The sequence below is a fragment of the Arachis hypogaea genome, chromosome 1, assembly GCF_003086295.3.
Source record: "Arachis hypogaea cultivar Tifrunner chromosome 1, arahy.Tifrunner.gnm2.J5K5, whole genome shotgun sequence".
NCBI classification, from domain to species: Eukaryota; Viridiplantae; Streptophyta; class Magnoliopsida; order Fabales; family Fabaceae; genus Arachis; species Arachis hypogaea.
The window spans coordinates 99,426,380-99,496,665 of NC_092036.1; the positions used below are offsets into that span (position 1 = coordinate 99,426,380).

The 70,286-nt window shown below is 37.4% G+C and overlaps 5 protein-coding genes, 1 long non-coding RNA gene and 1 pseudogene across 61 annotated transcripts; 3 read left to right on the forward strand and 4 right to left on the reverse strand.

Moving 5' to 3' along the window:
* Positions 1 to 3,514: 3,514 nt before the first annotated feature.
* Positions 3,515 to 16,624, forward strand: LOC112702268 (uncharacterized). 47 transcript variants are annotated; one of them, XR_011865461.1, is made up of 16 exons: positions 3,518 to 3,992; positions 5,161 to 5,208; positions 6,319 to 6,390; positions 7,217 to 7,443; positions 8,122 to 8,311; positions 11,130 to 11,166; positions 11,274 to 11,346; positions 12,559 to 12,690; positions 12,888 to 12,947; positions 13,138 to 13,273; positions 13,575 to 13,649; positions 14,405 to 14,799; positions 14,891 to 14,965; positions 15,407 to 15,483; positions 15,567 to 15,642; positions 16,222 to 16,624. It is a non-coding gene; the product is annotated as an uncharacterized lncRNA (long non-coding RNA). The 47 variants fall into 47 exon arrangements; XR_011865546.1 differs by having other exon boundaries at positions 12,571 to 12,690; XR_011865654.1 differs by having other exon boundaries at positions 12,577 to 12,690.
* Positions 16,625 to 19,507: 2,883 nt separating this feature from the next.
* On the reverse strand, positions 19,508 to 22,021 carry LOC140175140 (uncharacterized). Of its 6 annotated transcripts, none has more exons than XR_011865207.1 (7): positions 21,568 to 22,021; positions 21,275 to 21,370; positions 21,023 to 21,133; positions 20,703 to 20,786; positions 20,436 to 20,491; positions 20,303 to 20,339; positions 19,508 to 20,120 (listed from the first exon to the last, which is right to left on the reverse strand). XR_011865207.1 is itself a non-coding variant. In XM_072202092.1 (7 exons), the coding sequence occupies exons 2-5, from the start codon at positions 21,368 to 21,370 to the stop codon at positions 20,457 to 20,459; spliced, it is 399 nt and encodes a 132-aa protein (XP_072058193.1). In that variant the 5' UTR covers positions 21,568 to 22,021; the 3' UTR covers positions 19,508 to 20,120; positions 20,303 to 20,339; positions 20,436 to 20,456. The 6 variants fall into 6 exon arrangements, 3 of the variants coding, with proteins under 3 accessions (XP_072058193.1, XP_072058207.1, XP_072058175.1); XM_072202092.1 differs by having other exon boundaries at positions 21,023 to 21,065; positions 21,134 to 21,370; XR_011865208.1 differs by lacking the exon at positions 21,023 to 21,133.
* Positions 22,022 to 22,302: 281 nt separating this feature from the next.
* Positions 22,303 to 24,657, forward strand: LOC112702260 (uncharacterized; annotated as a pseudogene).
* LOC114924088 (dnaJ homolog subfamily C GRV2) lies at positions 24,458 to 29,157 on the forward strand. Of its 4 annotated transcripts, XM_072202223.1 has the most exons (6): positions 24,458 to 24,677; positions 25,361 to 26,672; positions 26,775 to 27,137; positions 27,537 to 27,619; positions 28,009 to 28,401; positions 28,521 to 29,157. In XM_072202223.1, the coding sequence occupies exons 5-6, from the start codon at positions 28,090 to 28,092 to the stop codon at positions 28,650 to 28,652; spliced, it is 444 nt and encodes a 147-aa protein (XP_072058324.1). In that variant the 5' UTR covers positions 24,458 to 24,677; positions 25,361 to 26,672; positions 26,775 to 27,137; positions 27,537 to 27,619; positions 28,009 to 28,089; the 3' UTR covers positions 28,653 to 29,157. The 4 variants fall into 4 exon arrangements, with proteins under 4 accessions (XP_072058324.1, XP_072058312.1, XP_072058297.1 ...); XM_072202211.1 differs by lacking the exon at positions 24,458 to 24,677 and having other exon boundaries at positions 24,833 to 26,672; XM_072202196.1 differs by lacking the exon at positions 24,458 to 24,677 and having other exon boundaries at positions 28,009 to 28,416; positions 28,521 to 28,829.
* A 4,865-nt stretch (positions 29,158 to 34,022) lies between these two features.
* Positions 34,023 to 38,756, reverse strand: LOC140183759 (uncharacterized). The gene is made up of 3 exons (XM_072232708.1): positions 38,404 to 38,756; positions 36,779 to 38,340; positions 34,023 to 36,418 (listed from the first exon to the last, which is right to left on the reverse strand). The coding sequence occupies exons 1-3, from the start codon at positions 38,754 to 38,756 to the stop codon at positions 34,023 to 34,025; spliced, it is 4,311 nt and encodes a 1,436-aa protein (XP_072088809.1).
* A 4,510-nt stretch (positions 38,757 to 43,266) lies between these two features.
* LOC140175202 (uncharacterized) lies at positions 43,267 to 45,072 on the reverse strand. The gene is made up of 6 exons (XM_072202161.1): positions 44,992 to 45,072; positions 44,808 to 44,876; positions 44,627 to 44,731; positions 44,381 to 44,505; positions 44,062 to 44,098; positions 43,267 to 43,879 (listed from the first exon to the last, which is right to left on the reverse strand). Exons 2-6 carry the CDS (start codon positions 44,835 to 44,837, stop codon positions 43,712 to 43,714), a joined length of 465 nt encoding a protein of 154 aa, XP_072058262.1. The 5' UTR covers positions 44,838 to 44,876; positions 44,992 to 45,072; the 3' UTR covers positions 43,267 to 43,711.
* LOC112702253 (uncharacterized) lies at positions 44,808 to 46,878 on the reverse strand. Of its 2 annotated transcripts, none has more exons than XM_072202282.1 (5): positions 46,741 to 46,878; positions 46,475 to 46,543; positions 46,268 to 46,333; positions 45,519 to 45,608; positions 44,808 to 45,417 (listed from the first exon to the last, which is right to left on the reverse strand). In XM_072202282.1, the coding sequence occupies exons 2-5, from the start codon at positions 46,541 to 46,543 to the stop codon at positions 45,280 to 45,282; spliced, it is 363 nt and encodes a 120-aa protein (XP_072058383.1). In that variant the 5' UTR covers positions 46,741 to 46,878; the 3' UTR covers positions 44,808 to 45,279. The 2 variants fall into 2 exon arrangements, with proteins under 2 accessions (XP_072058383.1, XP_072058415.1); XM_072202314.1 differs by having other exon boundaries at positions 46,450 to 46,543.
* Positions 46,879 to 70,286: the final 23,408 nt, after the last annotated feature.

Below are 70,286 nucleotides of genomic sequence, written 5' to 3' on the forward strand. Positions count from 1 at the left end.
ATTGTTAATTTTCCTAGACTAATACTTCTAAGTTTTTCTTTTAGTTCTTCAACTTCTGTTTCTACTTTAGATTTTAAGCTAATATTATCTAAACTTTGTAATTTATATATAGGTTTTTCTATGGGTTTTTCTACCCTAACCACCTTTTCCATGTTTTCCATTCTTCCTAACTGGTTTTTCATTATATCTAACATGGTATTAGTAAAGTTTAATTGCTGATGTAGTTTTTTAATATCTCTTTTCTCTATATTTCCATCTGTATTGCTATCTTTATAGGGTGTTGCTTCAACTTCTAGATCCTTTCCAATTGGTATTTTAATAGTTTCTTTAGGAGGATATTCAGATTCTATTACTGATCCTGAGCTTGTTTTCCAAACAACAGTTGGTTTTGTTAAAGGACATAATTTCTTATCGGGTTTGGAGTAATAATTTACGTACCAATCAAAGAAGAATAAGCTAATCCTATTTTCTTTCATAAAATCATAGAATAGTTCTCTTATTCTAATAACCTCTTTTTCTGAATGGTTGGTAAAATACCAATCTCTTAATGATTTATTGTAATCAGCATTAAAATCTTGTCTTATCCATTCTTTATCAATCTCAAATGGTTCTTCCTTTATAATTACGGACATAATTTGTGATTCTCTTGGATCAAATTCTGAAGGTGATTTATATACAGCAGTGGCTATATGTGGCCTTCTGTTGTCAATTCCTACAATATCATCGATATTTCCTATGGACGAATTATCTATAGAATTTCTATGGCTAATTGTTTCAACATTATCAGGAACTCTTAATGATTGGGATCTATTCATCCTGATTCTAATATCAGGTCCTTCTCTTATGATTTCTCTTATCCTAGTATTTTGTATCTGTGGTTCTTCAATACCATCAGGTATTATCCATTCTTCAGGCATACGACTCTTTAATTCTTCATGTCTTAATCTTCTAGGTGTTTGTATATTAGATCTTTTTAGGTTTGCATGCATAATTATTGTTTCTTCTTTTGATGATTGTCTTAATGCTCTAAAGTCATAATCAACTTTAGTAATTTTATAATATATCCTATAGATTATTTCAAATGGATCATATTTTTCATTTATAATGGTCTCATCAGATGTCACTTGCAATTTTAAAGCTTGCCAGGTGTATTCATTTTTTAGATTCATAGCATAATTTGGGTAACAATTAAAAAACACTGGTCCATCATGACAGTTACTTTCTAATATTCCTATTAATGAATCACTAAAATTTTTTAACCTAGTATCTCTTAAGGTTAATAATATAGGCAGATTAATTCCTATTCTAAAATTAGGCTTTATGGCTACTTGTATTAATCCTATATGGATAAAGTTATATCCTTTTCTGCTATGTTCTTTCAATTTATCTTCTTCTAAGATGGTGATAATTTTATTACTACTCGTTCCTGGTTTACAATATTCTAACATGTGGATTTCATAATTTTTTCCTTCCCAGAAGTTTCTCTTTTTATATATTTTATCTTTATCTACTATAGGTATGCTCCAATTATGAAAACTTTCTTCTAGTTTAGCTATTTCTAACTCATTCTTAGTTACAGAGGTGGATGCTTCATCATTGTCTGTTTTTATCACTAAAGAATTATTTTTCCCTAGATTTAAACTACTCATCGTTCTCAATAAACTAGCCATTTTATGGTTAGAACTTTGTGAGTTACGGGACCACCCTCGTTAATCAACGGATTCACTGCCTTACTAGGACTTACAACCGGGATTACAATCTGGGCTGACCAACGTATTAACAGTTCTCACTGCTACTTCAAAGTTGTAACTATAAAATATTTGAGGTTTATCAAGAAGACTTGTAATAAAAATCCAGTTAAAAATAATTTCTTTATAAATGTTATCATATATATATATATATATATATATATATATATATATATATATATATATATATATATATATATACATATAGGCAATGAAATATATTCCGTAATGCTATACCAATGAAACTAACCAATCACAGTGAACAACCACCACAATGTTCATATCTATCGTCACTCAACAATCATGCATTCACTATAGTTAAACCTCACCAGTAAAAATTGGAGGCCAAAAAAGAAGTCAAATTTGTATTTGAAAGCTACAATCATATAGTTACATAAAAAAACAAAAATAAAAAATACCATTTTTTTAAAGACTGTTTTCAGTTTACCCAAATCTCAAACCTTGATAAGCAAAAAAAGGATGAATAAAAGCCAGTCAATTATGAATTGAAAAACAAAAAGATGAGGCATTGGAGAAGGTTTGAAAAACTAAAAACCATGTATCATAAACAGTGGCCTCTTTATTTGGACAAAACACTTGAGCAAGTGTTTGAAACAAAAAACCCGGTATCATAATCCGAAATTATTCACCGTTCTAGATTACAGAGCCATCGTAATCATAATTTAACCAAAAAGAAAATGAAAAATCATGGAATTTGAGAGAGGAAGTGGAAGGAACGGAAGAAAACGAGAGAAGAAGCTAATAGGTATTCACTAATCATTTTCTTCGCGTTGACAATCATCCAAGCAAGGACGAGAGAGGAAGAATCGTTGCCAGAGATATTCTCTATCGTTGTCGAAGGGTTTCTTTGCTGGGGAAAGCCTTCCAGCGGCAATCTCCAGCTAAAACGAGGGTTTCATTCCTGATTCTCTCTTATTTTATGATGGGGCAATTTTAAAATATTAAAACATTTGTTATTTTTATTATAATTTTTAATAAGTTATTTATATATTAAATATAAGCTATTGGATTATTTGTCGATCCGATCTAATGCTTCAAATTCAATAGCACATCAGATATGCCCAAATAACCTGCGCTGGTTTTAGACTGACCCAAAATTAAAAATCTTATCTCTATGATACTTTAAAAAATATTCTTTTTTCTCTACAAAATCAATGATTCCATCTAAAAAAATTTATTGTCATCCCACATTTCATGAATATGCCTATTAAATCAAACTAAACCAAACTTCCTTACTAATTTCTATATTTTCATCATAATCATGGATCAACATAACAATAATGATTCTCTTTATGCCGCATTCATTAGGAACCCAATATTAAATAAAACAAAAAGATCAATGAATTACCTTTGATGGTCCTTATATACATTTCAAAATATAAAGTTCCTACAGCCCACAAATTAATGTCCATTATTCCAACACCTAATTATAAAACTAATTACCACATAATTACTTTTAATTGCAGGACGGAATGTTTCTTCTGCTCCGTCTCACAACCATTCTCATCACCATGTGTCGTTCTTACATATTGCCACGCGAAGTCAGCATATTATGCTAAAAACGTAAACGCATTAGAAAAATTGGATCAAACCAGTCGATTCAACCGGTCTAAATATGAACCGACAGTAATTACGTTTCGATTTGCCCCCTAAAACCATTTCTCCAAAAACCGAAGAAAAACTGTCGAATCGGGCGGTTTTTGGCCGGTTGAACTGGATAAAAAACCGACCGGTTTAAAAGAAACGGCGTCCTTCTTGGCAAATTTGGCTTCCTTTCACTCTTGGTTGTGAAGCTCCTTTGTTTCTTTCTCCCTTTCTCCCTCCCTTTCTTTCATTCACAGAAACTCAGCCAAAAAACCCTAGCATTGTAAGTCTACACCACCGCCGCAAGGAGTGGCATACTGCCGCCGTCCGTCCGTCCGTCCGTCTATCTAGCTTTCCTCGTACTCCAAGTCTTTAACCCCTCTTCGCTGTCACCGATCGCAGCTGCTTCCTCGAACTCGGCGTCCGTCGTCTTTGTCTGCTTAGCCGCGCTTCCGCCGCCGTTTATTTGCCGTTCACGTTCGCGTCTTCGTTCAGCCGTCGTCTTCGTTCGCGGTCTTCGCCGTTCACCGTTCGTGTTCGCATTCGCGTTAGTCTGGAAGCCACGTTGCTCTGCTTCAAAATCTGCTTCCAACCCGCGCGCTCCACCTAGCCGTCGAACTGCTCTCTTTTGTCGTCGCGGTGAGTTCCCTAAACCCGCCACCAGACAATACACTCACGCAACACCAATACTCTGCTTCAAACTCTGCAACTTCTTATTTCTATTACAATAAGTAACTATTTGATTTAGTAGTGGTTTGGATTTTTTTCATAGACTAAATTAAAGTATACAATAGTTATGTTTTCTTTTCTATCACATTGATATTAAGCTTTGAATTCTCTTATTTCGTTTCAAGTTTACCGCCCTCAACATGTTTGATGAAATGCTTTAACCATATTTCGGGTTGGTTTTATCATTCTAGCTTTTAGAAACTTAGTAAGTTGATTGCATGTGAAATTAGAATGATTGGATCTTAGTAATTAGGAAATTTTAGCTACACAAATAGCATCTTTGTAGAAAACATATTAGCATGATGATTCCACTTGCATTAGTGTTCTTCTGGTAAATTTTAACTGTTAGTGTGAACTTGTTAATTTGCTAATTGTTCTTGTGTTGTTGTTCTGTTGTTCTTCTGTTATTTTTATTTTTTTTGTTTTTGTTGTGATTTTCTATTATTGAACTTGTTAAGTTGATAATTTGTTAAATTGTTGGGCTGCTGTTGTTTTAATTTGCTAAATTGTTAGGTTTCTGCGATTTAATTTGTTGGATTTTCTATTTAGGTCTTGTCCTTGTTTATTTGCTAAATTGTTGTTGTGTATTTATTGTTGTCTTTGAGATTCTTGCTGGATATTGGTGATAATTGATTTATTATATGCTTCATGTTTTCATTGTTTTCTTCTTCTGAAGGAAAAAAAAATTCTGTTTTCATGGTTTTGTTGATTGTTTGTTTTGTTTCAGAAATTAATTTTTTGTGATCAATGCTCAAACTCTAAATGCTGTTCTGCTGGTTTTGCTGTGTTTGTTTTGTTTCAGAAATCAATTTTTTGTTATCAATGCTCAAACTCTAAATGTTGTTCTTCTGTTTTTGTTTTGTTTCATAAATCAATATTTTGTGATCAATGCTCAAAATCTGAATGTTGTTCTGCTGTTTTTGTTGTTTCAGAAATCATTTTTTTTGTGATTAATGCCCATACTCTGAATGTTGTTCTGTTTTGTTTTAAGGCTGTGTTTGGAAGAGGTGATTGATTTCTGAGTGTTGTTTTGTTTTTGTTTTAAAATTGTGTGTTGTGTTCAATTTTCATTTTGTAGGAAATTCTTTGAGGTATATAAGAATTAAGAAGGAAGACTATTTCAACGGTAATTCTGGTCTGCCACAAGCTTGAACATAGAATTGAAGAGAGAAACCCTTTATTATTTTATCATTGGCCTATTTTTGGCATTGCATATCATTTTAGTTTGTTTATTCATAGAACTAGTTGTTCATTATCCCCTTTTGAAGTAAAAAAAATGCAGTAGAAGAGTGTTTAGACCCAGTTGCTTTATTCATTGAATTTTTATAGAATCAGGTGTTTATTATAAAACGGTTTTTCCAGTTGAACTACGGTTGAATTGGTTGAACCAATAAATCAATAAACCAGTAACTAGAGCGGTTCGATGACCGGTCTGGTTATCAGAACCTTGGAATTTTCCGTAAAAATAAAGAAAGAAGAGGAAAAGCACAGTGCTCTTTTTCTCTCTGTGGCGTACTTCCTCTCACTCTCTCTTTGGTGCGCTCCGTTGCACTCCGAGCTGCGCCGGCGTGCCTTCTTTGCCGTAGCACCCTACCGCACCGACGACATTGACACTTCTCTCTTTGGTCTGCTTCTTCGCTCTTCGTGTCGCGTCTCCTTTCTAGAAATAGCGACGGCGAACCCTTTCCATTCGAGAGGTGACAGCGCTGAGGACCTCTCACAGCAAATTGCCGCGGTGGCAGCGCCGTCTCCACCCAAGAAGGGCTCAGCTGCGGCGGCTCAGTAGCAGAAGCAGCAAACTTAGTTGGCTTCTAAGCGTGATCCTGCTGTTCAGACTGGTCTATTTTGATTGATTGATTCATTCATTTATTTTTTTTCTCTTGTGTTGTTTGATTTAATTTTTTACTATTTGCCACCTGTTTCTGCTATAGCCCTCTCGTGCTATTAGGTTAGGGTTTAGAGAGATGAGGACCCATTTCTGGGAGAGATTTGTGGGAGTGACTGAAAGATATTTAGCTTTACAACTTCGATTTCTCTCTTCCTTCGATTCTCCGATTTGATGATGTCGGCGTTGAAGATCTTCGAAATTATAGGATTTCTCATGTATCCTAGAAATTATAGGCATTAGATTGAATTTGGGTTTCTAATATGTAATTCATAACAGTTTTGAATAATTTTAATTATTTTTTTGAACTCCGTCTTCATGAAGAGAGATTGTTTTTCGATTTTCTGTTAGATGAAAAGGAGAAAGCAAGAGGATAAAGTGAAGAGGGTGCAACAGCAGGAGGAATGTTTTAAGCATGTTAAGGTAAGAATTATTGGGTTTCATTCTCAGAGAATATATTAAGTTAAAATTTATTTATCATCAGAAAATGAGAAGAATTTGATGAATAATATTCTCTTACCATTATAAATAAGATCTTCGGATGATCATGAACCTTGAAACAGCTTTTAATAAAATCTGTAACTTAGAAGTGTTATAGACTCTGCTCCTAATTGATTAATTTTTCTTTGGAGATTAAAGAAACGTACCTTCATTGTACATAAATGCATACTTCTTTTTTATAGCTTTCTTTGTTAAAAGGTGGCAAATCTTTTAGTTCTAGCAGCAACTAAAACAGAAGCATGTGGATAAAACACACAATGATCTTGAGACACATAATAAGAGCTATATACACTCCATATGGAATCTCTTCAACTGCTCTCCAAATATCCTAGAAATTATAGGCATTAGATTGAATTTGGTTTTCTAATATGTAATTCATAGTAGTTTTGAATAATTTTAATTCTTTTTTTGAACTCCATCTTTATGAAGAGAGATTGTTTTTTAATTTTCTGTTAGGTTCTTCATTTTCGGTATGCAATGATTTTGTTAGGGTTTGCAATTGTGTTTTTGATTTCCCACTAGGGTTTGCGTGTTTCCACAATGATTTCAAATTTTAATTGGATCGTTTTTGTGTAGCTAAATCTGAGTTTTGTAATTTTCTGTTGATTTTAACACTCAGTTTTGTATAATATACACTGAACTATTGAGCTATTAATACTCATACACACTTGATCTTATTTATTGTTCGATTAGTTATTTCGTTGAATTGTTTTTGATTTCTTCAATTTTTTCATGGATGGATCTGGAGCTTGGTCGTCGGATGAAGCTTTGATCATGGCTCTCTTTCTCCTTCTGTGCCCTTTTTCTTCTACACCCCTCTATTTGTTTTAGGGTAGGGTTCAGAGAGAGGGATAGTGGTTGAGATTTATGGGAGTGATTGGAATATGGGTCAAATCGAAAAGCTGGATTTGTGGCCATTGAGCTGTTTTTCGCTCTCATGATGGCAATTGTTAGGTGATCCAATAGCTTCCACAGGTTAGTAGGCATTAGATTGATTTAAGTTTTCTAACGATGTATTCATTGGGACACTTGCTCTGTTGGGTCTTCGATTGTTATCCTCAATTTGTTGTTGAAAAAAGCTATAGCAATAATAGAAGCATAATGTCTAAAACTAGTTTTAGTATTTAAGGCATATAACTATAAATTTATATAGAAAAACAAATTCAGATTACATAAAGGGAATAAATGAACATCAATAAGGGGTGTGTGTCTGTGTGTGTTAAACACACTAAATTCAAAATTAGTTTTAGTATTTAAGGTATACAACTATAAATTTATGCAGAAAAATAAGTTCAGATTACATAAAGGGACTAAATGAACATCAATTGGGGGGGGGGGGGGATGTAAGTTCGGTTTCAGAGAAAAACTAGATTCATGATAATTCAATGAAACAGAGTATTGTTATTGATAATTGGATTATACGTTATTTTAAACAATTTTGGGTTTCTTGAATTGATTAACTAAAAAAAATTTACTTTTTCCTCGGGATGAAGCAAAGAAGGTAAGGACTACTGTTTCTGGGATAACAATTCCACCAAATTGTTGCTCCAGAACAGGTTCACAAGGACATTAATATCATAATTATGCTGAATCTGAACACTTAATGTTCTGAATTTCACAGGGCTTTTGTTTCATTGGCAATATAATTTGCAGGTGCTGTCCTTTTTCTTGCAGATATGATAGATAGATTAGATCACTACATGATAGAACTCCAAATTAGAAGAAAGAATGTTGTGGCAATGAAAAAATTGGAGGCAACTAAAGCATTGGAAGAAGAAAGAGAAAAATTGAAAGTGGAGCTTATACAGCTAGAATTTGATCTCAAGTCTAAATAGAAGATATGGTATGTATTATGTAAGCACTTTATTCGTTTGATTATAAGCTTTAGGCTATTTCTTTTTCTAATTTATATTTTTTTTGTGCAGTCAACTGAATTGCACATTTATACCAATAGTTATCCATGTTTTGAAGCTAAAATACGAAAGCTAAATTGTAAATTTCATTGGCCACCAAGACTGTTTTTGAAGAGTTTAGAGTTCTTTTACCATTAACAGTTTCCAAAATAAGAAACAAAGAGGCTAAGTTTTTCCCTTTAGAGTTATGTTATCCCTTTGGTCTTTATGGTTTGGGCCTTAAACCTACTGTTTTATAATATATAGTCTGAAAAATATTTTTTTATTACTGTGAATATATTTTTGTTACTTTTTGTGGGTCTAAGTTTTAATTAAATATATTGGATCCTATTAGTATTCACTGAGCACTATCAATTATCTACTGCTGTCGTTTGCCATTTTCACTGTTCATTGGACACTCTAAAGAGGTCTTATGTATGTTTCTTATATTGGGTTCATTGCTATGTGTCCTGAATGTGCAATATCAAATTCCTAGAGGTTGTTTCTTTCCTTTTCCCTCTTAAACTAAAGAAGCTATCTATTTCAAAATTCAAATTTCTGCATTGAGATGTGTTTATAAATAGAGCAAGTACCACTTGGTTGAGTCCCAGTTTCTCACCTCTTTCTTGCTCATTGTGTTGCTTTTTTATAAAGTTTGTTTTAGTTAGATTTTAATTTTAATTCTCAACCTTCTCTATATGTTTTGTCTTTATTATCTCAACACTTGGTGGGTTGGCTATCTCAATTATCAAGCACTTCTAATTATTTTGTAAGTTTGTGCCATTTGAAATGATTTCTCGGGAGTGATTTTACTGAAGCTTATTCCTAGATTTGGTTGGGGCTGATGATGCTTATAGTGTTTTGGGGGCATTGGCTAGATCTTAGCTCTTATGATGTGGACTTGTGCACTTTTGAATTCTACTATGTCAAGGTGTCTCTACTTTTGACGCCGAGGTGTTTGTTTTAGGGTTTCATGAGAATATTTATGGAATTCACCTTGAAATTCATTTCTTTGAATAAAATAACAAAAGAAAATACATTGTCTTTTCAGTTGATGGATACTAAATTACTAATGATTCTATTATAGTTGCAATTTATGTATATAAAAAGGTTTACCTAAATACATTGTCTCTTTTATATAGGGTTAAAAAAATCTCCTTAATATCTTGGTGTAATTTTTTTTTTCCGTAGTAATCTGATGTTGTGAATTGTGAGTGTTTTTCTATTGATTCTTTAAACTTTTTAAGGGTAAGTATGGTTTTGGTCCTTAAAGTTTTTCGCTAGAATCGAAACCGTTCCTCATTTAATTTTCGATTTAAAATCGTCCTTAACGTTTTTTTTTGTATTAAAATCGTCCTTTTTAATAAAATTTTTTATATTATTCCTAAACTACCCCTACTCCTATTTTAATAATAAAAGTTATAAAATAAAAAAAAGAAAACGCGTGTAACGCGTGTTGGAGTGAGGGGGGAAGAAAACGCGTTTGGGGGAGAAAAGGGTATACGAAGGGGGAGGGGAGGGAGGGGGAAGGGGAAGGGGGGAAGGGGGACGGCGCCGGCGAAGCTTGGAGCTGCCGTCGCCGAAAGAAAGGAGAGAAAGGGATACAGAGAAGCGGGGGGTGGGGAGAGAAAGAAAGGGGGGGGGGGAGAGAGAAGGGATCGTCGCCGCCGCCGCTCCTCGTCACTCCTCGCCGACGCAGCTCCTTGCCCTCGCGCCTCGCCCTCCTCGTCGAGCCGTTTCTGCTCCTCCTCCTCGCCCTCGTCGTCGCCGTCGTGACCTCCTCGTCGTTGTCGGCTTCCGCTCTGCTGCTCCTCGCCGCCTCGCCACCTCGCCGCCTCTGCTTCTTGCTTCGATCTCTGTTTCTGCTTTGTCTTCTGCTTCTTCTGCTGCTTGATTTGTTGAATCTGATTTGTTGAATCATTGTTGGTTTTGTTCTTGTTGAATCTGATTTGACTTCTGAATTGTTGGTTTTGTTGAATCTGGTTTTTGTTATTGTATTTTTAATTTGTTAATGGAAGAAGTTGCTGTTGTTTGGTATTCTTAGTGTTGGTGTTGGTTTTGGTGTTGGTGTTGGTGTTGGTGGTGGTGGTGGTGGTGGTGTTTGTGTTTGTGTTTGTGTTTGTGTTTGTGGTGGTGGTGGTGTTAGTGGTGGTGGTGGCGCTGGTTGTGGCGGTGGTGTTGGTGTTGATGGTGGTGGTGGAGGAGGTAATTGTGTTGGTAGTGATGAGGGTATTTTTGTCCAAAAAAATTAAAATGATGATTTTTAATACGAAAAAAAGTTAAGGACGATTCTAAATCGAAAATTAGATGAGGGACGGTTTCGATTCTGGCGAAAAACTTTAAGGACCAAAAACATACTTACCCCAACTTTTTACATCATACTTTGCCTCGCTTTTTTATTTGTATTCTTTTTTGTTTTTCCCTCCCACTTTTGCGTTTCTCTTTAATTTTGTTTTTTATTTTTACCAATTTTTCTTTTGTGTAAGCTTTTACTACTATTAGCAGCATTTGGATTCTCAAAGCAATTTTTGGTTCACTATGAGTTTTGGTAAGAAGTGGGACGTGGCCATTTTGGGTACACATGCTTTGCCAAGGGTAAAAAAAGGACATTCAAGAGCCATGAGGTTGCTATCAAAAGCAAAGTTTTTTTTTTTTTTTTTTTTTTTTTTTTTTTTTTAAAAGCTTTGGTTTTGATTGAGTTTCATATTTTTAGAGTTTTGGTAAAGGTTTCAGTTTTTATTTATATCCAATTTTTTTCCTTTTGCACAGTGGATCCTCAAAAGTTAATGCTGTACTAGAGTTTGTTGTAAATACTCTTCAACTCTGGTTTCACTAATTTCTTTCTCTCATTAATTTGTTTATTTGATAATTATTGGATAAATCTTGCTCTCTTATATGATTTTCTTCGTTCAGCTGGAGTTGCGGACTTGTGGAGAAGACTTTGTGTCCTAGATGTACAATGGATTTACTGGCACTATTCTAAAAGGTATGGTCCTTTTTACCTATTATCTTTAGATGCTACATTATACATTGTGCTTTCTTATTTATTGTTTTCCAATTTCCTTGCACATATCTCAAATTTTTCAATTTTGTTTAAATAATGAGTCTTTGTTTATGGTCATTATTTTCGGCTCTGATAACCTCAACTATCTTTTGGAATTGCCATTATGTCATGCTTATAATTCTATTGTTAATAACTATTCTTTGCCTTGTGGGTAAAATCTTTTGTTTATTGCTAATATAATCAAAGTTACTAAAGTTTATTATTGTGTCAGAAGATAATATGAGCTTCTCATTATATAGGTGATAAATGATTAATTCAAACTTGCCAGAGAACTTTATTAGTATTTCAATCAGGATATTAATCTGCTTTTAGAAATTGGATATTTGTTAGACTTTAGAGACTTCTAAACTTTTAGATAGTTAAAATTTTTCTATTGGTGAAGACATTGATGATTGCCTATATTATCAAGCTCTGAATGGGTTAAGAAATATGCTTATTTAAGGATCAATTTTATAAGCTGATCAAATATGCAGATTTTGTTAGATTTCTTTTGGTTTCATAATAAAAGGAAGAAAAAAGACCCGAGATTTTGAGTTGGGGTTCTTTTTTTATACCATAACTTTTTTTTTATTACCGATGTATAATTTTGTATTGTAACCAATATTTTGGAGAACATATCTCTTTTTTGCGATAAATAATCTAATTTGGGGATCACTGCTATGCAAAAAAGAAAAAGTGTATAAAGACATCTACTATAGCAAGAACTGTTGGAAAATTGTTTCTACTTTTGTTAGTTTGTCTTATACTTTAAAGTTCAAGTCATATATTCATATTTATTTAGCTACATTTTTTGTATCAAGAAATGGGATATACGCATGTATTCTTTAATCTTATTAAAGAGCTTGGGACAACTGCATCAAAAATTTGTTGAGAAGGTGGAAACTTTGACTATTTTGAAAAGAAGTTTTTGCATTTCTATACGATAGGCAGAATTTTTTTACTTCCAACGGCTATTAAATTTTGATTCTTCATATATTACTTATTTCTATTCATTTGAAGTTTACTAATCATATTTTGGATTTAGTTAAGGTTCTGAATAATTGGTGTTTAATTAATTTTCTACATCTTATTTGATCCCTACTTCTGTTTAACGTGTGATCCGTGATGGGGTTGTTGAACATTTTAACTTTTAAGGGTGTGGTTTAGTGGCAGCAACCGAAAGAAGCCATTCGATAAGGTACAAAAACTTGTGTGGGCCCACCTTCTATTAATTATTATAGTGACAATGATGGGCTTCCTTAACTTCAAGCAGCATTAATTAGAAAGGTAAAGCAAAAACATTCTAGACTCTATCTTTTGCTTACAACATATAAATGTGTGTTAACTGGTTGGAACTTGTTTTTGGAATGAAACTTGGTTTTCAATAAGGGTCAAGTGCGCATTAAGTTACAACGCTTTTTAGTAGTTGAAATTCCTGAGAATTGGTGATCCTTTTCTATTAATTCCTATGCTTTCGATTGTAGTTGTGAGATGTAAACAATTTGCACAAGTCCTAGGTAATGGTTACTACAGGTGCCAATCAGGTGATCAATCTTCATAAGATATAAATGTGTTTTATAATTTTATAATTTTTTTATGACAAAAAAATATAACACACACGGTTAGTGAAGATAATGCACTTTATAAGCATTTCAGTTTCCATTTCATACCTTTATGTTTATATGTATAATGTATTTTTTCCTTCTTGGCTTTTCTCTGTTTGAACTTGGAAAGGAGCATAGTTGGGGAGAGATTTTTTATGGTAATGAATTGGTGGTCAAATCCAGCATCAATGAGGTAATTTATGTTAAGGAAGGCAACGACTTCCCATGGTTTCTTCTCACGGATTTTCATAATTTGTGTCTGTGAGGTGGGTAATTCACAGTAGTTTTGAATCATTTTAATTCTTTGTTGAATTCCGTCTCCATGAAGAGAGATTGTTTTTCGGTTTTCTGTTAGATTCTCCATTTTCGGTATGTAATGATTTGGTTAAGGTTTGCAATTGTGTTTTTGATTTCCCACTAGGGTTTTTGTGTAGTTAAATCTAAGTTTTGTAATTTTCCGTTGATTTTAATAGTCAATTTTGTATAATGTACACTGAACCATTGAGCTAATAATATGCTCATGCACACTTGATTTTGGTTACATTATCCATGCTTCAAATTTTGCAGGCTTCATTTCGTGTTAAGGTGATAAGATCTGCTCCAAGAGCGTCCCAAAAAGAAGGGGCGCCAATATAGCAACAAGTATGATTCTGTTTATAACTTATATACAAATACATATATACTTTTAATATTTCTCATGTTACAGAAAGTTGTGTAGAGCACAGTATTGGAAGTCAATTATAACATGTCATGTTCCTTAATTTGGATATGAACATTAAAATATTGCAAACAACTCTTTTGATTGTCATTTACAGAAATAAATTATACGAAATTACTTGATACAAGCAAAGAAAAATTGAATTGTGATAGATATTTTTTAATTGTCGTGGTGGATTTATCTCTTGTGTTTCAAGTTCGGATGGTTCCTCTTTTTTCCGCAATATAATTGTTTCTTATTTCATGAGCAAACTTTGCAAGTAAGTTTCACAAATCATAATTGGATAAAGACAAGTGGTACCATGCATGAGATGAGATGACATTGTTTATAGGATGCGTATTTTCTTAGCTAAGGTCTCTATTGTATGCTCTTCTTTTAATTATTTTTTGGTCGTATTTGTTGTATAAAATTAAAGTAGAATTATACTTCCTTTGAATAAATGGGTTGGGTCAAGTAATGTAGCAAACAAAGACTAATAATTACTATGCTTAAATTTATGTTTGAAAATATAGAATCATGATTGTATACTTATAAATGAACAAACATAATATTACGGTTTGTTTTTGAGTAAATACCCATAGTAGTCCCTGGTTTGTTTTTGAGTAAATACCCATAGTAGTCCCTGAGATTCGTGCAAATACTCAATGTAATCCTCAAGATCCCGATTTTCCCATTGTAGTCCTCCAGATAGAGCTCCGAGCACTCAAAGTGGTCCTTGGGCATATTTTTGGTGATGAGTCATCACCGGAGCGCTGACGTGGCGTCGTTTTGCCAGGCTGGAGCTGAGCTGGCTCATTTTCAATTTATACCCACATTGGTCCCTCACAGTTGGTGTTATTGTACAAATCCCTACTCATGCACCCTTGGCTCTCCCTCTTCCTCGCGTTCTTCATCGCATTCTTCAGGCTCCCAATTCTCTTCCTCTACGCTCTCCAAACCTACATCCACCCCAATGCCCAACCCTCCACATCCAACGGCCTTCGTGCTGCCATTCGCTGTCCTAGCGCCCCAAAGGCCCTGCTCCCGACCTCAGAAAGCGCCCCAAGAATAAAGACAAGCTCTATTTCGCCCCATGTTCCTTTCTATATCTTTCCCCAACTTATGCTGCTTAAATTCCCATCATGTTTGTTAGGAGCCACTAAATGTTTGATGTTTAACTGGGCAGGTTGAATGACTTAGACAATCATTGACAGCTATTGAAGAGCTACATCTTATTGGAAACAATATAAGCAGAGTACTGGTACATTTTGTTTTTGGTTCATTATTCTCGTTAAACTATGGAGAGCAGTTGAATAAACATTAGAAATTGAACCATTTGATCACACTGCAAGATTTCTCTAAAAAGTAAAAACTATGTACCGAGTATTTTTTGAGCATGTCTTTCATGTCTGATTGAGTTATTATGTCTCTTGCTTCTTGTAAATACATTTTTTTGTGTGTATACTCCTCTGGAACTGCTTTCTTTACATCACATGGATGTAGTCAGATTATGAATTCATAATTTACCATAACCCCAAGACTGACCCTTGAGGCTAAAATTTATTTATAAACAAAAAATTTACCATCACATGGATGTAGTCTGATTGAGTTATTGTGCATTCGATCCTTTTCTGAAATAAATAAATAAATTGAAAAATCCTAAACTTGCGATATTTTATTAACTTGATATAGGGATATGCAGGTATCACTTTGAAGTGTGTTGGAGCATCCATGGGTGAGAAGCAACCGTTGAAAAAGAAGCTGCCAGCAACAACTACGGTTAAAAATATATTCTTTTATTAATGTAATGTTCACCCTGTTTAGACCTAACACAGTTTTTCTAATTAACTTGTTTTTCTTAGGTTGGTAAGCTGAAATTTATGTGAGGGCTTTTTTAAGCTGAAGTCATTGGAGCTATAGTTATTTCTTCAAGAAGAGGTTTGTTTTCATTGAAAAAAAAAAGAAATAGCACGTGTGTTCAAATCACGATTGCCTGATTCAGTTACCGGCGACTTAATCTTGAAAAATCATTTCATTTTCCCTTGAAAAAAAGATCAGAAATTGAAGAGGTTCTCTTGTGCTGAAATTTCTACCCCGTTCTGATTAGCTGCAATTAATTTTAAAAGTTGGCTTGCAAATGAATGTATTTTGAAGTGGTAGACCAATTGAGTGTGGTTACAAGCCAACATTAGACGTGTCATGTGTGTTTGAGGCCCTGCTGAATTGGATGTTCTTTACCCTTTCATGTCATAAATATTTTCTGATTCCATTGCAAACAGATTTGGATCTTGCACGTCAAAAAAGAATAATGGCATTATTTGGAAAATGAGCTCAAATCTATTACAAATATGTTGTTTATGGAACATTTATTTTTGCAATGCAGATTCGGATTAGTCCCTCAAAAAGCATTGTTGTTTCTGTTTAGTTCTTGGATTAGTTGGCATGGAATATAGGATAAATAGAAGGGTTAAATGGAAAATTTGTGATATCTTAAGGGACCTTGCTTTATGCTTGCAGATCCCACCGGAATGTGGATTTAACCACATATGCTGCTAAAGAGCTTCTAAAGTTAGATAGAAAGCGATGGAGAAGAAGATGAGATGAAGTTTACGAAAATTTGGGGATTTAGGGTTAGATATAAAGAGAAGGATCAACGTGGGTACAAATTGGAAATTGACCAGCTCAGATAGCCGTTAGACCCCTCCAGTGTGGCAAACAGAGGCCATGTTAGTGCTCCGGTGATGACTCATCACCAGAAATATGTCTAAGGACCACTTTAAGTGCTCAAAGCTCTATCTGAAGGATTAAAATGGGAAAATCTAAATCTTAAGGATTATATTAAGTATTTATGTAGTGTATGTGTAAATGTTGAGCCTCCCAACATAAATATTTTTGATAAATTTTAAGATCTGCAAACCAATTGTTACTTGTCCAATGTCCATACCACCTAAATTTTTTACTTAGACTAATCCCAACATATAAAGTAAATTTGAACAAAAAAAAATTTAATAAATTAAGAACAATGTTATCTTGACATATAATAGTATTGTTGTTTATTTAATAGAATCTTAAGTTAATTTTTACTTCAGCAATTCCAGTTATATCTTTTGGGGAACAATTGGAGAGAAATACTAGTACAAGAATGTTTTTCAAGTTCATATAATTTTAGTATTTTAAGTTTCCGATTAATCCAATTAATCGGTCAATCAAGTCCGATTTTTAGAATTTTAAAAAATACACATAAAATAACTTGATTTATACTTTAATTTCATTAAAAATTGATGTAAAAATTACATACAATATATCGTTCAACAACATACTAAAAAGTACAAATTTAAAGTCTTAAAAGACACATGAAAAAGGAATATTTTAAGTAAAATTTTAATAATTTATAAAAGTTGACCGAATAAAAAATCATAAATCAAAGTAATAGAAAATATTAAAAATTACTATAATAATAATAATTAATTATAATCAAATAAAAAAAATAAAAGAAGAAAACGAAAAAGCAAAAAAAGACAATACAAATTAATAAATTGAGAAGAAAATAAAATTAAAAATAATTTAAAAAATTAAATATAAAATTAAAAAAATAAAATATTTTTTATCTATTAAAATTATGCATGAAGATAACGAATGTTTTGTTTCAAATTAAATACTATTAAAAAATAAATAAATAAACTTAATAATGCTTATAAATAATTAATTGTTTCAAATTAAATACTATTAAAAAATAAATAAATAAACTTAATAATGCTTATAAATAATTAATTTATAATTAACGTTTATAAATATTTATTTTTATTTTGTTACACATAATTTTTTTAATATATTATTTAACTCAAATTTATAAATTTTATACATTCTAAAGTTAAATAAATATTAAAATTTTTAAATTTTTTTAAATATTTTTTATTTTTAATTTTTAAATTATTCCTAGCTTTTTGCTGCCGCAGCACCACCGATCTCGTTCTATCGGAGAGAGTGATGGCGGAATTGGATGCTGCTGAGTCAAAAAGACGAAAAACTGAGCAGGTTGAAATGGCGAAGGAAGCGTGCCTTTGCCTTATGACGTATGGAAAGTTGATGGTGATCAAACTGAGCAATTTAAAGGAAGAAGTTGATGTCAAAGATTGGACTTGTTTGCCTCCACCACCGTTCGAGATGTTTTTGGATCTTCCAGGTCATGATATGTGTCCCTTCGAGTTCGACTCCAAGATCTATATGGCGCCGTCCAGCCTGCCGCCTGAAATTCACAGAAGCAAATCCATTTCCATGGCGAATCTGGTCCCCTGGCCAATCTTCGAAATCAAATTTGAGGAGGGAAGATTTGCGCCTACGGGATCACTGGATGGTGCACCCTTTCCTTTTGACGAATCATACATCGCAAACACGCCAGGCTCAGGCGATGTTTACTTCTATATAAATCTGAAACCACGGGTCAAAGATTCATCTGGATTTTATGTTCTTTGTTCTGGTTCTAGAGTTTGGAAACCGTTAATGGCTCCTCCGGCCATTAGCTTCGAGCCACTTGTCGACAATACCATCTTCGTCCTCGACAACAACCTCTTTTTTTTATCGTCCACTGAGAGTGACTCTTGTTTGGCCCGCTTCGACCCCATAAAAGAGACTTGGATGGATAAGTCTGCCGCTGATAACAATCTTTCGAACTTCCTACAGGGTAGGCTCATTAGCGGTGATGACCACTGTCGTGTTACTTATTCCCCACACATTTCTGTGTCCCTTCCGGGTCTTGGCAGCAGCAACTACACCGTTTGCCTTACACATGAGTATGTGATGGAATCTCCTCATACACATTTGGACAAGGTCCTTGCCATTCTCGTTAACCACCAGAATGGCCTAGTCGCATTATACCAATACCTTGATGTGGGTTTTGAGGGTATTCAACCTCCAATGGAAGAATCGGAAGAACCGGGCAGATTCAATTTTGTTGACCTTGGCAACGGGAAGCTGTGTGCAATACGCTCTGCAGAGCTATTGCATTTCGAACCGGATTCATCCAAGCAATGCATCTCAGTTTTCACACTGTCCATGTTGAAGGACGTTGCAGCATTGCAACTTGACAGTGGGGCTCCTCCCATGGAGCAAGATTTCTTACAAGTGACTGTCCATAGGAAGAGTGTCTTCACCATGGAGAACTGTGGGCTTACTAATTATATCCGCCATGCGTTTGTTTGGCCACCTACTAAGGGAGGAAGATTTCAGCACAGGACAACTCCGTTTTAGTAACATTTCTTGTGGCTTATTATCATCCTTAGTCGTTTTCAATAGGATTATGAATGAACAATGAATTAAATATTAATCTCTATATGAATATGATATTGCTTGAGTTGTGTCTATATTCTCTTTAGCTCATACAAAACTTTTTGAGATATTTGCATTATTGCTGAATGATCAACTCACTGCTTTTCATTTCAAAATACATGATGCATTTTAAATAATTAATTCAACTAATAGCCCGCACATATTATGTCAAAAGAAACATGTTGAAGTTTCACATAAAGTTAGAATTGTTCTTGTTTGAAAAATTTAGTTTAAATTTTTTATTTGAGTCATTTGAAAAATAATAAGAATGATGATGAAGGCAAACTGGGTTACAAAAATTCAAATCAAGTTTCTAAATGATTAAAGAAAAATAATGATGTTATTTTTATAATGTCATTCTGTATGAATTTAGGGAGAAAAGTAACATTATCAGAATAGGTCATGTTCCTAAACAAAATAAGCCAATGTGGTGATCAGTTTTAACTGAAGTGCTGCAAAATATAATGATACATGCATATGGAGTAAAGAAATTTACAAGTCTCATTCATATATGATAATGTCATACTCTGTACAGAGCCCCAAACTAAAACAAAACATAGGGGAGCAAAAAGTTAAGAACAAGAAGTGGAAACCTAAAATCTAATGGGTGACTTTATCAACATTTTCTTCCAATACATATTTCACATATTCAAACCATTATCTCCAGTACAAGTAACATAGTTTAGTGTAGCCAGTTCTACTCAATCTATTATTTGTTGTACAATGGATTTCAGCTTCAAAACGGCATTTGTGTCATCACAGGTGAATTCCCCATGTAAGCACATCTGGTTAATACTACAGGGAAACTTCTGCATGTAGACATCAACATTTAAGTTCCTATTCACTTGCCATTGGCCATGTATCTGAAAATGGAAATCCATTTTGCATATTTCGCAAGTCATGACCGAGAGGGCCGTTTCCGGTCAGGCTGATGTTCTGACTTCCGACCTAACCACGTTATCACATCTTCTGACAAACTGGTCAAGAGTTCTCTGCTTTGAAGGGCTATGCCCGATAGTAGTATGCTTTGCAGGGTTACTTAATGGCTGATTATTTGACACAGCTAAGGTGTTCTCATGGGCATCTAACATCTGATTTTTCAATAACTAAAATTCAGAATGGTTCCTCAAAAACATCAAAAAGTAACTTTCAAATACTGCTCGAGTATAGATCTTGACAAAATATAAATATAAACCAGAATAAAAACCTTGAAACTAAGCATTATGTACATTTTGCATTACATATGATAGTTCAAGAAGATGTAGAAATGTACCTGCCCCAAATTATCCGGTTTGAATTGCACCACATCCCTAAGGCGTAAAAATTTAGATCATCAATGCATAATAAATGTTAAGTCAATGCTATACCAAGCAGCGAAAGACTGCAGAAATAATAACAGAACCTACCAAATGATGTCATCAACCATATCATTTGCCAACTAGTATATATTTACTGATGAGACCTGTAAACAAGAACTAACTAGTCAAAAAAACAGAAGAGCGCATGTTGTCTCTGCTACTCAAAAATTTAGATATGAGAGTTCTTTTCATTTGAGATTATCTGTTTTCTTAATGTTGTCATGCAACTAGTAACAACTCTCTCCTTTCTACTTAATGAGTGTGAGAATGCCTGGCCAATTCTATGAGCACGATCTTTGGCCTGAATTAGGTCACCTGGAGTCCAGGATTGTTCTGCAAAGATAACTGTGCTTGCAGCAGTTAAAGTTAATCCAACTCCTCCCACTTTATAATGGATAGCTGCATGATAACGTGTCACATGAAATCATTATCTCAAGCACAAATACTAACCAAGAAAACAGAAAAAATGCTTATAACGGAAACACATGGAAGAAATGCACGAATTGAATGTTCCTTTTCAACAAACAAATTTTGAAGCTTGAAGATAGAAAATAACATCAGTTTCCCAATTATAGAGAAAATGAAAATAGAAGAATTATTTCCTGAACTTTATAATTAGATATTTCTCCTAGAACCTTCTCTGCTTCTGATAAGGAAGAAAGCGGGAACATCCATAACCTGCAGACTCAAATTTTCAAATAACTAAGCCCTCAAAACAGCCAATCCCAAAAAGCAGAAATTATTACCTGCCATGAAACATAGCCTATAAAGCATGAGTATGCAGGAATTTGTTCAAGGTCAAAGACATAGCCCCTAATTATGGAAAATTCAAAATTTTCAATAGAAATATAAAGTTCAATACTCTTGATGAAGTTAGCATGTGAAACCTGGTCATATTGGAATTTCGCTGCAACATGCCCACTGGAATGAAGAAAATGTTTGACAGAAAACTTCGGCAGTTCTTTAGAACTTAGAAGGCTCATCTGGTTACATATAAAGCCAAAATCCAAAGCAAATGCCAATAGATCAACAAATGATATTTCAAAACCCGAAGAAATTACATCTAAGTTTATAACTATTATTTTTTCTTATGGTAGATAATTAGAATTAGAGACAAGTAACACAGCCCTCAACAATGACACTGAAACAAATGTTAAGGTTTTGAAGGAAAGAAGCATACTTTTTCCCTTGAGGCAAAGCGTCCACCTGGATTGGAATACAAACACACTATGAGAAGTTCTCCTTCCAGAAACTGAACCACAGGGTCTTTTGATTCTTCTGCATTAATTTGTTTTCTAACATTAAATGAGGGTAGCGGTGAGGACGAAGGTGGTGATGACGGAAATGATGGAGGTGACGACGGGGTCAGGGAAGTGGTGGTGGTGGAGGAGGGTACAACGGTGGTGACGGGAGGTCAGGGAGGTGGTGGAGGTGGTTACGGGGCCACTATGGTAGAGGTGTTGGTGGTCAGGGTGGGAGTACCGGAGGTGGTGATCGTGGTCATCCTGGAGGAGGATAGAGGTGAGGCAGGTGGCCAGAGCCATGTATATGGTTGCGGTGGTGTGTGTGGAAGAGCCATCTGTACATGTATATCCTTACGGTAGAATTCACCAACTTTTAATTAGTATGTTTTTGTTTGAAAAGCTTATTAGCGTAAGGTTAAAATGAAGGCCTATTTGTTTTTGTTTTTGTTTTTTTCTGTTTTTTTTTTTTTTTCAAATAAGCCCTATAAATTAACAAAAGGATGACACTGTTGTAATGTAAATGGTAGAGTGAAAGAAAGACACACATAATCATCGTTTCTGATCCCCCGCCCCTCATGGCCTCACCCTTCAATCTCTAAACTCAAATTAACGCACTCTTTTATAACTCCATCATCCACATTACATTCCTCACTTCTCAGATCACCATTCTCTCGGACAAGGAACAAATAAAAACAAACACTAGAGTTTCTCTCTTTTTCTTTTATTCGTTTGATTTTATTTTCGATCTTGTCCCTTCACTGGAGCTGTTGAAACGCCGTCGTTTCGGGGCCATCGCTGCTGAGTTTGAGATTGGAAATGGTGGGAGGAGGGAGCAAGAGGGAGGAGGCGCCGGTCATAAACAGCCCCTTCGTGTTCGCAGCGCTCGGAAGCCTCAAGAAGAAGAAGAAGCCTGAGATTCTGAGAAGGAACAGGCTTCATCCAAGGGGAGAGCCTCCTCGTCCTCTTCCACCGCCGCTTCCTCCGCCGCACAACAGCAGGAGAAAAAAGAGGTTTTCTGGGCCCCGGCGCCACTCACGTCGAAGTCATGGGCTGACGTTGACGACGAGGATGATGACGACTACTACGCCATCACCGCTCCACCTCAATCCGTTTGGGGCGCTCCTGTTGCTGCTGCAGCTGAATCCGAGGCCCATGCTGAGGTGAACATAAAACTTTGAGCATTATTTCTTTTTTCTATTTATGTGTGTTGGATCACTACTGCTGAAACTTGATATGCAATGGCTTGAATCGTTTATTTTTTAACTATGGATGGTGATGATCGTTGCCTTGATGCAGAGAGTGTAATTTTTTTTCTTTTATTATTGTGTTTTTTATTTTTGAATCCGTTAGTCCTGTGGCATGGATAGCGACTAGACTTGGAAAAGGTGGATTAGTTGAGCTGTTCATGTTCTCACATTCAGTAGGTGTTTTGATTGTGTTGTCTGTGTTCTGTAAGTTGGATGTGTTAGGCAATGCTGTTTTGAAGGTTGGATTGGATGGGTTGATAATGGTGTCTTTGAGAAGAAAGAGTTGTGTTGAATGTTATTGCATGCATGATTGGAAAGAAAGCTGAGTGTTTCTTTTTATATCTTAAAGATATAATGTTGGATATTCTGTTTGATAATGAGGATCCTGGATTCTGGTCTTGTTCTGGATATCTAGCTCTGGGATGGTATTTATGATCCTTGTTGAATTGTCATTTATGTGATTTGTGTTAATGGTCTAACGATCTGTAATCTGTATGCTTGGATTTGATGACGTTGTAGCTTGTCGGTTTAATGATTTGGAATCTGATTAGATTAATATGCATTTGATGACTATTTGTTGGTTTGCCGATTTGTTATTCTCATTTCCGGATTTGCAATTTGGTTCTTCAAGCTCAAGTTTCCACGTGTTCAATCTTGCAAGTTAAAATGATTGTGTCTTCACCCATAACTATAATGTTTAACGTAGATGATATCATGTAGCCTTTATTCTTCATGGACTTGCCCTTCACGTCCCATTTGGAGTAGTGAAAGCTGAAAGCTGCATAACTGGGCACTTAATTGTTAATTTGTTTTGGCCTTAATGGCAAATTAATAACATAGAAGATGGTTATTATTGTTTCATTGAGACATTGAGCTTCACATTGACTAACTGCAAGACATGTGAATGATTTAATAGCAGGAAAGCGATAGTGAGATAGAAGGCCTTGATGATGCCTTGATGATGCTGAGGATGAACATGAAAATGATTTAGAAGTGCCAGTAGAGCCTGAAACTGTTGTTAAGAAGCCTCGTGAACCTTCCTTGTCTACCAAGGAAACTGAAGAACAACTTTCAAAGAAGGAATTGAAGAAAAAGGAGCTTGAGGCTGTTTTAGCAGAGCTAGGATTGCAAAAAGAACCCGGAAGCCAGGCTGACTTCCATGGTAATATGATGTTTTTGATCTTGTGAAAGAAAAAAAGAAAAAAGATATTATAATTATCTTAGTTCTTTCAAGGAGGTATCTATCTTTTCGGAATTTGTTATTGATTTAACCATGTTGGCTACAAGAATGCTATTTAAATATCTAAAGTATTAAGTTGAGGCTTGAACTTGCTCATGCAAACGTTCGCCAATACATTTGCAAGCCCTGCTAAGATGACTGATTATATAGAAATTTCTTACTTGGAATCTTTTACCTGTCCTGGAAAATTCAAGTGCTGAGAAGAAGGTCGAGGATCGCAATGGTGAGTTAGAAAAGAAGGAGAATGCCACCAGTGAAAGCAAAAATTCAAAGAAGAAGAAGGACAAATCTTCAAAGGAGCAGAAAGAATCACAAAACCTGCCTGATTCTGTGGCTGATGGAAAGACAACTACGGAAACTGCTGGAACGGGGAAGGCAGAGGATGCACCTGTAACTGACGTGAAAGAGCGGCATAAGAAAGTTGCATCTGTGAAGAAGAAAAAATCAAGGAGATGGATGCTGCTGCTAGGAGTGCAAGGCTTGCCGTGGCAAAGAGAAAAGATAAGGCGACTCACTACAATCAGCAGCCTGTGCGGTAAACAGGCTGACAAGTGGCAAAGTACTTGTATCTTCTCTTTGTTTATCCTTTTGTTTTGGCCTTTATATTTTCAGTCTTTCCATTATCATATATGGGCATATGCTCTTTGTTCATTTGCAAATGCAAAATAAACATCGATAGCGGCTTTAGATAAATTGACTATGAGCAAATTTATAATTTTACATGAGGGAAAATAGGAGTATATGAATCTTCTATTCTGTTACTCTATGTGTACTTATCAAAGTTTTGAAGCAAGAAGGTATAATCCATTTTTCTGTCCCATTTGTTTCATTGTATGCGCATCTCCGAGAAAATTCTTGATGATGTTCATCTGATATGCCGTTAGAATACATCAATGCATTTTTTGAATTTGGGTTGCCTATAATTCCCTTCAGTCTCTCGGAATTTAAGAGAATTAGTAGCATGGTGCAATGTGAGTGTATCATTCTTGTCAAATCAAAGTTCTTTTAAGATCCGATGACGTTGATATGGACAATGGAGTTGAAATGAATGGGCAAGATGTAATAGATGGAAGTAAAGTATGGCAGTTCATTTGCTAGTTTAATTGCGTAGAATCTTGATATCAATTTTAAACATTTTTCCATACTGAGGCAAATGGTTATATGGTATATTTTTATTTTCCAAAATAAAGAAATCCTGCATTGTCTAAGTGCATCTTTGAGTTTTGGTGATGTTTTGTGCAGGGTCAATGTGCCATACTTGTATTGCCAAGGCTGACAATGCCTGGTCATCGGATTGATCCTCCCTGTGGAAGTGTTTATTTGCAATATGGTCAGCAAAAGTCAGTTGCTGATGCTGAAAGTGCTTCAATGCATTTGAATTTTGAAACATTTAACAGCAGCTGCCAAGGATGCTGTTGCTGAAGGTGGTTCCATTCCTGGATCGAGAGCTAAACTATGGCGAAGAATAAGGGAGTTCAATGCATGTATACCTTTTAGTGAGGTTACCTTGGCCTTGATTACTATGCTTCCTGCAGCTCCAAATCTTCCTCCAGAATCTCCTCCTTTGCCACCCCGTCACCAAAAGCTGCTGCAACTGTGATGGGTTTTATTGCTTGTTTACATCGACTACTTGCATCAAGAAGTGCCGCATCACACGTGATGTCTTTTCCAGCAGCAGTTGGAAGGATAATGGGTTTACTTAGAAATGGTTCAGAGGGTGTTGCTTCTGAGGCTGCCGGGCTTGTTGCAGCAGTCATTGTGGTGGGCCTGGTGATGCTAATGTGATGGATTCTAAAGGAGAGTGGCACGCAACAATTATGCATACGAAGTCCGTATTGTTTGCTAATTAGAGTTATGTCATTATTCTTGTCAACAGATTGAAGCCTACGTCAGTATCACCTTTGCTGTCAATGGCTGTGGTTGAAGTGCTCGAGGCTATGATTTGTGATCCACATGGGGAAACTACTCAATATAATGTTTTTGTTTAGTTGTTGCGCCAAGTTGCTGGGTTAAAGCGTCGTTTGTTTGCACTATTTGGTCATCTTACCGAAAGTGTTAGAGAGACAGTAGCTGTTATTATGCGATCAATTGCTGAAGAAGATGCTATTGCTGTGGAGTCCATGCGAGAGGCTTCTGTGCGTGATGGTGCTTTGTTGAGGCATTTATTGCACTCCTTTTTCCTTCCTGCCGGTGAACGCCGTGAAGTTATTTGACAACTTGTTGCTCTTTGGGCGGATTCCTATCAACCCGCTTTGGAGCTATTGTCTTGAATTCTGCCTCCCGGACTTGTTGCTTATTTGCATACACGCTCTGATGGAGTTCAACGTGAAGAATCAAATCAAGAGGAGTCATCAACCGGGAGAAGAAAACGACGCTTACTTCAGCAGAGGAAATGTCGCATTGGGAGAGGACTACAAGTGCAAGGGCAATGGCAATTGTATATGAGCAGCACTACAAGACTGTTGGTCCTTTTTCAGGCACAGCTCACATTACTGTTCTCCTGGATAGGACAGATGACAGATCTCTGAGACACAGACCTCTTTTTCTTTTGAAGGTCTTTGTAAATTTAATCTACTTATTCTTTCTTGTTTTCTCTTTCCTTTTGGTGATTTCACTTTACAAGCTCTACTCAAAGTTAAATTCAACTCAATTTCAGGCTTTGATGAAGGATTTAGCTAATGTAGAGGCTTATGTTCTAGTTGGAGCCTGTGTATTAGCTGTCAATCTTCTTACAGTGGTCCATGAAGCTTTGGAGAGGACAGCTATTCCTTTGCAATCAAATTTGATTGCAGCTACGGCTTTTATGGAGCCACTCAAGGAATGGATGTATATTGACAAAGAAGGTGCTCAAATTGGACCTGTGGAAAAAAGATGCTATTAGAAGGTTATGGTCGAAGAAGGCTATTGATTGGACTACAAGGTGTTGGGCCTCTGGATGCTAGATTGGAAGAAGTTGCGTGATATTCATGAGCTTCGCTGGGCACTTGCCCTTAGAGTTCCTGTCCTTACCCCACCTCAGGTAGAGTCATCATCTTTGGTGGAAGACATTCATACAAACATCAATTGTTCTGTAAATATTTTCTATCTCGAATTCTTTATTATTTCTTGTCTGATATGTGGCATGAATTGGCTTTTTTTTTTTTGCTATTAATCTTTCATGGCCTGAAACCTTATTATTCTTGATGACTTGAATTTATTTATTTTTGGTACAAAAAATCTAATGAGAAAAGCAACATATGTTTAGGTGCCACTATCTTCAATCTCCTATAATAACTTATTTACCAATTACAATTCTATATTTAATTTGCTTACATTTGCAAAAATTTACCCAACTATTCTCTTTGCCGCAAAATTTATTTTTTTAGCCTCAAGTTTCTGTGCCTGTTATATTCTTCTGAAAATTGGCATGTTCATTTAGATGATGCTGGAGAAATTGTTACTCCAACTCCTGGAGTAAAACGAATCTTGTCAAGTCCATGTTGCCTTCCTCACATTGCACAGGTACTTCAAAGGTTTCTCCTTATTATTTGGCCATGTATGAAAATATGTTTGTTCTGTGATATACTACTACTTTAATAAAATTTCTTTTTCAAAGATTATAGGAATTGTCTCCTTGCTTGTTAACCTTATCATATTTAGTTCAAGTTGTTTACTATGTGATAGGTATGGTTTCAGTTGATTTTTAGTATTTTCTACCCTTCCAATAATTCACCACTCTCTCGGCTGCGCTGCTATTTGCTTCGCTCATAGCTCCTTGTTCGCTTATATGGTCTCGTCTTCGTAGCTCTCAAGCTTTGCTTATAATATTTAAATCTAGTTTTTATTTTTCTTTTCATTGTTTTCCCTCTTTTGTTGTGTGTGTTGGGGGGTGGGTTGTTTTATGAATTCAGGCCATTCTCTCTGGGGAACCAAGTATTGTTGAGGCAGCTGCTGCATTGTTGAAGGCTATTGTTACCAGGAATCCCAAGGCCATGGTACGTCTATACAGCACCAGTGCATTTTATTTTGCACTGGCCTATCCAGGATCTAATCTACTTTCAATTGGGCAACTCTTTACCGTCACCCTTGTCCCCCAAGGATTTCATGGTGGCGAAGAGGCTGCGGTTTCAGCTTCATTGCCTTTGGCAAAACGCAGTGTTCTTGGTGGACTTCTTCCTGAATCTTTGTTGTATGTATTGAAGCGCAGTGGTCCAGCAGCATTTGCTGCTGCAATGGTATCAGATTCTGACACTCCTGAGATAATATGGACTCATAAAATGAGGGCAGAAAATTTAATACGTCAGGTATTGCAAATTAAGGTCTGATGTGTATGGTTTTTTATAGAATACAAGTGTACTTCCCAAACTACCTTTCCGGTATTGTTCATGCGGTTCGATTTATCCCTGTTCACTGTATTTATCAGGTTTTGCAACACCTTGGTGATTTTCCACAGAAATTGACACAGTATTGCCATGTTTTGTATGACTATGCCCCAATGCCTCCAGTTACATACCCTGAACTTAGAGATGAAATGTGGTGTCATCATTATTACTAGAGGAATCTGTGTGATGAAATCCGCTTTCCAAATTGGCCTATTGTTGAGCAGCTTGCAAGATCCTTGAAATATCCTTGGATGATGTATCCAGTGATGATGTAAATAAAAGCACTATTCGGAGGTATCAGATGAAACATCTAGCTAATCAAAGCAAATTGAAAATATCGACGAGGAAAAGTTAAAGCGACGATATCGAAAACTTGCTATGAAATATCATCCTGTCAAAAACCCTGAAGGAAGGGAGAAGTTTCTTGCTATACAGAAGGCTTATGAATAATCTAATTTGGGGATTACTGCTATGCAAAAAATAAAAAGTGTATAAAGACATCTACTATAGCATGAACTGTTGGAAAATTATTTCTACTTTTGTTAGTTTGTCTTATACTTTAAAGTTCAAGTCATATATTCATATTTATTTAGCTACCCTTTTGTATCAAGAAATGACATATATGTATGTATTCTTTAATCTTATTGGTGTTTAATTAATTTTCTACATCTTATTTCATCTTTGTTTTTGTTTAAAGTGTGATTCGTGATGGGATTGTTGAACATTTTAACTTTTTAAGGGTGTGGTTTAGTGGCAGCAACCGAAAGAAGTCATTGAATAAGTTGCAAAAACTTGTGTGGGAACCTTCTATTAATTGTTATAGTGACAATGATGGTCTTCCTTAACTTCAAGCAGCATTAATTAGAAAGGTAAGCAAAAATGTTCTAAACTGTATCTTTTTCTTACAACATATAAATGTGTGTTAACTGGTTGGAACTTGTTTTTGGAATGAAACTTGGTTTTCAATAAGGGTCAAGTGCGCATTAAGTTACAACGCTTTTTAGTAGTTGAAATTTCTGAGAATTGATGATCCTTTTCTATTAACTCCTATGCTTTCGATTGTATTTGTGAGATGTAAACAATTTGCACAAGTCCTAGGTAATGGTTACTACTGGTGCCAATCAGGTGATCAATCCTCATAAGATATAAATGTGTTTTATAATTTTTTTCACGACATAAAAATATAACACACACGGTTAGTGAAGATAATGCACTTTATAAGCATTTCAGTTTCCATTTCATACCTTTATGTTTATGTGTATAATGTATTTTTTCCTTCTTGGCTTCTCTCCCTTTGAACTTGGAAAGGAGCATAGTTGGGGAGAGATTTTTTATGATAATGAATTGGGGTCAAATCCAGCATCAATGAGGTAATTTATGTTAAGGAAGGCAACGACTTCCCATGGTTTCTTGTCACGGATTTTCTTAATTTGTGTCTATGAGGTGGGTAATTCATAGTAGTTTTGAATCATTTTAATTCTTTGTTGAATTCCGTCTCCATGAAGAGAGATTATTTTTTGATTTTCTGTTAGATTCTTTATTTTCGATATGTAATGATTTGGTTAAGGTTTGCAATTGTGTTTTTGATTTCCCACTAGGGTTTTGTGTAGTTAAATCTAAGTTTTGTAATTTTCCGTTGATTTTAATAGTTAGTTTTGTATAATGTACACTTAACCATTGAGCTAATAATATGCTCATGCACACTTGATTTTGGTTACAATTACATTATCCATGTTTCAAATTTTGTAGGCTTCATTTCGTGTTAAGGTGATAAGATCTGCTCCAAGAGCGTCCCAAAAAGAAGGGGGCGCCAATATACCAACAAGTATGATTCTGTTTATCACTTATATACAAATACATAAATAGTTATGTACTTTTATATTTCTCATGTTACAAAAAGTTGTGTAGAGCACAATATTGGAAGTCAATTACAACATTTGTCACGTTCATTAATTTGGATATGAACATTAAAATATTACAAACAATTCTTTTGATTGTTATTTACAGAAATAAATTGTTCGGTTGTCGGACTCCGGACAGGTCGGGTATACAGGTGGAAAGATGAGTAGGTGAGGACGCCTTAACTTGGGTCGCACTGGTAGCGGACTAGCCGAGCTGGCGAGCACTTGAGCTGGTGAATGGACGAAGGGGGGGTGCCACCTGCAAAGACACTCCGACGCCTAAGTCAGAAATCGTACAAGCAGGGGAAGTGATGTGTAAGGTGACGTACCTCGGGGGAAGAGCCAATCTTCCCCTTATATACATGTCAGTCGTGGGCCCCTTATGGGACAGGCCCATATTTCCAAGGACGCTGTCTTGCGGCCGTGTGTGTGCCGTACAGGACGCGTGTCCGGGTCGGTTGGAGGGCGTCTATCCGGGTCGGGTACTGCTTGGGTCGGGTCGGCCCAAAGCTGATTCTGGGCCGGGCCGTAACAGTGCCCCCACGCGCCAATGGTAGTCGTGGAAGCTACCAATGGCGTGTCGTCTTGCACCTCGTCTGGTCGGCCGCTCGTGGGGAGGGTGTGCCCCCAACGCGCGTCTCTTGATTGCTCAGACAACCGCTCCATCGCTTCGTTTCCTGCGCCGAGCATTGAATGCTCATAATGGGGTAAAAACCCCGTTTGAAAAGACTATTTTGCCCTTAGCAGTTTCGCGCTTTGGAGGTCGTTTTTAAACGATTGATTTTGATGTTTCTATACTTTTTTACACTCCCTGCTCTTCCTTTCTTCCTTCCTGCTACAAGATTTCAAGGTGTTTGCTGTGGTGCCTCCGTTCCTGCATTTTCTCCAGACTCGCAATCATCCTTTTTCCCTCAATTTAGGTAAATCTCGAATCATTCCCCTCTTTATGCATTATTTTTGGTATGCTTGTTGCCTTGGTTCTTTGGGTGTTACTGTGCAACTTTTTAGTCACGAGTAGACGTGTTAGGGGGAAAAGTACCATTCCAGGGTAGGTTTTTCTCGCTCTTTTAGCCATTTTAGTCTTGTTTGGTCTTAGCCGGGAAGTCGTGAGGGCGGTGTGTGTGTTCGGCTTGAGCAACCGATCTCTTAGACTAACTGGATGGTACCCCCATGTAGGTATGGCTCGCACGGTCTCCCGGGCATCCGTTAACCCCGCGGCGTACGACCAATATGCTTGGGTCGTTTCCGATATAAGGGAATCACCCAACCAAATGGGCGAGGAGGAGCTCACCGAGTTCCGACAAGCCAGGTATTTGTGTGGCGGGACTGATGAGGAGGCCAATTACGACGCCTTCGTCTCGGCTGCTCACGAGCGGTTGTATGAAATCAACTTCCAAACCCGCCAGGTCGCCGACTGGATTTGGTTCTACAAGGCCATGTTCACTCAAGTCGGAGTTCGCATTCCGTTCTCAGCCTTTCAAATGGCGCTCTTAAACCGAATTTCTGTGTCACCGTCGCAGTTGCATCCAAACAGTTGGGCTTCGATCCGCTGTTTCGAGATGGTTTGTGAATATCTTGACCTGCCGGTGTCTGTAGATGTCTTCCTCTTTTTCTTCACCCTCACGAACCCTTCCAAGGAGGGGAAACATAAGAAAGGGTTTATGTCCTTCCGGGCTGCTCAGGGTCGGAAGATTTTCGGCTTGTTCGAAGATTCTTACCATGGGTTTAAGGACAAATATTTTAAGGTCCGTCCGGCCAAAGGTCGTCACCCCTTTTGGTTGTCTTTGGAGGGGGTAAGGCTCATCCCGACTTATTGGAGCTTCGGGGCAGGAGCCAATAGTTTTATTAAGGTACTTTATAAAAACATGTCGGAAGTAGATCAACAGATTGCCGAGGTGCTAAACGCAGTTTTTGGGAAGAACCCGGTAAATCCCCACCTCCTCATGGGTGACCGGGAGTCCGGCCGTAACTATATTTGTGAGAAGCCTTTTACTTTTCCCTTTGCATTTTTTCTTTTTGTTGATATTGCGTGACGACTAACCGACCTTCCTCGTTTTCTCGCAGTGGATATGTCTGCCTCGGTGACAGGTCTTTCCGACTTGTTCCAAACTTTTCTCGGTGGTGGCGATGATGAGGAAAGTGACGAGCAACCGGCCACCGAGGGACCCGATGCTCCGGAGACTAAAGACGTTCCTGAGCAAAAGGCTGCGACCGATGGGATTGGTACCTCGACTCAAGGTGCCGCGGTCGAGAGCGGCAAGGTCGTCCATGCCTCCCCCATCCACGAGGTAGTAGGAACTGGCGGTCCCGTTCCTGGCCCAGATGTTGAGGTGGAAGAGGTCCCCAACCCAAAGAAGAGAAAGAAGGCCTCCACGGCGTCATCTAGCCCTGAGGGCGTTCTTACCGTCATGGAGAGGAACTTTGACGCCGGTACATTCATCGATTCCGAGCTGCTCCCTGGTACCGAGGAATATTTCCACGAGTCATCCCTCGCCGGACAGGCGAGGTGGATGTATCGCACTCTCTTGCGTGGGGCCGTGATAGCCCGGAAGGCCGAGTTCGAGCTGTCCGGGATGGAGTCTCTCCGCAGGAGGTTGGAGGCTGCTGGGAAGGCCAATAACGAATTAAAAACAGAAGTGGAAACTCTCCGGGAGCAGGTGACTCAGTCTTCGGGAAAGTTGGATGCCGCCGAGAAGAAGGTCACCACTGCTGAGCAGAAAGCTGCCGCCGCTGAACAAAAGTTATCGGCCGCCGAGAAGAAACAAAAAGAGTCGGACGCAACGATTGAACGTTTGCTCGAGCGTGAGATGGCTCTGGAAGGACAGGTCGGCGCAGCGCAAAAGCGGGTGGCCGAAGTTGAAGAAGAAAAGCGGGCCGTGGAGGCCGAGCTGTCGACATGGAAGTCGAAGTATAAAGATGTCGTGAAGCAGGGTAAGGCTGCGATCTTGGGTACTGAGGAAGCCCTCAAAGCTCAAATTAAGATTGTTGCTCCTGAGTTTGACACGTCGGCAATCGGGGTCCGCAAGGTTATTCTCGATGGCAAGGTCGTCGATGTCCCTAAGAAGTGAATTTGTGTTTACAGCTTTCGTGTAGCCGCTTTGTTATGACTTGTAGACTATTTTAATTTTAGCCGTTTTTGGCTTGCGAACAGTTTAATGCTTTTGGTGTTTAGCCGTTTTATGTTGGCTTTTCATCAACGACCGTTTTATCGTTTGCTCGTGTTGTCGTTTCTTTTAACCGTTTTTTGGTTTATCGTCTTCGCTTATATCAATGGCTCATGGCCTTTTGCGTTGTCGTTATGATTGTGATTGACGGGTTCCCGGGGTGATCAGTCCCAGGGACGTATGTCGTCGTTGGACGTGGTGGTTTATCTGGAAAATTAAGTGACAAAATAGGAGAGAAAATTTGCACAAGTATATATTATTCGGTAACTGTGTAAAGGACAGATAAGTCGCTGTTCGAAAGATAAATTTGTGAGGTGACCACTTAGCTATCCTGGTCGGGTCTCCTCCTAGGAGTAGAATATTTTTAGGTTGTCCGCATTCCATGTTCTCGGGACCTCCTTGCCATCGAGCCTTTCTAACTTGAAGGCTCCTTTTCCCATCACCTTCTTTACTCTGTAAGGGCCTTCCCAGTTTGCCGCTAGCTTGCCTTCACCGGGGTCGGCAGGCCGATATCGTTCCGTCTCAGGACGAGGTCGTCAGGTTCAAAGTCCCTCTTGAGCACTTTGGTGTTGTAGTGCAGAGCTATTCTTTGTTTTAGCGCTGTTTCCGTCAAATGGGCCATCTCCCGGGCTTCATCTATCAGGTCTTTTTCTACAGTTTCCTCTACTCCTTTCAAAAGCAATCGCGGACTCGGTTCACCGATCTCCACGGGTATTACTGCGTCCACCCCGTATGTTAGTCGGAAAGGGGTTTCCTTGGTGGAGGATTGCTCGGTTGTTCGATAAGACCAGAGGACCGATGCCAGCTCGTCGGCCCAGGTACCCTTTTTGTTGTCCAACCTCTTCTTTAGCCCTGAAAGGATAACTTTGTTGGCGGACTCCACTTGTCCGTTCGTCCGAGGGTGTTCCACCGAAGAGAACCTTTGCCTTATACCTAGGCCGTTGAGGAATTCTGTGAACTTTTTGTCAGCAAATTGTGTGCCGTTGTCCGAGATGACGGCTTCTGGTATCCCGAACCGTGTTATCACCTGCCTCCACATGAATTTTCTGCAATTGGCCGAGGATATGCTGGCCAACGGTTCGGCTTCTATCCATTTGGTATAGTAGTCGATTGCCACTATGAGATATTTGACCTGCCCGGGGCCGACGGGGAAGGGCCCTAAGAGGTCGATTCCCCACTGAGCGAACGGCCGGGAAGTCGTCAGCAAGCTCAACTCGTTTGCCGGTGCCTTGGCAAAGTTGGCGTTCTGTTGGCACTTTATGCATTTCTTGACACACTCTTTGGAATCTGCCATCATCGATGGCCAGTAGTATCCAGCTCGGATCAACTTCCTTGCTAGGGCTTTTCCTCCGATGTGGTGCCCACAGCAGCCCTCGTGGACTTCCTTGAGGACGTAGTCCGTTTGGTCGGGGTGTAGGCACTTCAGTAAGGGTTGGCTGAGTCCCTTTCTGAACAGCTGTCCTTGGATGACAGCGTACTTGGCCGCTTCCCTCCTTAATTTCAACGCATCCTTTTCGTCACCAGGGACTTGGCCGTGTTCTAGGTAGTCGGTGATGGGGTCTAGCCATGAAGGACTTAGGGTCGCTATGTGTAGTGTGATCGCGGGTTCCCTTGTCATGCCTTGGATGAGAGACCGGTTTCCCTCCCCTGGCTTGGTGCTGGCTAATTTTGATAGAAGGTCTGCTCGTGTGTTCCTTTCCCTGGGTACATGCTGGGTCGTGACCTCGTCGAACTTTTGGCTCAAGCTTTTGACCTTTTCCAAGTACTTCTGCAACAAGGGGTCCTTGGCTTGGTAGCTGCCGTTCACTTGGGAAGTGACGACTTGGGAATCGCTGCATACTTCCAGTCTTTTTGCGCCGACCTCTGTTGCTAGGGTTAAGCCTCCAATGAGGGCTTCGTATTCTGCTTGATTGTTCGAGATGGGAAACTCGAATCTGACCGACTGTTCGTATACGACCCCGTTTGGACTTTCTAGGATGATCCCGGCTCCTCCGTAGGTCTGGTTGGAGGCTCCGTCCATATGGAGCTTCCACCGTGTGCCTATGTCTTCGCCTGGATCTCCTGCTACTTCCACCAAAAAATCCGCCATGGCCTGCGCCTTGATGGCTTGCCGGGGCTCGTATCGTATGTCATATTGGGAGAGTTCGATGGACCAAGTCATCATTCTTCCCGCCAGGTCGGGTTTTTGGAGAACTTGCCTAATCCCTTGGTCTGTCCTGACGACCACTTGGTGACTCTGGAAGTATTGCTTCAACCTTCTCGAGGAAGTTAGGAGCGCTAGGGCTAGCTTTTCCAGCTTGCTGTATCTTAATTCTGCTCCTTGCAGAGCCCTGCTTATGAAGTAGACTGGCTGTTGGGTTTTCCCGTCCTCCCGTACTAGCACTGCGGCCAGGGCTTCGCTTGTTATGGCGAGATACAGGTATAGTGGTTCCCCGTCTCTTGGCTTCCCGAGAACGGGGGGTGCCGCCAAGATTTCCTTGAAGTGTCGAAAGGCTTCTTCGCACGCTGGTGTCCATTCGAACGCCATCCCTTTCTTCATGAGGTTAAAAAACGGCAGGGCCTTTGCCGCTGAGGCTCCGAGAAACCGAGAGAGTGATGTCAACCTTCCTGCCAACCTCTGGACGTCCTTGATACATCCCGAGCTCTTCATCTGAAGTATTGCCTGGCACTTCTCCGGGTTAGCCTCTACCCCTCTTTGAGTTATCATGAATCCCAGGAACTTGCCGGCTTCCATGGCAAAGGCGCATTTGAGGGGGTTCAGCCTCATGCCATGTTGACGGAGGGACGCAAATACGCTTGCCAGGTCGTTTAGGAGGTCATCAGGTCGTGTTGTCTTTGCCAGGATGTCGTCCACGTAAACTTCGACCGTTTTTCCTATGAGGTTGTGGAATATCCTGTTCATCAGCCTTTGATACGTTGCCCCTGCATTTTTCAAGCCAAATGGCATTACCTTATAGCAGAACGTTCCTCCTGGCGTTATGAACGCCGTTTTGTCCTCGTCTGGTCGGTGCATCGGTATCTGATTGTAACCAGAGTAGGCATCCATGAAACTCAGATACCGGTACCCCGCCGCAGCGTCGACGAGTGCATCTATGTTGGGGAGTGGGAAGCAATCTTTGGGGCATGCTTTGTTAAGGTCAGAGTAGTCCACGCACATTCTCCACCTGCCATTGTGTTTTTTCACTAATACCACATTTGAGAGCCACGTCGAGTAGTCTACTTCCCGTATGAAACCTGCCTCTAGGAGGCCGGCCGTTTGCTTGGCTACCTCCTCTGCTCTTTCTGCCGACATCTTTCTTCTCCGTTGAGCCACTGGACGTGCTTCCGGCTTGACGGCTAGGTGATGTGAGATGATTTGTGGATCTATGCCTGGCATGTCAGCGGGCGTCCATGCGAACAGGTCTCTGTTTGCCCTTATCATTTCAATTAAAGGCTCCTTCAGCTCATGTGGGAGGTTCTTGTTAACGAATGTGAACTTCTCCCCTTCGTCCCCGATGCTAAATTTCTCCAGGTCCCCTTCTGGTTCCGGCCTCGGCTTGTCCTCTACTCTGGCATCAAGGTCGGCTAGAAATACGCCAGATGCTTCCTTGGACTTCTTTCTAAGGGAAAGGCTGGCGTTGTCACAAGCGACCGCCGTCTCGAGGTCTCCCCTTATGGTCCCTATGGATCCATCATCGGTGACAAACTTCATAACTAACAACCTGGTGTTGATTATGGCTTCAAAATCGTTGATTGTTTTTCTTCCCAAGATGATGTTGTAGGCTGTGGAGTCTCGAAGGATTACGAATTCGGCCATCGCCGATCTTCGGCCTTGCATTTGTCCTACCGAGATCGGTAGGGAAATAACTCCGTCTGGTTTGATGAAGTGGTCGCCTAACCCGATGACCCCGTGCTGGTGGGTCGTTAAGTCGGCATCTTTTAACCCCAGTGCGTCGAACACGTTGCGGAACATGATGTTTGAATCAGCTCCAGTGTCGACAAGGATCCGTTTGACGAGGCCGGTTCCCACCCTGGCCGTTATGACCATGGGTGGGTTTTCCGGGGCGTCGCTGAACCATTGGTCTTCTGGGCCGAAAGAAATGGATGGAGGTTTTTTGGTGTTTTGCACTGGTTGAGATGAGATCGCCAGAATCTTGGCGTCCTTCTTGTGTGCCGACCGGGACTTTGGTGCGGCATTTTTGGCCGTTACCACGTTTATCACAGTGAGGCCATGGTCTCTATCTTCGGGCTCCTGTCGCCGCTTGGCCGAGCGTGTCTTGCCTTCCTCGTCCTGGTCGCGATAACGCCTTCTCGGCTCCCTGATGAGGTGGGAGAACGCTGCTAGTTTTCCTTCCCTTATCGCCTGTTCTAATGCATCCTTCAGGTCGAAACAGTCCTGTGTTTGATGGCCATATCCCTTATGGTAATCACAATAAAGGTTCTTGTTTCCACCCGTGCGGTCCTTGAGTGGTCGGGGTTTCGGAAGAATTCCCTTCTCAGCTATTTGTTGGTAAACTTCCACTATGGGAAGGGCGAGTGGAGTGTAGTTAGTAAATTTCCCAACTCGAGGGAACGGCCTAGGTGCCTTGTTCGATGCCTCCTCTCTAGCCTTTTCCTTTGTTCTTTCACCGTCTCCTCCGGACTGCCGAGCCTGGCCGTAACCGGGCTGCCGCTTATTGGCTGCCACGACTCGGCTGACCTCCTCGTCGTTTATGTACTCCTTCGCCACCGTTTGGATCTCATGCATTGTCCAAACCGGCTTCGTGGTGAGGTGTTTTCGAAAGTTCTCGTTGAGGAGGCCATTCGTCAGGCAGAGACTGGCCACCGAGTCGGTTAAGCCGTCGATTTCCAAGCATTCGTCGTTGAACCGATCCAAGTACCTTCTGGTCGGCTCTCCCTGTCTCTGGGTTACCCCGAGAAGGTTGATAGGATGCTTGGCTTTTGCTATTCGTGTTGTGAATTGGGCCAGGAAGGCGCGGCTGATGTCCGGGAAACTGTAAATGGAGCCTTGAGGGAGGCCATTAAACCATCTGATCGCTGGTCCTGCTAAGGTTACCGGGAAGGCGCGGCACCTTACCTCGTCGCCTACTCCCTCTAGGTTCATTCTAGCCTCAAAGGCCGTGAGATGTTCTAGAGGGTCTTGGGTTCCGTCATACCTCATGTCCGTCGGTTTGTCGAAGTGTTTCGGCAACCGGACCTCGAGGATAGATCGGTGGAACGGCGTGGCACCCATTATCACAGGTTGTCGTGTTCTCTCGGTTTTCCCTTCTCCGTCCTAATGACCTCTTGTCGTTCGGCGAGTTTGTCTGCCGCGAGAGTAGATGACCGTGTCGTTCCGTCTTCTTGGAATAGGTGATTCCTCTGTTTCCGTCCGGGATGCAGATATACGCCGTGAGTGGCTTCGGTGAGAGCTCTCTTCCTCCTCGCCCCCGGGAGACGGGGTGTAGCTTGGATCGGTAGACCATCCATCCCTCTCCCGGTCGGCTAGCTGTCGTTCAAGGTTCTGGACTCTGTGGCGTAGCTCCTGCATTATTATGGCGCTATCGCCGCCCGTTCCCCCGAACGGTCGGGTTCTCGCGTGTTGTTGGGGGGATCTCCGGCCTCCTCGTTGTGAGGCGACGGAGGTTGCCCCCTCCGCTCCGGCTACTCGAGCTCAGTCGCCGGGGCCCGGCGCGACTTCCATTCAGGCAAAGAGGATCCCCATAGACGGCGCCAATGTTCGGTTGTCGGACTCCGGACAGGTCGGGTATACAGGTGGAAAGATGAGTAGGTGAGGACGCCTTAACTTGGGTCGCACTGGTAGCGGACTAGCCGAGCTGGCGAGCACTTGAGCTGGTGAATGGACGAAGGGGGGGTGCCACCTGCAAAGACACTCCGACGCCTAAGTCAGAAATCGTACAAGCAGGGGAAGTGATGTGTAAGGTGACGTACCTCGGGGGAAGAGCCAATCTTCCCCTTATATACATGTCAGTCGTGGGCCCCCTTATGGGACAGGCCCATATTTCCAAGGACGCTGTCTTGCGGCCGTGTGTGTGCCGTACAGGACGCGTGTCCGGGTCGGTTGGAAGGCGTCTATCCGGATCGGGTACTGCTTGGGTCGGGTCGGCCCAAAGCTGATTCTGGACCGGGCCGTAACATAAATTATACAAAATTACTTGATACGAGGAAAGAAAAATTGAATTGTGATAGATATTTTTTAACTGTTGTGGTGGATTTATCTCGTGTTTCAAGTTCGGATGGTTCCTCTTTTTTCCGCAATATAATTGTTTCTTATATCATGAGCAAACTTTGTAAGTAAGTTTCACAAATCATATTTGGATAAAGACAAGTGGTACCATGCATGAGATGAGATGACCTTGTTTATAGGATGCATATTTTCTTAGATTAGATTAGGCCTCTATTGTATGCTCTTCTTTTAATGATTTTTTTGGTCGTATTTGTTGTATAAAATTAAAGTAGAATTATACTTCCCTTGAATAAATAGGTTGGGTCAAGTAATGTAGCAAACAAAGACTAATAATTACTATGCTTAAATTTATGTTTGAAAATATAGAATCATGATTGTATACTAATAAACGAACAAACATGATATTACGATTTGTTTTTGTTAAATGTTGGAAGGTGTTTAAATATAAGCAGCATGTGTTGGCATGATATTTTTTTTTATTATTCTATTATGCTTATCGTCATAGAGTGAATATATGTCAGGTGAATGTTGAGCCTCCCAACATAAATATACATAAATATTTTCGGTAAATTTTAAGATCAGCAAACCAATTGTTACTTGTCCAATGTTCATACCACTTGAAATTTCTATTTAGATCAATCCCAACATACGAGGTAAATGTGAACAAAAATCAAATTAATAAATTAAGAACAATGTTATGTTAACATATAGTAGTATTGTTGTTTATTTAATGGAATCTTAAGTTAATTTTTACTTCAGCAATTCCAGTTATATCTTTTGGGGAACAACTAGAGAGAAATACTAGTACAAGAATGTTTTCAAGTTCATATAATTTTAGTATTTTAAGTTCCCGATTAATCCAATTAATCGGTCAATTAAGTTTGGTTTTTAGAATTTAAAAAAATAGACATAAAATAACTTGATTTATAATTTAATCCCATTAAAAATTGATGTAAAAGTTACATACAATATATCGTTTAATAAGATACTAAAAGATACAAATAATTTAAAGTCTCAAAAGATACATAAAAAAAAATTTTTTTAGTAAAATTTCAATAACTCATAAAAGTTGTCCGAATAAAAGGTCATAAATCAAAGTAATAGAAAATATTAAAAGTTGCTATAATGATAATAATTAATTATAATCAGATGAAAAAAATGGAAGAAGAAAACGAAAAAACAAAAAAAGACAATATAAATTAATAATTTAAAAAAATAATAAAATAAAAGATAATTTAAAAAATTAAATATAAAATTAAAAAAATTAAATATTTTTTATCTATTAAAATTATACATAAAAATAACGAATATTTTATTTTAAATTAAATACTATTAAGAAATAAATAAATAAATTTAATAATGTTTATAAATAATTAATTTGTAATTAATGTTTATAAATATTTATTTTTATTTTGTTACACATAATTTTTTTAATATATTATTTAACTCAAATTTATAATTTTTATACGTTCTAAAGTTAAATAAATATTAAAATTTTTATATGTTTTTAAATATTTTTTATTTTTAATTTTTAAATTATTCCATCAAATTTATAATTTTAAAAATAAAAATATAAAAATTAAGCTAGTATATATATGTATAAGGAGAATAAGTCGGTATTCGAAACCCTGGTCGCTCGTCAAGATCCCCATCTTTCGTCTTTTAACTTTCTAGTGCTCTACCCTAACCCTAGCTTTTTGCTGCCGCAGCACCACCGATCTGGATCGATCGGAGAGAGTGATGGCGGAATTGGATGCTGCTGAGTCAAAAAGACGAAAATCTGAGAAGGTTGAAATGGCGAATGAAGCGTGCCTTTGCCTTATGACATATAGAAAGTTGATCGTGGTCAAACTGAGCAATTTAAAGGAAGAAGTTGATGTCAAAGATTGGACTTGTTTGCCTCCACCACCGTTCGAGATGTATCTGGATCTTCCAGGTCATGATATGTGTCCCTTCGAGTTCGACTCCAAGATCTATATGGCGCCGTCGGAGCGGACCAGCCTGCCGCCTGAAATTCGCAGAAGCAAATCCGATTCCATCGTGAATCTGGTCTCCTGGACAATCTACGAAATCAAATTTGAAGAGTCCAGAATTGCCCCTACGGGATCACTGGATGGTGCACCCTTTCCTTTTCACAAATCATACATCGCAAACACGCCAGGCTCAGGCGATGTTTACTTCTGTATAAATCTGAGGCGACGGTTCAAATATTCATCTGGATTTTACGTTCTTTGTTCTGGTTCTAGAGTTTGGAAACCCTTAATGGCTCCTGGGGCCATCATTAGCGAGCCACGTGTCGACAATACCATGTTCGTCCTCGACAACAACCTCTTTTTTTTATCATCCACGGAGAGAGACTCCTGTTTGGCCCGCTTCGACCCCATAAAAGAGACTTGGATGGATATGTCTGCCGCTGATAACAATCTTTCGAACTTCAGAAAGGGTAGGATCATCAGCGGCAGGGGCCAATGTCGTATTACTTATTTCCCACACATTTCTGTGTCCCTTCCCGGTCTTGGCAGCAGCAACTACACCGTTTGCCTTACACATGAGTATGTGATGGAATCTCCTCATACACATTTGGACAAGGTCCTTGCCATTCTCGTTAACCACCAGAAAGGCCTAGTCGCATTATACCAATACCTTGATGTGGGTTTTGAGGGTATTCAACCTCCAATGGAAGAACCGGGCAGATTCAATTTTGTTGACCTTGGCAACGGGAAGCTGTGTGCAATATGCTCTGCAGAGCTCTTGCATTTCGAACCGGATTCATCGACGCACTGCATCTCAGTTTTCACACTGTCCATGTTGAAGGACGTTGCAGCATTGCAACTTGACAGTGGGGCTCCTCCCATGGAGCGAGATTTCTTACAAGTGACTGTCCATAGGAAGAGTGTCTTCACCATGGAGAACTGTGGGCTTACTAATTATATCCGCCATGCGTTTGTTTGGCCACCTACTAAGGGAGGAAGATTTCAGCACAGGACAACTCCGTTTTAGTAACATTTCTTGTGGCTTATTATCATCCTTAGTCGTTTTCAATAGGATTATGAATGAACAATGAATTAAATATTAATCTCTATATGAATATGATATTGCTTGAGTTGTGTCTATATTCTCTTTAGCTCATACAAAACTTTTTGAGATATTTGCATTATTGCTGAATGATCAACTCACTGCTTTTCATTTCAAAATACATGATGCATTTTAAATAATTAATTCAACTAATAGCCCGCACATATTATGTCAAAAGAAACATGTTGAAGTTTCACATAAAGTTAGAATTGTTCTTGTTTGAAAAATTTAGTTTAAATTTTTTATTTGAGTCATTTGAAAAATAATAAGAATGATGATGAAGGCAAACTGGGTTACAAAAATTCAAATCAAGTTTCTAAATGATTAAAGAAAAATAATGATGTTATTTTTATAATGTCATTCTGTATGAATTTAGGGAGAAAAGTAACATTATCAGAATAGGTCATGTTCCTAAACAAAATAAGCCAATGTGGTGATCAGTTTTAACTGAAGTGCTGCAAAATATAATGATACATGCATATGGAGTAAAGAAATTTACAAGTCTCATTCATATATGATAATGTCATACTCTGTACAGAGCCCCAAACTAAAACAAAACATAGGGGAGCAAAAAGTTAAGAACAAGAAGTGGAAACCTAAAATCTAATGGGTGACTTTATCAACATTTTCTTCCAATACATATTTCACATATTCAAACCATTATCTCCAGTACAAGTAACATAGTTTAGTGTAGCCAGTTCTACTCAATCTATTATTTGTTGTACAATGGATTTCAGCTTCAAAACGGCATTTGTGTCATCACAGGTGAATTCCCCATGTAAGCACATCTGGTTAATACTACAGGGAAACTTCTGCATGTAGACATCAACATTTAAGTTCCTATTCACTTGCCATTGGCCATGTATCTGAAAATGGAAATCCATTTTGCATATTTCGCAAGTCATGACCGAGAGGGCCGTTTCCGGTCAGGCTGATGTTCTGACTTCCGACCTAACCACGTTATCACATCTTCTGACAAACTGGTCAAGAGTTCTCTGCTTTGAAGGGCTATGCCCGATAGTAGTATGCTTTGCAGGGTTACTTAATGGCTGATTATTTGACACAGCTAAGGTGTTCTCATGGGCATCTAACATCTGATTTTTCAATAACTAAAATTCAGAATGGTTCCTCAAAAACATCAAAAAGTAACTTTCAAATACTGCTCGAGTATAGATCTTGACAAAATATAAATATAAACCAGAATAAAAACCTTGAAACTAAGCATTATGTACATTTTGCATTACATATGATAGTTCAAGAAGATGTAGAAATGTACCTGCCCCAAATTATCCGGTTTGAATTGCACCACATCCCTAAGGCGTAAAAATTTAGATCATCAATGCATAATAAATGTTAAGTCAATGCTATACCAAGCAGCGAAAGACTGCAGAAATAATAACAGAACCTACCAAATGATGTCATCAACCGTATCATTTACCAACTAGTATATATTTACTAATGAGACCTGTAAACAAGAACTAACTAGTCAAAAAAACAGAAGAGCATATGTTGTCTTTGCAGGATGAATGGTAGAATTTCATATGATGCAACCAGTAACAACTCTCGCCTTTCTACTTAAACGAGTGTGAGAATACCTGGCCAATTCTATGAGCACGATCATTGGCCGAATTAGGTCACTTGGAGTCCAGGATTGTTCTGCAAAGATAACTGTGCTTGCAGCAGTTAAAGTTAATCCAACTCCTCCTGCTTTAATGGATAGCTGCATGATAACGTGTCACATGAAATCATTATCTCAAGCACAAATACTAACCAAGACAACAGAAAAGATGCTTATAACGGAAACACATGGAAGAAATGCACAACCAAAAATACCACCATACTACAGCTGCCTTGATATAATCCTTTTCCTGGAAATCTGTAACCAATTGTTGCCTTGATGCAGCGAGTGTACCTCCATCAATCCAGATGCAACCCACTTTTTTCTTCTGGAAATTTTCAACAGTTTTTGTAAGTGCTATAATTTCCAATATAAAAAAATGAGTAAAATTGAACTGGTCTTACAAGAAGGCACTCATGTATCGCATCTATCATTGGCTGATGGTGCGCAAATATAAGAAACTTGCAACCTGCCTGCAGTGATCACAACATATTACACGTGATAACCACCGATAGCCCAAATGAAATAGAAAGATGGAAGCAAGAGAGAAAAAAAATTGAAGCAATCAAACTTTCAAATTAAGCATACACAACGTTTGGGGAGCTGGAAGATGGATGAAATATAAGAATTAACACATAATCTAAACCACTCAGACCAGCCAACGTTGACACCAATAATAGTTGTGGCATACGAATTAACATGTCATATGCTGACATTTTCACTACACTGGTCAGCCAATTTAATTCGTTCAACTTAGGGTCCTACACTAAGGGGTACCGATTGCAACAAAAGCAATTAGAAAAGACCAATTTAACCATGCATCATGCAAGCACACCAATCAAAGGAGATGGGTGAGAAACTAGAGAAGTTGAGAACCTAACTTGACTTTCTTGTAGTACATACAGATGCAGTCACTAAATTCTTTATTGACATTTTATTGCTTTGAAACAGTGGAGGGGAGCAATACCTCAATGAAAGTTCCGAGATATTCAAGAGCAGCAGGAATCTTGGCATCTGCAGAATTAGTATAGACCTATTATAGTTCTAGATAATAAGAAAAACTTCCAAACAACTTGTACAAGTCAAGATATGTTCAGTGCTTCTTCCATGCAAACCTTGTTAATCAGATTCTTTTGAGTAAATTTAAGAGATTCAGACTCATCTTTTGATTTAGCTGACTTGATTTTGGCTTTTACTACCTCCAACTGCGGTATAAGAAAAAGCAACCAATATTGATTAGATTTTACCACCTCAAACGCAAACCAAAGATGGTGAGCACATATTACCATCTCCAAGTCAAATAACCTAATTTTAGAAAGAAAACTTACCACAATCTTACCAATAAAAATTGGTGAGCAAATTTTTGAACCATTTTCAAAGTGGAAGTTTTAGTAAAATACTCATAATCTAAACAACAATCACATAGTTCAAACAAAAGAAATCCATAGTCCACTTTTTTGAATATCAATAACCCTATAAAATGTAAATAGAAAATAATTATATATGCCCAAAATAAGCATATTTTCAAGACATACAAGAATTCTGTTCCATAACTAGCTCAAACATAAATAACCAGAACTGCATGATGCTATATATACTAGTCTCGAGATACAGGTGCAAAACAAAAATATGGATGGAATAATGCCAAAGTGACAAAGGCACAAGGACCATCAACATGGAAAAATATATATTGCGAAACAAAAATTTACTTTGCTATAACAGCTACTATATGGATGGAATCCCAAACACTTGACCAGCTTCCCCCCAAAGAAATTATATAAGCCAAGCTCGATTCTTATTAAGATAGAAAATAATAACATCAGTTTCCCAATTATAGAGAAAATGAAAATAGAAGAATTATTACCTGAACTTTATAATTAGATATTTCTCCTAGAACCTTTCTCTTTCTCCGAATAACAGAAATTATTACCTGCCATGAAACATAGCCTATAAAGCATGAGTATGCAGGAACTTGTTCAAGGTCAAAGACATAGCCCCTAATTATGGAAAATTCAAATTTTTCAATAGAAATATAAAGTTCAATACTCTTGATGAAGTTAGCATGTGAAACCTGCAACATGCCCACTGGAACGAAGAAAAAGTTTGACAGAAAACTTCGGAAGTTCTTTAGAAGGCTCATCTGGTTACATATAAAGCCAAAATCCAAAGCAAATGCCAATAGATCAACAAATGATATTTCAAAACCCGAAGAAATTACGTCTAAGTTTGTAACTATTATTTTTTCTTATGGTAGATAATTAGAATTAGAGACAAGTAATACAGCCATCAACAATGACACTGAAACAAATGTTAAGGTTTTGAAGGAAAGAAGCATACTTTTTCCCTTGAGGCAAAGGGTCCACCTGGGTTGCAATACAAACACACTATGAGTAGTTCTCCTTCCAGAAACTGAACCACAGGGTACAGGGAAGAATACTAAAGACTATAGTAGCAAACGCCTTTTGATTCTTCTGCATTATTTTGTTTTCTAACATTAAAATGAGGGATACACACTCATGAACAACACTTCAACAAGGAAAAATCTAGGGGGCCAGCAGTTTTATTGAATTTTGGCAAGCATGTAACCAGCAGAAAAAGGTGAGGCATTGGATGAAATATCACACCAATCTCACACCATCAAATCATCATTGATGGCTAACAATCAAAAAAATTACTGGCTCCCTAGCATTGCTCCTTCAATTACCCACACACCAAAAGACAAATTTAACCCAACAAGAGCAAAAAGAAAAGCAAAGCTAGAAAATACAAAATGGGAAACAACATGAAATGAAGAAAAGATGAAAACTTTAACTTTTGGGGACGGGAATCGGAAATGGGGTTTGGTGGGAAGGGTTGGGAATGGTTCGACGCCGAGGGGGGAGGGGTCGCGGCCGTAGAGGAGCTAGAGGTGGTGGTGAGGCAGAGGCCGACGTGGAGGCAGAGGCGGAAAGGATGAGGGTAGCGGTGAGGACGAAGGTGGTGATGACGGAGACGATGGAGGTGACGACGGGGTCAGGGAAGTGGTGGTGGTGGAGGAGGGTACAACGGTGGTGACGGGAGATCAGGGAGGTGGTGGAGGTGGTTACGGGGGCCACTATGGTAGAGGTGATGGTGGTCATCCTGGAGGAGGTGAGGGCCAGGCTGATAGAGGTGAGGCAGTTGGCCAGAGCCATGTATATGGTTGCGGTGGTGTGTGTGGAGGAGCTGAGGCAGGCGGGAATGTGTCCAGACGAGGATTTGGTGACTATTTCGTCGGATTCCTAAGAATGATGAGGCTATGCAAGAGAGTCAGCCGGACATCAGCTCAGGTCAGATGCTGTTGAACTTACTCGGCAGCGAGGGACTTGGTGCGTAGTTTATGGGTTACACTTTATTGACGAGATTAGCATGATCATGCAGAAAGATGGGTTGACCAAACGTAGATTTTAAATAAGTCTTATTGAACTTATGGACGATATATTTGTGTTGGGTAAGACACCTCTTAGTCATTCGTGTACCTACTATATCACACCTGGTCCATCCACATCATCGGAATACATATTGGAGGAGGTGGAACAGGTCGGAGACGAAGATGGTGACGAAAACGAGATCAGAGAGCATAACAGATCAGGCGTCGTCGACGTTGCTTTACTGGATCGCATTCTAAATTTTGAGGAGCGCATATTTCATTTTGTGTTATGTATTTCAGTTGTAATTATGTAATTCTTGTTGTTATGTATTTCATGTAGTGATGTTATGTTGGTCGTATTGCGCCATGTGACTGTTTTCGTTATGTTTTGTATTCAGATGATTTTTATTGATATCCTGTATTTCACAATATACGGTGAATCCATCTTATAACACGAGTCCATAAACAGTGAATAGAAACATCAAAATAAACCACACAAGTAACACTAACATTAAAATAAATCATCACTGGTACACTAACATCAACATAAAAAAACACAAGGCACACTAACTTTAAATTAAATCACACAAGGGACACTAACTTTAACTTAAACCATACAACGGAGATTAACATTGAACTAAACTATACAATAGACAACGGAATTAAAATAAAGCAACATGGGTCTGAAAGTTAAGAAAGTACAATAAATAACCACAACCTTATACATTACTGGCAGATGTAGAATCGATATTCACTCTCTTTTAGGGACACCTCCTACGTGTGTGGCTGGATTATCTACAAAGCCAATATCTTTTAGATCTGTTTGGGTCAGATTCGTCCATTGTAGTCCAGATTCTGGTGATTCTGGGACGCCCTTTAGATGCACGTCTCTTGGTGTGATTAGGTATGACGGTCGGACCATCATATAATAGCCAAAATCTCTTTGAGATGGGTGAATTGGATGATGAAATCCGCGAAAATGGCATAGGCCGGGCTTTTGTTGGGGATATGGAGAAGTTTGGCAGTTGGAATTGATGAATTGATTTTTAATGGAATCCTTATAAGTAGTGTAAAATTTTATAATGGTAGTGTCAACGGCAGTGATATGGGTGTTTTATTTGGGGTATTTAGGATGTAGTGTTTGAAACTAAAAGATTTTTTTCCAAAATCAAGTGAAGGTCTTAAGTTGTTGAAGTTGAATGAAAATAGAGTGAAGAAATATCTTGCTGAGGAAAAGAAATGGGTGAAAAAAAATAGAATCAAGTATCTGACTGTAACTGAAGCAGAAAAAATTGTGAAGAATAAGATGTTCTCAAATCGAAATTTTTTTGCTTTGCTTTATGATGTTTTAAAATCTTTAAAAAAAATCTCATAAAAATTTAAAAAATATAAAAAAATAATTATATTTTAATGATTCAAGTAACATATAAAAAATATGTGTCTTATTAATTATATTTTATTTAAAATATTTAATTTATATAAAATATAGCACTTTTAAATAAAAATATAAAAAATTATATCATATATTAATATGTGTATAACTAAATTCTTTAAACAATATAAAAAAAAGTAGTTTTATATCTTTCACACAATTAAAAAATTTACTTTTGTTATAATATTTACGACATAAAAAAAATTATTTTTCTATCTTCCTTCTTCTAGAAAATTAATTTTCATTTTTGTTATAATATTCATCTTTTTCTTTTTTGGTTAAATGCCCATATATATATATATATATATATATATTACACCACATCACTATTAATTAAGAAACAAGATTTTTATCAAAATTCAAAACTTTTAAAAAAATTAATTGAGATAATTCAATTCAGTTTAAATAATAATTATTTCAATGTTTCGTGTCATTTCATTATAAAATTAATATAAAAGAACTTGTTAGATTAAAAGACTCGTTCTTTTGAAAAGTATATAGTTCAATTCCAACTTAATTCAATAACTAAATTATCGATATATTTTTTTTCTTGAAGCATATATAAATTAGATTGTATTATACATATAATAAAATAAAAAAAATCATATATAAAACTATAAAAAGTATATTTCACATTTTTTACAAAAAGTTAGATCTTACTTGTTATTAAATAAATGTAAAAAATATTTTTATTCGATATTTATGTAACTGAAAAAATATTAAAAAATTCATAAAATGAAAATAAAAAATTACTTAATTTTGTTTGAAAAGCTTATTAGTTATTAGTGTAAGGTAAAATCCTTCAAGGCCTATTAGTTTTGTTTTTGTTTTTTTCTGTTTCTTTTTATTTTCAAATAAGCCCTCTAAATTAATAAAAGGATGACACTGTTGTAATTAGAGGTGTACATGGGTCGAGCCATACTGGGTTTGGATTAACTCAGACCCGATTCGAAATATATATTAGGCCTAATTTTTAGACCATAATTCGATTTTAGACCCGATGAAACTTATATATCTTCAGCTCGGATAAAAATCGGGTGAAAACCATATCTAGCATGTAAAAATCACCTAATCTCCAATTATTATTTCACAATTCACATAGTAAAATTCACTTGAAAAAATATAACAAGAACTAACCCTTCTCTAAAATTAAAGCATAACCACAATCAATACTAATATTGTCTAATAACACCAAATATTTAAATCAATATGTTTAACACAATATTATGCATTAGTCTAAAGTCTTATGCATTTTAAACAGAAAACATTAACTTATAATCTTATAATGACTAATAACACAAAATATTAAGGTTTACAATATTTAAATTTCACATAAGAATAGCCATCATCCATCACTAATAAGTAATAACACAAAGTATTAATTGTGTATGATGACCGGAGGACCGAATTCGGGTAACTTGAGTTATGGCTCGGACCCGACCCGAAATAAAGACTGGTTCAATTTTTGAAACCCTTTCGACCAAAAATCAAATCTTAAATCAATCGGGTTAACAAGGTGCTGTTGCTGTGGTTCGAACTTGAGGTATTCAAGTTGAAAAAGAGCCCTTGCAACCAGTAGGCAAGTTTTCTCTATGGTATGTGGTGTGTTTAAATAAATATATTACTAACTACTAGATATATCATAATTAACCACTTGTATATTAATTCTTTTAGTCATGTAAATTTAAGATATTTTTTATTTTTTTATTATAATGAATAGTATTTATATTAATTTATTTTATATTTTATTTTATACTTATTTTTTTTAAAAAAGAATTATTTTTAATTATATATAATTATTAAAATAAAAATTAAATTTTGTTAAATATATTTAAATTAAAAAAGATAAACAAAAAATTTTTATTAATCAATGACATATTTTTGTTATTAATAATTATATAACATCTATTAATATTAATATTTTTAACATATATTTAAATAATATAATAGATACTAATTAATTAATAAATTAGTCAATAAATTAATTTGATATAAAAAATTAAATGTTATATAATTAATTAATTATAACTGGATTAACCAATTAAATCTGTGATTTATCGGTTAAATTAATAATCCAGTAACTCAATAATCTAACCGAATTCGATTCTAATAACAATGACCTAAAGTATTCGAAATCAGACTGAATTTCGGGCCACACCAGCTCATGTACTATTGTAGAGTAAGAGGAAGACACACATCATCATCGTTTCTGATACCCCGCCCCTCATGCCCCACCCTTCAATCTCTATACTCAAATTAACGCACCCTTTTATAACTCCATCATCCACATTACATTCCTCACTTCTCAGATCACCATTCTCCCGGACAAGGAACAAACAAAAACAAACCCTAGAGTTTCTCCCTTTTTCCTTTATTTCCGATCTTGTCCCTTCACTGGAGCTGTTGAAACGCGGTGGTTTCGGGGCCGTCGCTGCTGAGTTTGAGATTGGAAATGGTGGGAGGAGGGAGCAGGAGGGAGGAGGCGCCGGTAATAAACAGCTCCAACATGTTCGCAACGCTCGGAAGCCTCAAGAAGAAGAAGAAGAAGCCTGAGATTCTGAGAAGGAACAGGCTTCATCCAAGGGAAGAGCCTCCTCGTCCTCTTCCACCGCCGCTTCCTCCGCCGCACAACAGCAGGAGAAAAAGGAGGTTTTCTGGCCCCAGCGCCACTCACGTCGAAGTCATGGGCTGACGTTGACGACGAGGATGATGACGACTACTTCGCCATCACCGCTCCACCTCAATCCGTTTGGGGCGCTCCTGTTGCTGCTGCAGCTGAATCCGAGGCCCATGCTGAGGTGAACATAAAACTTTGAGCATTATTTCTTTTTTAATTGGATTATTCTATTTATGTGAGTTGGATCACTACTGCTGAAACTTGATATGCAATGGCTTGAATCGTTTATTTTTTAACTGTGGATGGCGATGATCGTTGGCTTGAAGCCGAGAATGTGTAATTTTTTTCTTTTATTATTGTGTTTTTTATTTTTGAATCCGTTAGTCGTGTGGCATGGATAGCGACTAGACTTGGAAAAGGTGGATTAGTTGAGCTGTTCATGTTCTCACATTTATTTGCCACGAGGTGAACCGAACTGGAATGGATGTTATTCAGTAGGTGTTTTGATTGTGTTGTCTGTGTTCTGTTAGTTGGATGTGTTAGGCAATGCTGTTTTGAAGGTTGGATTGGATGGGTTGATAATGGTGTCTTTGAGGAGAAAGAGTTGTGTTGAATGTTATTGCATGCATGATTGGAAAGAAAGCTGAGTGTTTCTTTTTATATCTTAAAGATATAATGTTGGATATTCTGTTTGATAATGAGGATCCTGGATTTTGGTCTTGTTCTGGATATCTAGCTCTGGGAAGGTATTTATGATTCTTGTTGAATTGTCATTTATGTGATTTGTGTTAATGGTCTAACGATCTGTAATCTGGTATGCTTAATTCGAATATCTATGTTCTTGTTGAGTTGTCATTTATTCGGTTTAATGATTTGGAATCTGATTAATATGCATTTGATGGCTATTGGTCAGTTTGCCGATTTGTTATTCTTGTTTCCGGATTTGCAATTTGGTTCTTCAAGCTCAAGTTTTCACGTGTTCAATGTTGCATAGTTAAAATGATTGTGCCTTCACCCATAACTATAATGTTTAACGTAGATGATATAATGTAGCCTTTATTCTCCATGGACTTGCCCTTCACGTCCCATTTGGAGTAGTGAAAGCTGAAAGCTGCATAACTGGGCACTTAATTGTTAATTTGTTTTGGCCTTAGTGGCAAATTAATAACATAGAAGATGGTTATTATTGTTTCATTGAAACATTGAGCTTCACATTGACTAACTGCAAGACATGTGAATGATTTAATAGCAGGAAAGCGATAGTGAGATAGAAGGCCTTGATGATGCCTTGATGAGGCTGAGGATGAACATGAAAATGATTTAGAAGCGCCAATAGAACCTGAAACTGTTGTTAAGAAGCCTCGTGAACCTTCGTTGTCTACCAAGGAAACTGAAGAGCAACTTTCAAAGAAGGAATTGAAGAAAAAAGAGCTCGAGGAGCTTGAAGCTGTTTTAGCAGAGCTAGGATTGCAAAAAGAACCTGGAAGCCAGGCTGACTCCCATGGTAATATGATGTTTTTGATCTTGTGAAAAAAAAAGAAAAAAGAAGGAAAAAAGATATTATAATTATCTTAGTTCTTTCAAGGAGGTATCTATCTTTTCGGAATTTGTTATTGATTTAACCATGTTGGCTACAAGAATGCTATTTAAATATCTAAAGTATTAAGTTGAGGCTTGAACTTGCTCATGCAAACGTTCGCCAATACATTTGCAAGCCCTGCTAAGATGACTGATTATATAGAAATTTCTTACTTGGAATCTTTTACCTGTCCTGGAAGGAAGAAGGTTGAGGATCGCAACGGTGAGTTAGAAAAGAAGGAGAATGCCACCGGTGATAGCAAAAATGCAAAGAAGAAGATTAAAGGAGCAGAAAGAATCGCCAAAACCTGCCTGATTCTGTGGCTGATGGAAAGACAACTACGGAAACTGCTGGAACGGGGAAGGCAGAGGATGCACCTGTAACTGACGTGAAAGAGCGGCATAAGAAAGTTGCATCTGTGAAGAAGAAAAAATCAAGTAAGGAGATGGATGCTGCTGCTAGAAGCGCAAGGCTTGCCGTAGCAAAGTACTTGTATCTTGTCTTTGTTTATCCTTTTGTTTTGCCCATTATAATTTCCGTCTTTCCTTTATCATATATGGGCATATGCTCTTTGTTCATTTGCAAATGAAAAGTAAACATCGATAGCGGCTTTAAATAAATTGACTATGAGCAAAATTATAATTTTACTTGAGGGAAATGATGTTCATCTGATGTATCATCATTAGAATACATCAACGCATTTTTTGAATTTGGGTTGCCTATAATTCCCTTCAGTTTCTCGGAATTTAAGAGAATTAGTAGCATGGTGCAATGTGAGCGTATCATTCTTGTCAAATCAAAGTTCTTTTAAGATCTGATGACGTTGATATGGAGAATGGAGTTAAAATGAATGGGCAAGATGTGATAGTTGTAGTAAGTAGAGTAACAAATGCTACAACCTTATCTAACCTGTTAATTGGTTGAAGACAGGAAAATTATAGGAGAAAAGTTCAATTAATTATTTAAAGGGAAAAATATAAAATATAAAATTTTCTTTTAAATTTTGGTCAAAATTTTAAAAATATTTTTAAATCTTATTTTGTTTTAATTTTATCTCTAAAGTTTTTAATTTGTATCAAGTATATCTCTAGTAAATTTTTAGAAAGTTTAGAACTAATCAGTAATAATGCATAACAATTATGTCTGATTCTTTTTTTGTGATTCAACTATGACTGTTTTGCTTATGTTAAAGGTTGTTCTTGTCAAATTATTGTTAAATTAGTTTAAAAGTTTTTGAAAAATTAGTCACCACTCACTTGGAGTATATATGATGCAAATTGAAAACTTTAAGAATGAAATTAAAACAAAATAAAATTTAGAGATATTTTTTAAGTTTTTAACAAATTTTAAAGATAAAAATATACTTTATTTTTATTTAAAATACATCGTGTATTTTAAAATAGAAAGCATTAAGTTGTTCATTTATAAATGAGCATGAAAAAAATATTAAAATATAAACTTTTATTTTCTTAGTCAATTAATTTTGAGTTCAAATATTGAATTAAAAAAAATAAAAACTATGATGTGAAGTGAATAAAACAGATAGTACCAAAATACAATGATAGAGTGTGTAGAAAATAAATTAAATACTAAAGATCATATTGATAGCACTAAAAGTACTTAAAATTGACATAAAAAGTTAAGTAATACGATGCAAAAAAAATATTGAATCTTTCTAAAAAAATATTACACATTTAATGAATTGAATAATTATCTCATATATAAAACAAAACATAAAAATCTAAAAAATAACACCAAAATGTCTACACTCTAGTCTCAAAATTTTTAATTAAATGATGTGATAAAACTAAAAACTTATTTCATGAAAACTTCCGTTCAGATTCGCAAATTTTAATAGAAAAGAGAATAAGTAAAAAATATGTAGATAATGTAGCGAAATTATGTAGAACAAGTGCAAGAATTTGAAAGAGAATGAACAGCGGCATTTATTGTAACACCCTAATTATCCTAAGTCTTACCTCTAGCCGTAAGACAAAGGTTAATCAGAACTTACGACAGTTCTAAGGCTTATACATATTTATATATAGAAGGAAATAATACATTTTAGAAGCTCGATGAAAGATATGGCACAAGCAGGATTTCAAAAGCGCAAAACGTACTAACGAAGCTACTAACTTAAAGCATAAGATATATATAAGATATATCAAAATATAATAGTAGAATATCATAGGAATCTAGCCATGGCTCGCGGAGTTTAAGCCGGCTAGCCATATGCAGACCAACAGAAACCTAACAGTAAAACAGCTTATACAAATTTTGTTCTCTCAAATACAAGCCTCTAGGCAAGACAAAATACAAAAGTGAGAGACATATACAAAATAAACAAAAAAGACTCAAAAAGAAGTATCCGAATCCTCCGCTTCTGTCACCAACCAGACAACTCACCGAGGTGGGCTGCGACCTGCATCTGAAAAATACAACAGAAATATGGTATGAGAACTGGAGGTTCTCAGTATGGTAACAGTGCTCAGTGATGTAGGATATAAGACCCCGGGACGCCAAAGGCAATCCTAGACTTCATATCCATCACAAGATTCAATCTTAAGGCATACTAAAACATTGGAGCACATATATAAACCTCAACATAATATTAAAACCTTAGCAGTATGAAAAGGGGTAATCTAACTTAAAGGATTTTTTAGTCTAACAGATCTCTGCTGTCCCACAGCCTTCACCAACCTATCCTCCGTGTGATCCCATCGCCACCGCCTTCCGAACCTCCTCAATCCCAACAGAAATCACAATTATATACAATGCAAGTAAACCACAAGTAGAAGCATATAAAGCAAGTAACTCAGATAGAAATTAAACATGTTATACAAATAGGCATACAGTTACAAGTCAGAAAAAAGCAAGCAAACAGATAGAAAATGCATATGATGAATGCCTGTCCTACTGGCTGTGATATCATATTGTCGGTTCAACTGCCAACCCGACACATCTCCATGGAGATGTCGCCCTTCGGAATCGTCATTGGGAACTCCTGAGATATAGTACTCGAATCACTATCCAGGATTTTGCGCCTATACGTTCTAGAGATCCGATGGGATGTGAGCGGGATACTTTTGCCACTGACCTCACATCTCAACGCAAGCAGGACGAACCACCGTCCTTACGCCGCCGCCGCTACCTCGACAGGCGGGATCCAACCGCCGTCCCTGCCGGGCGCATAGCGTCTCATAATTCTCAATATACAATGATATATCAGTGGTTTTCAGAAAACATTTTCAGTAGGCCATGGATCCGTCATCTCATTCCGAGTCCTCGACTCATCTCAACCACTGTCAATCCAACATCTCCATTCCTCTTTCTCACTCCACCAAGCCCATTCTCAGTACACCTGAAACCTAAACCTCCGTTTGCTAAATTTTCATAATAACCATCAACTGAAACCCTTAGCTTATTTCCCATATTTCCATACTCGAAATTTAGCCCAAAAGCCTTAAAATGGTGTTATAGAAGCTTAAGACCTTATTGGGAAGGTGAAATAGTTAAAAACGAAGTTTAAATTTGTGAAATAGGGCGTGTGCGTACGCACAGGGGTGTGCGTACGCACAGGGGTGTGCGTACGCACAGGTACTAAAACTTGTAAGGTCTGTTCACTCGCACAGGATGTGCCAACACCCCCAACAGACGACCCTTCCCGACTTGTGACTTATGCGTACGCACAAGTCGAAATTCTTTATTGATGTGTGCGCGCACAAGTTGTGCTAACGCTACAAGCAGAGAGCCCCTTCCTGCCTGTGCATACGCACAGGTCTGTGCGTCCCCACATAGTAAGATTTTTGCAGGATTGTGCGTGCGCACAAGGCTGTGCATGCGCACATATCAGAAATCCTGAAATTCTGCAACTTTGCATAATTTCAATTTTTTAACACCAACTTTGAATGATCATAACTTCCTCTACAAAATTTCAAAATTTTCAAACTTTATATCATTTTGAAGAGTTTTCAATAAACTTTAATTCTAAACCAATTTCAATCAATTTTGAAAACCGAGACAGGAGTTATGATCAGACAAAGTTCACAAAAAATCAACTTTTACCCAAAATCAAACTTTTCACAATTTCTTTGTAAAACATAACCAAAACCAAACTAACACATTCCAAACTCCATTTTTTCACCCAAATCAACCCTCTATGTCATATTACACCAAGCTTACCACATTTTTCTTCACCTTTCCTTATACACAATCTCAACATCAATATATCACATTATCATCAAACCTCATTAACAATTTTCCAACTATATTACCAATTCATCAACATCAATATCATAATAGCAACATAATTCACTTCCCAACTTCACCCATCATTCATCCTCATCGTATCATTATTAATCATTATTTATCAAACTCAACAATCATCTTTTTCATCATAATTCATTTCATACCATCAATCAACAACTCAACAACCATTCAAATCCAAACCTATCATATGGGTCACTAGCCTAAGTGTCCATGAATATTATATACTACATACAGAAAATCGAAACCATACCTTAGCCGATCCCAATATGCACCAAAATCCCAAGTTGAGCCCAAGATAAGCTTTCAATCACAATCTAAGCCACCAAGAATCTCCAACAAGCATCAACAATCCTCAACAAATTCCAAACTCACCATAATCAAGCTATATATACATAAATCATCACAAATCAACCTAGAACTCATTATAATTAAAAATTCACAATAGTTTCAATGCCTCTTACCTTGTCCAACAGTTTTGGAAGCCAAAACCAACATCAATCAAAGGCTAGAGTGTACCTAAACACCAAAAAATTACAAAACCTCACTTAGCCAAAAACCCTAAAACTCAAAACTTTGAGGAGAAGAACTGAGAGAGATTCGAGCTTTACTTACCAGTCTCTTATATGGGTTTTGTAGAGCTCTTCACAAGGAACGCGTAGCCGCAAACGGTGCGGCGATCAGAGCTCTGTAGCTTAAGATATGAGCTTGGGAAGATTGAAGTGAATAGTGCTTCTCTTCTCCTCTTCCTCTTTTCTTCGGCTGGGTGTGTGTGTGTGTTTGAGTGTGTTATGGGTGTTTGGGTTCATTAATGAACCCTTATATATGTTGGACTTGGACCCAACTTTGGCCCGGTCCAACTCGTTATCGTTTTTAGCCTGTTTGGCCCAACTTCGGGCCAAACCTTTAAAATTAACGCCCGGTTTTCGACTTCTAATATTTTTCTAAGGTTTTTAATTATTTTCACTTTTCCTCGCACAGTACTGGGCAGACTTGAACCGGTTCGACTGTCGGTTCGCAGTTTTTCACGATTTTTCACAGAAAACACATTTTTTGACTCGGAAGGGCCTACTGGGTCCAAAAATCATATTTAAATCTCCAAGTTCTCATCCTAACTTTCTGGAATTTATTTTAGGCATTTAAATTATTTTATTCGTGAAAAAATTCGGTTCTTACATTTATGTATAAGAAGAAGATAAAATAAAACAACACATAAATTTTTAAAGAATAATAACGAAATGTCTTCACTTTAACACTAAAATTTTCAACTAAATGATGTGATGGCAGTAAAAATTTATTTCATGAAGAAATGAGTTGCATATTTACAAATTTTAAGAGAGAAAAAATAAGTGAAAAAATAAGTAGATAACGCAGCGACATTAAGATGAACAAGTACAAAAAATCGAAAGAGAATGAACAGTGTTATTTACGTATAAGAAGAAGCCAACAATGACGATGATGATGATGACGATGGATGGGGAGGAGGAGGAGGAGGAGGAGGAGGAGGAGGAGGAGGAGGAGGAGGAAAAGAAGAAATCAAATGAAAAAAGAAGAAGGCGAAAGATGAGGTGGTAACCACAACGACAATCGACAATCGACAATAACGAAATTGAAAGATTAGAAAAAAGAAGGAGGAGGACAAGAAGAAGAAGAAAAAGCAAGAGTGTGTAAGTGAGATGAAGAAAAACTATGATAAATAAAAGTGCACTCACGGCTTGTAAAGCATTATTATTTAGTATATATACTCTTATGAATTTAATTTTGATGCACTATCATCATAAAATAGTTTTATATGTGCATCTAATCACATCACATCATAAAAATTTACTATTTTCATTGATCGTATGAATGGTCATTCAAAAAAATAAATGTGATTGTACAACTGTATAAAATATTTTATACTGTCAGTATATTAAAATTAAACTCTTACTTTTATATTTCTGTGTCAAAAGTAAAAATATGGCATAACATTGAGCATTATACTGAGCTAAATTAAATTATTGTATGTGTTAAGTTGAATAAAATTACTTTATTCAACTTAACACTTATAATATCTAACTAAAAATATATATATAATTTTATGTATACAATCTTTATAATTATATATTTATTATATCTAATATTATATATTTATTTAAACAATAATTAATAAATATAAGCAAAAGTCAAAAAAAGATAAATTATGACTATTTTTAATTTTTAATTTTAGTACTAAATATTTTGGTATGTAATTAAAAATACGGGCCTGCTACACATACAAGCATACAAGCAACCAAGTTGGCCCAGCCCAAACACGAATCACGCGCATGAAAGAGAGATAAGATGCCGCGTCCAACTCACGCGCTCAGCATTCGAACGGTTACGTATGGGAGACTCTTCCACTTCTTCCACTTCTTCCATTTCTCAAGGCACTTTCAAAACAACGAAACCCTCTCATTTTCGAGCGAAAATCAACTTTCAAAATATAGAAATCGTAGTTCGAAAACTGCATCAAAACACCATCAACCTCTCTGTGAAGAATCTGAAGAAAAAACAAACCAAGAATACTCAACGTAAGTCCATTAAAATACTGTATATTTTACTTTTGTTCTTCGTCGTTCTGCTAGGGTTTACTATTACTCTTGCTTCTTTGTTATGCGTCGTTCTTCTAAGTTATACGTCGTTCTTCTAAGTTCTACGTCGTTCTACATTGTTATTCTAAGTTCTCCTGCTATTTTTGTTGATTTTTGGGGGTTTATTCCGTAGATTCGGGGGTGTAAACTGCTTAACCTTGTAATGTGGCTTTATATTGAAGCATGGCTGAGTGATATCTGTCTGATATCTATATGGATGTATCTGAATAATATCTATGGGTGTATCTCACTGTAATCAATGGGTGTATCTTGTTTGACATTGTTGGGTGTATCTGAATAATATCTATGGGTGTATCTCACTGTTATGAATGGGTGTATCTTGCGAATATCTGGCTGTATCTGACTCATATATATGGGTGTATCTTACTGTTATCAATGGGTGTATCTTAATTGTTATCAATGGGTGTATCTGAGTCATATATATATGGGTGTATATTACTGATATCTTTGGGTGTATTTTTAGTTTCAGAGAAAATGGCAGCAAGAAACCAAACCAAAGACCTGAAATGTGCCACACATCTCCTGAATGATAAGTTCAGAAACATGACTGAGGAGAAGAAGGCCATTGTCAGGGATCTTGGATTCGGTGGGTTGATGCACATCCCACCACTGAGGGTGGATCACCAACTCTTAAGAGAGCTGGCAAAAAACTTCAAACTTGGGGAGAACAAACTGAGGACAGGATATGGTTCTTTCCATATAACCCCAAAAAAAATAGGTGATGCGCTTGGCATCAATGCAACAGGTAATTAGCTCAAAATTATAGATGTATATTAAGTTGTTGCTTGGGTGTATATTAACCTGATGCTTGGGTGTATTTGAACCGACTTTGATGCTTTGTTGTCTTTCTTTTTGTAGGAGATCTATTTCCTGAGAAAGTTGACTATAAGAAACTTTCTGATGAAGACAAAATAATTTATAGAAGATTCCAGGGTAAGACCTTCAAAAGTCTTACCGATGAAATGATGGAAATCGGCGTTGGCAACGAAGAGGAACGCCTGATGTTCAAGAGGATATTCATCCTCTACATACAGATGGCGTTCCTTTTGCCAACGACGATAAACAAAATATCGCTCGTGCACCTGGTCCCGATTTTTGAGATGGAGGGCATAGAGGAGAGAAACTGGGGGGCATGTTTTGACCTTCATGATCAGGGGCATAACAGACTACCAGGAGAAGAAGAAGAAGGCAATCAATGGCTGCCTCTTCGCCCTGATGATAATCTACTTTCACCTTTCAAAAAAGAAAGGCAAGAACAGGGTTGAAAGACCACCAAAGCCATGGATTGCCAACTGGACTAAGGAGCAGTTGGTGAAAAGAATGAATGAAGAAAGAGAGGAAATTTTGGTGAGTAATCATAATAAGTTGGTGTACTTTATTTACCCGAATGGTGCTAACTAAAATATCTCATGTTTCAGGGGATTCTGAATTTGGCAGAGACAAAAGAAAAAATGAGAAAAAAAGAAAAAAACAAAAAGAACAAGAAATAAAAAAAACAAAAAAAGGAAGGCGAGCTCAACATCGTCTTCGGAGACAGAAACTACCGAGAGTGACACTTCTACCTCTGAGTTTGAGGCTCAAGAAGACTCGGAGGATTCAGGAATTAAACACCCCGGCAAAAAGGGGAAAAAGTAAGTACCATACTTGGGTGTAATTTCTTTATTGGGTTTGGGTGTATTTTGTTTGTCCACGTTGGGTGTATGTAGTTTATTAAGCAGGGTGTGTTTCGTTTGCTGCGTCGGGTGTATATTTTATACTCAGTTGGGTGTGTATCGTGAATTGAATTGGGTGTATTTTTAGTATGTTCTAAATGATGATTGTTTGCCTGCAGAATGGACTCAAGAAAAAGAAAGCAGAGGGAAGAGGAGTCAGATTCTGATTCAGAATCTGAATCTGAACCAAGTGACGAGTAATGTCCTGAAATTATTACTCCTTTCTTTTGGCTTCGTTATAAAGATTTCGTGTATTAACTGAAGCGTCTGTTATTGACTTATAGGAGCGAAGAATCATCTCCTGCGGAGAAGGAGAAGAAAAAGAAAGAAACAAAAACAACTCCAAAAGAGTAAGCACTTCTTTGGATAAAATTCTGTGATAAAATTAATTTTTTATTTCTGATTGTTACTGTTTTTTTTCCACCCAGAACACCACAAAAAAGGAAAAAAGTAGTTGTGGAGGATTCACCTCCTGAAGAAGATCAATACTTTTACGGGTACAGTACCTCGTAAGCTATCCTACGGTCTATCATCGTAATTATTTTTGTTAACGTCTTATTTTATGAATGTAGTGAGACATATGAAATATCGAGTGACGAACTCGATGAATTGCTAGGGGAAAACGTTCAAAAATCTGCTGCAGAGGGGTATGTCTTGCTGTGCTGTGTATTTGAGATTTTGGTGTCTTTTGTTTGCTAATAATTGTATCTTGTTTCACAGAGACAACCAGGCTGACCTGCGATCGACAGAAGGTCGCTATGTGTCCTCTGAAACGTAAGAAGCTTTATTATTTAATAAATTCTTGTTATCGTGATTTGGATGTATTCTGTGAAACAATATGGGTGTATTCTGTGCATCAAGTTGGGTGTATCTTGTTCACTAAGTTGGATGTATATTTGTTTTGAATAACATGAAATCTGTTTAGACTACCGACTGTCAACTTGGGAAGTGATGATACTTCCTCTCAAAGACGCACAGAACAGAGTAGTGTAAACCAGCCATCTCAGAGCATGTAATTTCTCTTTCAAATAACCGTTACTTTTCTTCTTCTAATAACTTCTACTTCTAATTCTGTATATATTTTTTTTAGAAAAAAAAGCCCTTTATTATTTTATTCAAGAAAAAAAAGGCAGCAAAAAAAAGCAAAAACTGCAACTATGTAAGTTCTCAAAAAACAAAGTCCGTCTTCTTTTTGAATTGTTCGGGTGTATTTGTTGACCTTCTTTGGGTGTATTTTAGGTTGACTCCGGATGATTCGAATGTGATGGTTGTTAGGGAACAAACGCCGTCGGAAGCGCTTGCAATGTGAGTTATCCAAGAATATTTCAACCTTATAAGCTTATTATTTTCAAATACGTTGTTAACCTTTCATTTTTATTCTTGTTTAGAGTCCCGATCCAATTTTTTGTGCCGCCATCCCAACAAACAACCACTGACGTAGATTCCGAACCAACCCCTATGCTACAGATTGAAGGGGCTAGAGAAACGTAAGAAAATAGTATTGGGTGTATATTTGTTTAGGGTTTGGGTGTATATTTGCTATGAGTTTGGGTGTATACTCTTCCTGATCGATTTTGTGCAACTGTGCAGCACTCCTGAAACCCCCAAACAACATCAAGAAACAACACCCAAGCTTCCCCCAGCTCCAACAAAAATGTAAGTTAATTAGACTAGAATCAATCTTTGCTTGTCATCCGTATATTCTTACTCTTATTCTTATACATAATGATGCAGTCATCCAGACGCCGAGGAAGCTGCTGCCCTGTTGATGATGGCACGGACAGCAAGCTATGTTCCTAAAACAGATCTGCCGATGCCATCATTCAGCCTTGGATTGACAGATTCAAGCCAGGAGGGGGCATCGACGCAGGAGACAGAAAGGGAAAAATCTCCAGAAGCTGCAACTATGCTGGAACAATTGGACAGTTTGGTCCAAAAGTTAGCAAGCAGTGCGTCAAAGGGAAAAGACAAAAGTCCACAAATTCGGAGGGAGACTGGGGGAGAAAGTTCTGCTAAGTTTGAAACACCGGGGGGAACAAATCAAATTCCGAATGATATGAAAGAAAAGTGCTACATCTGGGGGACGAGACTGAAGGAGGATGCAAAGGGCGATACTAACGAGTTTGAGGAGATATGCACTCTGACTGGCCAAGGACAGTACATTTTGATGAGAACGCACCTTGCATCCCTCCAGGCAAACAGTGATATAGAATGTCAGGTAATTTTAGACTAACATTAATGTTTTTACACCAAAGTCAACTGCAATGGTTATTAATTTAAAATTGATTTCTAGGTTGTATCTGCCATCTGCCTCATCCTAAACCAGAAAAAGGAAAAGAGGTTTCATGCACAAATATACTGTCTCCCCCCAGATATTGTGGTAAGTGTTACTTCTACGAACTTTGGGTGTATTTTATGCATGGATTTGGGTGTATTTGTTAGCTTAGATTGGGTGTAAGTTGTGTATTTTCATGTTTTCATTTCTTGTATTGCAATTCTTGCAGAGCATGGCACTTTCTGATCACCCAAAGGGGGAATTCATATCTCCGAAAACGAACAGAGAATTCAGGGTGGAAGCCTACCCCAATTTCATTCCCTTCATAGATAGGAAAAAATTAAGTTCGCATCCATATGTAAGTTTTTGTTTCATAAATTTGTTAGTACGCTTATTTACTTATATGCCAAATAAAATAACAAACTGTTGAAATGTGGCAATCCTTCAGATTTTTGCTCCTGTTTGCCACTCGGGACATTGGTGGTTGTGGCTAATAAATACAAGAACGCGGAAATGTCAAATACTTGACCCGCTACACAAAAAAGCTCCAAGCGAAGAGAGAAAGGAAATTAATAAATTCACTGTAAGTTCCCTCTGTCTTCTTTACTTTAATAGATAGGTCTATTTTGAAATTTGAGTTGGGTGTATATTCCATATTCGATTGGGTGTATCTTGTCCATTGATTCGGGTGTATTACTGACTTGTTTTGGTATTTAAGGGATATGTATTTTCGAGATTGATAGCATATGCCGGCGGGAAACCTCTCGAGAAAGGCGAGAAGAAGAAGGAAATTAAAGCCCCATATGTTAAAATTTCAGGCCAAAAAACAAGGTATAGATTTGTGACTCTGAACCTTAAACTTTCCTAAATGAGATTTGTAATTTATTTTCTTCGTTTTCAGCTATGACTGCGCTATTTACGTAATGAAGTGGCTTGAGTTAATAGAGCCGGAAAACATTAAAAAGGGGAAGTATGAATGGGATAACTGGACACAGGTAACTGTCTTTAGAACTATATAACTCTGTATTACTTTACTGAATTAATATTTCTGTTTAAACATAACATACTTTTTAATTGTAGGAGGAGGTGGACCACTACAGAGTGGAGTATGCTTCCCGGATACTATTCAGTGAGATTAATAGACAGAGAGATCAGGCAATTAGAGAGAGTAGTGCTATAAGACTGTCGAAGCCATCCTCTGTATTATTGAGTCCGTTTTGTCAGATTAATTCTGAGGATATAGAAACTGGGTAGTTTGTAAATTGAACAAATGATGTAAATGTTTGCCATTCAATGTATTCAATGTATATTTTTTCCCATAGTTAAACTATCTGTGCTGCTAAACTGTCTGTGATGTATTCAAAAACTGTATTACAGGTGGTAAAACATAAAGCAAAAAATCAAAGCATACGCATATTATAAATTGTTACACCCAACGCTAGTCTAATAATACACCCGAGGTTGAGTAAAAATATACACCCAATTGTCTGTGCTGTATTCAAAATGAATGAATTACATCTACTAAAATATGAAAAAAAAAACATCAACTGAAATATACGCCCATAACCTGTGAATTTTTACAGCTTTTGTTCTATATGTATCTATATATGTGTCTATATGTAAATTGTCTATTAACAAAAATACACCCTAAGGTAACAGGGATTTTACACCCATACTCCCTATAACTATACACCCAAAGAGTTATCCCCTGCTGCTGGTACCCTGAACTGATAATTTATAACTTGTCCCTGGTATTGGCTGCTACTTGAATGCGCCGCTGATGCAGCATCAAACAGGTTTATCTGAATATAACACTTACGCATTAGCTAAACAATTAACTAGAAAAATAAACTCAATCGCCACAGATTTAAAGAACATTACATTTACCTCACTTAAAACTTTTGTCTTCTTCTTCTTTGTGGCATTTGCAATCTGTTTCTCCAACTTTGAACCTAGCCTGTTTTTTGGACGTCCTCTTGTTCGAATCCTTGGCGGGCTTTGAAGCTCGTTAACGGATTCCAAGTTGGCGTCTTCGTGGGATAAAGAAGATGTCCCCTTCCTTTTGGCTTTTACTGCTTCCATCTCAGCCATGACGTTATCGTACGCACGGTGCAGAATTGCAGTCAGCTCCTCCGATTCAGAGGCAAATTCGCAAATATTTTGCGAACGAAAAACCAATTGGTCGAACCTCTTGCTTCTTGGCTCCATTAGTGGCTCGTCGTGGCTGCTCTTGATGTGTGTGTGTCGCCTCTTTACCTTCTTGCTCCATCGTTCCAGTATGTACCTAGGGGACACTTGGCTTACTTGTTCGAAGCTTAACACGCTTAGTGCGTGACGGCACAGTATCCCTCTCGACTCGAATAATAAGCATTGGCATTTTACCTCGGCTACAACTGAGTCGTAGGTAACCGCGAACTTGTCCAATATTGAGCTGGAAACTTGTTCTCCGACTTCGTATACTGAATAGCCTAGAGCGGAATTCTTTAATCTGGTGATGCAATTCGCCTTTCCTCTGAATTGGGCTTGGACTTCCCTAAACTTTGCTTGGGTGTACGCATCTTAAAACTGAGTTTCGATGGAGGATTTGGTTGCACACGGTATGACCGTATGAAAATCTGCAGCATCTGATTCTCTCTCTGCTTGCTCCCTGCTTCCGAGGCAATTATCGTACTGTTTGACGAACTGAATGAGCGAGCTGTTACGGGTGATGTACTTGTTAAAAAATGAATGCATGCTCTCGCTCCTTTGTGTGCTTCTCATCCCTGCCCAGAAGTGGTGGTCCAGATAGATAGGAACCCATATGTGACGGTCTTCGTACAGATCTGCATAATACACCCAAACACACACAGTAAAATACACCCGAGAGATAGTACAATTTACACCTCTGCTGCAGAATTTAAAAACACATTACCTGAGAGCCACTTGTTGTCCGCAAGACCAAAATTCACCAGAAAATCGTTCCAATTCCTATCGAATGAGTCTTTGCTGTGAGAGTTCCAAACAACATGGCTCATTTGTTGTTCGATATCGGCGTGTGCCTTGTACCCATTTAATTTGCTTGGAATCTTCTTCATGATGTGCCAAATACACCAGCGGTGAACTGTTGTTGGCATACAGGCCTCTAAAGCCCTTTTCATTGATGCGCACTGATCGGTGAGAAACCCTTTCGGAGTGTTTCCTCCCATGCAACGAAGCCAGCATTGAAATAACCATTTGAATGATTCAATTTCTTCGTTCTTCATCAAAGAGCATCCGAGAAGTGTTGACTGGCCGTGGTGATTCACCCCGACAAAAGAACCACAGACCAAATTATACCTGAAACGAATTGCCATGGTCCAGAATGCAAAATCATTAGGTACACCCCAACAAATGCTTAGAATACACCCAATGACACAGCCAATATACACCTCTGCTGCAGATTAGTAAAAATAAATTAATTTAGCATCATAAAAAGGGACAGTTTGTTACCTGTTTGTATTGTAGGTGGTGTCGAATGAAATGACGTCTCCGAAATACTCACAGGCCGCTCTGCTTCTTGCGTCGGCCCAAAAGGCCAGCTTAATCGATTGATCCTCCTCGAGTTCGAGCTCGAAAAAGAAATTCGGATTCTTCTCTTTCATCCTTAACAAATATTTCCCGAATTCCTTTGCATCTTCTTGTTCGGAAACATTCCGCACTTCCCTGGTAATGTAATTCCTCACGTCCTTTTCGATGAAATTTAACTCGCGGTGACCCCCGGCAGCTGCAACAAATGATTGGTAGGTTTTGCTTGGTCTGATACCGGCCTCGTCGTTATTCTCTATCGTACGACGAATGGACATGCTTAGTTCCCTGTGCTGTTTGAGCATCTCTGCTTTGCTTGGACAACAGGGGTGTGAATGATCCAGCACAACCTTTGAAATGATCCAAGCACCAACATCCTTCAATGTGTGTATATAAATTCTTGCAGGACAGTTTAAACCGGCTGTCGGATTGGTCTTCTCGGTTGGAGATATTTTAGATTTCCATTTTCCCTCTTTGCTACATGTAATCAGTTGATTCTTAATCTCGTTTCCCTTCCTATTTGTGCACCGAACTCTTGTAGAGAAACCTGCAGCCTTGGCGTAGTTCCTGTAAAATTTTTCGGCATCTTCAAGGGTCCTAAAGGTCATTCCGACCTTCGGAACAAGCTCGTCATCAACAACAGAGAGAGGCTGCACAATAAACCGTGTCAGAACTGTGAATACACCCATAGATATGATACAAATACACCCAATCATGTCTTATATGATACACCCGAACCCAAACAACTCAACTACAGAATGACCTTTAAAGCCATAAACTGTGAATACACAGACTGCAGAATACACCATCTCAAAAACTAAAAACACACACAATCATGTCTGATATAATACATATAATACAACTGAACAACAACAACTCAATTAAAAATAACAAAAAACCAGTAAAGTGTATATACACCCACACTTATAGCTAAAATACACCCAAAGAAGAGATTGATCTACACCCGAGCGTCTGCTATAAATTCCAGATAATTAAACAATGTTCAGCAATTTTTAAACTACACAATGCTATACAAATTACTGTAAATCAAACCTCAGGAACTTCGTTAGATTCAAATTCATAATCCACATCGCCTGGATTCAGCGCAGAATCTGAGCTTGAAGGATCCATTATCTTCAAAACGAGTTCGAACTTTGATTTCAGAAAACAACAAATCAACAGAGAAAACGAAGCTCGAGTTGCAGAGAGAGAAAAAGAGAACGTAAACGAAGAACATACCAGTGAGAAAAGAAGAGGAAAAGATCGATGGAGAAGAATGAGCGAAAACGCGCGAGAAGAAGAACAACCAAATCTCAAAATAACGAAAACGAAGAAGGAAACAAATATTTTAAATTTGGAAGTTAGATATACGCGGTATATTATATAGCGCGTGTAATCAACGTAGCTGGAGGAGCGAGTATTTTAAATTTATTATTTAATAAACTTGTAAAGCATACAAGCCCTAATGGCTTGTATGCAGAGCTTTTCCGTTAAAAATATATAGGATGAACTAGTACAAAAGAAGAAAAATGTAAAATAAATGAATGATCTCGTAAAAATATAGAATGAACAAAATTCATTTTGTATCTTACTAAATTTCTGAATAAGACTTTTTAATTAAGAGCTCTTGCTTATATGTATTTTGTACAAAAAAAGTACAAACTTTTTAAATTGCCAATAAATGCTTTTTAAAGATAAATAATATAACGGACATAAATAAGTTATACACATTTTAAAGAATGCATAGTCAACAAAGATATTTTTTATTAGCATTAACTTAAAATTGTAAAATAGTACGGAGCATTACTCTCTCTCTCTTTCTTTTTTCCTTTTTAATTTAGTTTGAAGGAATTGGTAATTATATTAGTTCCAATGTTTAATATGAAATTTTGGTTTGAAATCTGTAAATTATGGCACTCATCAACATAAACAACTGTCCTAGTAATAATACATTATGAACACATTAAAAAACTCGTACTTATGACTAATTTTTTTTGTTATGGATTGAAAAATCGTATAATTTATTGTTATGGATTGATTGCGTATTTTTTATGGACATGGACCTTTTTTTTTAATTTGAAAGTGCAAATTAGAAGGTCCATTTTTGGGGTTGGAAAAAAATGGAGGTTCCGATATTGAATTTAAAGAATTCGAATTTGGAGTCATCACAAATTGGAGTCTCTAATTTGTGTTAGGTGAATTTTTTTTCATTTTGTATGAATCGGATGATTAATTTTGTATTAAAAAAATTTTTGAAAATCCAAATTAGTAAGTAGGTTTTGTGATTTTAAAAAAAAAAATTAGAAAAACTTAAATTTGAATCTCCGATTTTTTCTCTAACTCTTCTTCCACACTTGAGATTACACACAGAACTCCAATAATGATGAAAAATACCACCGTTGAGTCAATATGAAAATGAAAAAGCGCATACTTATAAT

Coding starts and splice junctions, on each gene's coding strand:
- LOC112702253 (XM_072202282.1), bottom strand. CDS start 46,543: ATGAGCCTTCTAAAGAACTTCCGAAGTTTTCTGTCAAACTTTTTCTTC. Junction 46,334..46,474: donor TTCCAGTGGGCATGTTGCAG/GTTTCACATGCT, acceptor GTTTCATGGCAG/GTAATAATTTCTGTTATTCG. Junction 45,609..46,267: donor TATCTAATTATAAAGTTCAG/GTAATAATTCTT, acceptor CTTATACCGCAG/TTGGAGGTAGTAAAAGCCAA.
- LOC140183759 (XM_072232708.1), bottom strand. CDS start 38,756: ATGGGTGCCACGCCGTTCCACCGATCTATCCTCGAGGTCCGGTTGCCG. Junction 38,341..38,403: donor CAGGGAGAGCCGACCAGAAG/GTACTTGGATCG, acceptor CTCGGTGGCCAG/TCTCTGCCTGACGAATGGCC. Junction 36,419..36,778: donor GGCCGGCCTCCTAGAGGCAG/GTTTCATACGGG, acceptor ACAACCTCATAG/GAAAAACGGTCGAAGTTTAC.
- LOC140175140 (XM_072202074.1), bottom strand. CDS start 21,370: ATGAGCCTTCTAAGTTCTAAAGAACTGCCGAAGTTTTCTGTCAAACAT. Junction 21,066..21,133: donor TAGGCTATGTTTCATGGCAG/GTAATAATTTCT, acceptor TTGAGTCTGCAG/GTTATGGATGTTCCCGCTTT. Junction 20,787..21,022: donor CCTTATCAGAAGCAGAGAAG/GTTCTAGGAGAA, acceptor GTTATCATGCAG/CTATCCATTATAAAGTGGGA.
- LOC114924088 (XM_072202196.1), top strand. CDS start 28,090: ATGGTACGTCTATACAGCACCAGTGCATTTTATTTTGCACTGGCCTAT. Junction 28,417..28,520: donor GTCAGGTATTGCAAATTAAG/GTCTGATGTGTA, acceptor TGTATTTATCAG/GTTTTGCAACACCTTGGTGA.
- LOC140175202 (XM_072202161.1), bottom strand. CDS start 44,837: ATGATAGATGCGATACATGAGTGCCTTCTT. Junction 44,506..44,626: donor ATTATATCAAGGCAGCTGTA/GTATGGTGGTAT, acceptor GTTATCATGCAG/CTATCCATTAAAGCAGGAGG. Junction 44,099..44,380: donor GTGCTCATAGAATTGGCCAG/GTATTCTCACAC, acceptor TTTACGCCTTAG/GGATGTGGTGCAATTCAAAC.